This window comes from Lepisma saccharinum, chromosome 21, assembly GCF_977018435.1.
Source record: "Lepisma saccharinum chromosome 21, izLepSacc3.1, whole genome shotgun sequence".
Taxonomy (NCBI): domain Eukaryota; kingdom Metazoa; phylum Arthropoda; class Insecta; order Zygentoma; family Lepismatidae; genus Lepisma; species Lepisma saccharinum.
The window spans coordinates 21908777-21980865 of NC_139249.1; the positions used below are offsets into that span (position 1 = coordinate 21908777).

General features: G+C 37.3%; 1 protein-coding gene across 1 annotated transcript; it reads right to left on the bottom strand.

Annotated features, from left to right (window-relative positions):
- Positions 1-18154: 18154 nt before the first annotated feature.
- On the bottom strand, positions 18155-54790 carry Atf-2 (Activating transcription factor-2). The gene is made up of 10 exons (XM_083143170.1): positions 54712-54790; positions 54370-54435; positions 42691-42784; positions 41467-41612; positions 39457-39815; positions 32618-32936; positions 32200-32271; positions 27289-27377; positions 26802-26992; positions 18155-23625 (listed from the first exon to the last, which is right to left on the bottom strand). Exons 2-10 carry the CDS (start codon positions 54433-54435, stop codon positions 22892-22894), a joined length of 2070 nt encoding a protein of 689 aa, XP_082999296.1. The 5' UTR covers positions 54712-54790; the 3' UTR covers positions 18155-22891.
- Between the last annotated feature and the right edge of the window lie 17299 nt (positions 54791-72089).

Genomic DNA, 72089 nt, shown 5'->3' on the forward strand with positions numbered 1-72089 from the left:
ATTGTAAATACATCTACTCACAGCAAATATTAATTTTGTTCCATCCACGGATATTTCGTGGCTTGTTTCGCCGTATTGGACTTCTACGAAGTAGGACCCTTTTCACATCGAAGTACATTGATTGATTTTGGTTATTTTACTTCGCTTTTTTGTCACTTTTGACTAATCGCGAAGATGTGGGGGGGGGGGATTTTACTGGGATCTCATTTCGATGCGTTAAGCTTAGCGATTCCCTCCGTATTTCTATCTGTATCAGGCTGCCATTTGACAAATATCCGAATATTCCGTCTTATTTTTTTCTGAAAACAGTGCGGAAGGTAGCTCACATCGAAAAGTGCGAGCCTCAGTCGACGCGAAAGATTACTGAAAGCAGAAACGCTGAAGTACGAAAGCAAATGGAAGAAGAAGTGCTGTGGGAACATTTGATGTATTGAAAGAAATGGCGTTCACTGAATAAGTATAATAAAAATCAGGGACGTCGTTAGGGGAAGGTCAGGGGGTCCTGGCCCCACCAGGACACCAAACTGTAGGACACCAAAATTTCAACTCTTTCATAGTTTACTGGTTTGTAACCAGTCATATAATCTGCTTGCCTTGAGGTTACCCTTGCCTCAAATTCCTAGAAACCAGAGATTCGAACTTTTCATTACAAATAACCCTTCCCTTACAGATGGAATCAAAGTCTCTGCCAAGCGGTCAATAGTAGGGGATCGAGAGATGTATGGAGTTCTCCAATAACTGAATGATAGATAATGTTTTGAGATTTAAAATTTCTCCCTGCTTCAACTTCAGAGCTTTGTGTTCTTGCAAGTATCTGGTGTCGAGTTGCCGTGAGTGTGATCTATGTGTACTTCTAAAGTGATGGTGGATAAATTCCAATTTTTTGTGATAATTTCTACTCAAGAATAAATTATCTTGGACCTGTCTAAAGACAATTATACTCGTGTCTATTGTTGCTTTGTTTAGCTTTCGTTTCTGGTAATTGTTTCATGGGAACAAATTTCAAAACTTCAGTTCCCCCCCATCCAAACTGAATAACCTAGATACGTCCCTGATAAAAAATAATTTGGGCGTGAACGTGACACTGTGCGAATAGGTAGAGGCCATCACTAATGCCTATCTAATTTAATGATCAAATTCATCCTTCTCTCAATGATTATTGCAAATATTTATTTTCAAATATCCACCTGGATTGTCTATTCCCTGTTGAAATATTCTGAACAGTGTTTAAGTCCGCTATCGGTCTCCTAAGTTCCTCACAGACTCAAGAAAAACTCCTTGTCAGTTAACTACTTACAGTTTTCATCCTATTAGAGCTGCAGTAGCACACCACTGATTAATTATGTAAAAGAAGTACCACACTACCTCACAAGTTTCAAAAACTATTACAAAACGCGATGGAGCTCTGTAGCCAAACCGAGTCAAGTGGCAGAATTGGTTTTGAGAACAAACAAGGCAATGAACAACAGGAGTATCTTCTTTCCTCCTCAGTGAAAAGAGGAGGGGTGTGTGAATGCAATGGCAGTGCCAGTCTGTGGCCTCTAGTCACAGCTCATTGATATTCAAAGTAAGAAATTTACCAGGAACAGGGAATTTTGGAGCCAAAATAAAAAGGGAAGGGAAAAATGAAAACACATAACACGTGCACGAAAAGGGGAAAATAATACAATTGAACTCTAACTTCATTATATATTTACAAATTTTAGAGGCTGTGCACTTTAGTTTTAGCACTACTGTTAAAAAAATATTTGCAGGTTGCATTAAAACAATTTATCCAACTACAAGGAATTTGGACGTTGGGAAGGGAATTTTACTTTCAAGTTGTTTTGCTTTCCTACTTGAGGATAATAGTAGTCTGCATGTCGTAATACTAGAGTTGGACTGCTTTACCATGATTGCAAGTAATTGAAAAAAATGTTCGCTCCTGCGGAGATCCGATGGTTGGAACTCGGTATCATGGAACAGGTGTAGGATAATTTAATTTCACTTCCACAGCACCAGATGTGAAGCCCAAGCTCGTCACCATGTTGTTTACGTCGATTGCATCGTGCACGCATATTACATACTCTACTTGCATACTATTGTTCTTAATGCGTAGAAACAGATTGCTATTCCCATGTTAATGTATAGGAACTAACTCAAGGGCAGAGGAAATAACAGATTTTCTGTTCTGTCCTTTCAAAAGATTACAACGTGGAGACGGAGCAGTCATTCGCTCCATGGAGCCTATAGTGTTCCTCAAGTAGCAATGTCCCATTCCTTGCCAAATGGACACAACCGTTAAGCATTGAGGTAGTCTTCATCGCTAGACATTTCTACCAATTGAATAACAAAATATTGAAGGTAGAAAAACCTCCCCCCTCAAAACTCACACACAAAGGGTGAAACGAACAAAGTATCTGCACAAGATCTAGTTCGCCTCGCACAACCTCGAATAACGAAGAGCAAATGCCTCGAGAAGGAAGTGAAGCTTGAAGTTAATCCCAGAGTGATGTAGTGTTTTGCATGAATGACTGGCATTGGGACGGTCCATGGATCGTATTTCCTGCAATGTTAGAAACTTTGTCAAGAACTTGGATCATTTTGTCTGCTGATTCAACCAGCCGAATTTTGATGTTGATTGAAGGTTCTTGAAAAAGTTCTCGCCGCTTCTTGCATTCGATCCTTGGACCTCCGGAATATGAAACACGTGCGCTAACCACTGCGCTACGCTATATTTAACATTGATGTTGTTATCCCCTGTTACTTGAAGATCACAGTAGTCATGTGGTAATAATAGAGTTGAACGGCTTTAGGATGATTGCAAGCAGGCACGTATACAGAGGGGGGGCTTAGGGGGCTTGAGCCCCCCCGAAAGTTTTAGGTTTACACTAGATAAAATGAGGTTTTTGGTTTCTTGTGGTGTGAAATAAAATAATGTGACAATAATTTAAGGAGAGAAATAATTATCGAGGCAAGACGAAGAATGTTCCGTAACCCTGTTATTGACAATAGCACGTATCCAAGATGGGGCACAGGGGGCTCGACCCTCTTCCCAGGAAATTTTTCAGTTTACGTTAGATAAAATTAGGTTTTTGGCTTCTTGAATGATGTGAAAATAATTTAAGGAGAGAAATAATTATCGAGGCAAGGCTGAGAATGTTCTATACCCCTGTTATTGTTAATAGCACGTATCCAAGGTGGGGATGAGGTGGCTCGAGCCCCCCCCCCCCTCAGGAAATTTACACTAGGTAAAATTAGATTTTTGGCGTCTTGAATAATGTGAAGATAATAAATTTATAAATCTCAGAGAAATAATTATCGAGACAAGACGGAGAGTGTTCTATAACCCTACTATTGTCAATAGCTCGTATCCAAGGTGGGAATCAGGAGGCTCGAGCCCCCTTCAGGAAATGTTTCTGTTTACACTAGATAAAATTAGGATTTTGGCTTCTTGAATAATGTGATGATAATTTGGGAGAAATAATTATCGAGACAAGACGGAGAATGTTCTATGACTCTGTTATTGTTAATAGCACGTATCCAAGGCGGGGTTGAGGTGGCCCGAGCCCCCCCCAGATTTTTTTTTATTTTTCACTAGATAAAATTAGGTTTTTGGTTTTTTGAATAATGTGACGATGATTTAAGGAGACAGACAATTATCTAGGCAAGACAGAGAAAGTTCTATAAACCCTGTTGTTGATAATATTGCACGTAAACTTTTCTTGCGCTTTCGGTGTTGTCGCAGCGCATTTAAGCACTATGTAGAGACTTGTCAGCATTTGGAAGCAGCACAACAAAGGTAGCGCCACAAGTAGGACGATTTGTTGTAATTTATAATCTCTGGAAGGCGGGAAAGGGTACGTTCTTAAATGAGAGGAGTCAACTACTGGCAATATTAACGAATCGTTTTATCTGTGGAACGTTCTAGAATGTAATGAGGATATAAATACGCGGATTCAATTTTTCGGTTCATCTCTACAAAGAATCGGTTAATGAGATTTCAGAGGTAAGTGTGACAATTCATACAGTCAATTAGTGATCAGTCAGCGTCCTCTGGTTGCTTTATAAGATATAGTGATTCGAAAATCAAGACATTGACGACAGCAGAACTTCCGGGGCCTCAGTGTAGTGCTAGTTCGGGTCAAGGGTCGAAGAGATCAAGGCATCTCTCTCTTTATCTCTCTCTCTCTCTCTAAAGTGAAATATTTCAGCAGTACCGGATATTGGAGTGGTTTATTAAAACAGAAATAATCTGCATAGATCAAGTGAAAATCAAAGTTTTGAGTGATGATTTAGTTTTGCCAGAACTAAATTTCGTATACGCAGTCCGAGAATTTCATGATATAAAAAAATATTGTTGTTTAAGCCTACTTGGTTCAAAATACATTCAAACACTTAACTACCATAAAGAGACAGCCGAAAATGTTATGAATGTCGAGAAGAGAAAGCAAGATGATGTTGCATATGTGGACATTTTACGCGGAAATTGTAGGCTCTACCAGGACCCGAATCAGGGCTCTACCAACTGAGCCACCTAGCCATCCTCGACTTCAACCGATTTTTCGTTAAAATGTCTACATAGTACATGTCCTGTGTATATCAAATCGTAAGGTGTTGCCTGTATAGTGAACAAGCACAGAAAATATAGGAGAGAGAAGAAAACTGAGGAGCATTTCCACCGGTTTAGGATAATTTTTTTCTTCTGTGTTCAACAAGAGCTACTACTTCGAGGTGACAATGACAGTGGCCTAATAAGGGAGATTTCACACCGTGTCGCCAGAAGATTAGGTTTGTGCGGCCTTTTGTGTCGCTACGGTGTGAAACGTTGCTGTTGATTGGTCCATTCGACATGTATCGCGTGTCCCTTCGGTCTGTAACCTTCCTAAGTCTTGAAAATCCAAGTCACAAGGATGGAAAATTAGGGCCTTGTTAAGGTTAGGTGTGAAGGCAGGCAGACGTCAGCACCCTAAAGGATCAAATCCTACTTTAATCTCCAATACGGAATGATAAAAACTTCTGGTGAGTTGATTTTAAAAAATGTGTGTGAGATAAAGAGTGGCGTGCCCAGGATTTTCGGAAGGGAGATGGGTTACGCATACTATTTTTGGTGGTCAGTCCTGATTTTGCCATTTTTTCCTGTCTTTGACGTTCTTCTTCTTTTTTTATTTTTAAAAAAGGAATACTGGTAAAATGGGGTTATGACCTCACCAACCCTCCCTTGGGCACGTCACTGAAGATAAATGAATAAGCATTTGATCATACTGGGAAACGAAACATTAGATGTGTTGGGAACGGAAGGGTTTTCACTGTGCATTAATTGTTTCGTGATCCAGCTGTATTCGAGACTTCCTTTGTTTTGTGCCGATTTATGACAAGACAGCGGAAGCTGTGACAGGCATTTTTGAACACTTGTGAGTGCTAAGGCCTGAATCTAAACAATTTGGTAGGTATCGGCTTTTATAAGAGCTGCAAACATGGGAGTACAAGACACGTTAGTGGTGTTCAGGCTCGAATCAGAGATACATATTCGACAGCTGTCTGCGTCCATTTCACAGCCCACAATTTGAATCTCGCGTTGTCGAGTGGATTGTCCATCCCGTCCATGTGTAACAGCTTCGTAAAAACACTCAAAGACACCATAGATGTTTTTATGCCTAATGAGAAGAAATGGACAAACACACGTACTGAGATGGTTCCGGCACACAATGTTAATGTTAATGCATGGAAACAGAGGAGTCGAGTGGTAAAAAATGTTCTGATTTCACGTTCTGAATAATTTGGCAGGCTTGAACAGTGGCGACGATTTAAGGGATAGTTGCTCCCCATTTTATTGCCTCAACATTATGGCCTCTTAATGTTACGCCTTGTCTACCAAGAGAAAGTAAACTTTCCTTGCACCATGCTCTGCCCCCCCCCCCCACCCCGTTCTGGAACCCAATTGCCACCACTGGTCTTAAACATAGAATTGTAAGGTTCTTACTATACCCCTTTAAAAAAATGGTGTTGAGCCCCCCCCGAAAGGAATTCCTGGATACGTGCTTGATTGCAAGTAATAGAAAAAAAGATTTCGTTCCTGCGGGGTTCCCATCGTTGGAACTCTGTATCATGGTACAGGTGTAGAATAATTTAATTTCGCTTCTACTGCACCAGTTGTGAAGCCCAAGCTCGTCACCATGTTGTTTACGTAGATTGCATCGTGTACACGTATTACACACACTACTTGCATACTATTGTTCTTCATGCGTAGAAGCAGATCGCTATTCCCATGTTAATGTATAGGAACCAATTCAAGGGCAGAGGAAATACCAGATTTTCTGTTCCAAAGATTACAACGTGGGCACGGAGCAGTCATTCGCACCAAGGCGCCTATGGTGTTCCTCAAGTAGCAATGACCCATTCCTCGCCAAATGACCACAGCCATCAAACATTGAGGTAGTCTTCATCGATACACATTTCTACGAATTGACTAACTTAAAATATTGCAGGTAGAAAAACATTCTTCCCTCAAAACTCACACCCAAAGGGTGGAACAGATATCTGCACAAGATCCAGAACTTGATGTTAATACCAAAGTGATGTAGTTTTTTGCATGAAATACTGGCATTGGGACAGTCCAAGGGTCGCATTTCCTGCAACGTTAGAAACTTTTTAAAGTATTTGGATCATTTTGTTATTACACTTTCCAGACTGATGTAAAATTAAAGCTTCTGGGGAAGATATATCTGAAGTGAGTGATCTCGTTAAACGGGAACAGAACTGTTTCAATGGTTGCAATTGACAGTTTGCAACAACCAGTTGCATGCAGTGATGAGATATGGAAACTGCCTCACTACACCAAACTTTGTAGAAATCAGTGCGTGGCTGGTTGTTGCTTGAGACATGCGACTATCACCTCTGCAGCTATTGGTATTCTGCAAAATCTTGCTTACTTTTCTTAAGCAAATCATGACTGCATCACATTTCTCATACTATTGACCTACGAAATAATATGTTCCTATGCATACGGAAGTACAGGATTAAGAAAAAAATATGAATATGTTATTAAGACTGTTTCTTCGGTATTATTTGGTTTTTGTGCAATACTGGAACAATAACAACACCAAACCTGACCAATATATCAGTATAACATTTCCACAAACTTGTCATGAAAATCTAATGAACAAGATAACTTAAACGTGTCCTGTTCTAATTGTATTCCGGCATACTGAATAGATGAATGAAGACTATTATTAAATATTAGTTTCAATGTAGCTTCATGTTTGTGTTTACATCATAACGATCATTGTGATTACCCGTAAGAGGCAGAAAAGTGATGTAAAATAAAATTGAACTACATAACGGAAGTGACTGAAATACCTGTTTTCACATACCTTTCTTTCTCACACAATTGCATACCATATTTCTCTTGTAGTTTATAATTGGTACCAGCATAAAAACACAGTTTTAGAAAAAATAAAAATTTTATGAAGGGAGCATGTGTTCTCCTAAAATGCCACAACAAAAACTGTGTTTTTATGCTTGTAACAACCATAGACTACAAGAGATATAATACAGATAGATATGTATGGCTGTATTTAAATAGGGTGGGGGATGATGCTTCTCCCCACCAACCAAAACTTCTGGCAGGTTGGATTATTGCAAAATCAGAAACTCATTTTCAACTACTGTTTCAAAGCTTTATAAAAGTACAAGAGGAAAACATGGGAAATTCAACTAGAAATTTCAAACATTTGGGATTCCTGAAACTTGTGCAAAACAAGTTTTATTCTCCAAATCATAGCCCACCTGTGACCCATCTACTTTCACTTCTGGCCCTACACTTTCTGGTGTTGTTTCTGGTTCAGACTGAGAATTCTCCTATGATTGCATCTTGTATTGCTGCCTCCAGTTGCCTCCATTCACATAGCATTTGATGGAGTTGATTTACCCTATATTTGGTCCCATAAAATGCATGCTTGCATAGTGCATTGTGACTAATTTTTTTTCTGTTCATGACAATGAAGAGATAATAAAACTGAATATACAAAAACTAGAAACAGGATACAAGAAAATATGAAGTTATGAAAATCTACCTCAGCATGGCATCATTACCTTAAACTGAGCATTACACTGTAAGATATATTTTTGGTTCTTCTAATAAACTACACAACAAAACCAAACTGCTACATGCATCAATATGCAGACACAAAATAACAACACTTGTTCTGTAGTAAAAATATATTATTAGAAAATCAAAAACAAACAAAAAGAACTTAACTGGTTGACAATTATGGCATACTTAGTAATATATCTTGTTTACGGAACATTTCATTAATTTTCACCAGACAAAAATATCATGTAGTGTTAAAAGGATCTATTAATAACAAGATATCTCATAAAGTATACACAATACTGTTTAAATATTAGCATTTCTCACTTACAAAATAGGAGTCAAAACTTTGGTTTCTACAAGCTTCCATGAAGAGCAGCACACAGGTAAAAATTCTTACAGCTTGTACCTCATTATTATTATATCACATGTCTTAGGGGCAGTAGTATCAATATGATTTTTTTAGCAGCGATAAAAAAAAATAGGCACCTGTGTAGAAATGTACTGGTGTCATATATGGATAAGGAAAGCAAGCGATGGAAGAATTACTTGTACTTCACAGTAGCACACTAGTCTACGAGTTCACCCTTCATAAAAAGGGCTCCTTCTCAGAAACATTCATGCCATTCTTGCATAATTTATATTACAATGACACACTGCAAAACAAGACTATGGATGGTTCTATACTTTCTAAGAATACCAATTGTTAACAGGTGCACCAGTAATGATATGGCAACAGTACTAATTTCATGTCCCCAGGTGAGATTGCATAACAGAAAGAAAAAATGATGATAATAATGCATATTTGTGTACATTGTCAGGGGTGGGTTCCTTCATGAAGGAAACAGTTTGACAGAGAGCCACATTGTATTGACTAGCCTGAACGGTACGAAACTAGCCTGATTAGTACAAAAATGTAAAGAGTGAGCATTTTCATTCCGCATAATAAATACAGAGGTTGATTTGCTTCCACCTGAACGAGTTTGAAATGTGACACCACACACTAGGGGCTGTGAAGAGTTGTGAAGTTTGTACCATGCATGCATCAATGCTTGTTGTATCTGCTAGCAACATGGTTGTGTTGTGCAAAAGGTAGGAAGGCTACGTTGTACTTTCCTATGCAAAGTTTAGTTGTTCCAGCCAGCATAGTCAAACCATGCCAGAAGCATGTATTTTGTGCAGAAAGATACATAGTGTGACAATACGCAAGGTGCTCATTTCCAGACCCCGGTTTGAAACAGACCTCAGTGACGATGACACCGGTGATGCATGAAATTTGCAAATTGACTGTTTCTCAGAATCGTTTGTACCTTGTGGGCCAACAATTGGTTCCATGTGTCGCACGTGTACTATTTACAAGAAGTTACATCTGAAGGTGGTACACAAGACCAGTGTTCACGCTCTGAAACCCAGCCATGCCTTGAAAACGAACTGCAAGAAGCTGTATGAACGTCACCTGGCAGGAGATTGGTGGAAATTTGTGGTTGCCTTAGACGAAGTGTGGATATATCTAACTCACTGTGGAAAGTTTCATGCAGTAACATACAAATTTTGGTTGTCACTGCACCGAAAGTTTTCCAAAAAGTTTCATGATTGTGGATGATTTTGTTACAGGGAGGAATTAAAGATATGTTGCATAGAAAAGAAGTGGGAAAATAAACACTGTGTATTATCAGGAATGTGTGCCGACTGATATTTAAATTGTATGGAAAGGACACTAATGGGCGGAACGGTATCAAGACAAGGTGTCCAGTCTCACAGCCAAATTACCACTGGCATTCTACAGACAGGTGGAATATGAGACTAGGATTCATGCAATTTCCTTCAATGACATCCTAAAGAAGAGTCGTGATGCCAGTTCAATGGACTACTGTGCATTTGGACTTTTGAAATGCCACCTTTCTTCATGACAACAGAAGTGGGATAAAATGACCATGGTCATTGCAAAGGAGTCTTCTCCAATGTTGGGCAATAATCCAGAGTGCTTCACATTGAACATAACCGGTGGTGGAATTCAGGACTTTCATAGGTGAGTGAACACTTTAAATTGTCCAGGTGGAAGCGAATCAACATCTGTACGTGAAGTCAAAACATATTTGTTAATGATAGCGTTCAAAGATTAATATGGAACAGGGATGTACCTATGAAATGCAAGAAGGTAATATATAACACATACCATGTGCCAATAATTACATAGGGAGCAGAGACTTGGACAATGAGAGAGAGAGATGAAAGTAAGATGCAGGCAGTGGAGATGAAATTTTTAAGGAGTACAGAAGGGATAGAATAAGGAATGATGAGATCCGACAGACAGTGGGGGTGGTGAAGCTTCAGGACAGGATAGATCAGGCACAGATGAGATGGTTTGGACAGATGAAGAGGACGGAGGCAGAAAGACTACAAGTAAGAGCTTACGATGCACAAGGAGTGGCAATAAGGCCAGGGGAGAGACCAAGATGTCTGTGGAAAGAGCAGATAGCGGAAAGTGTTAGGAGAAGAGGAGAAGATTGGAATACCGTGGAAAGAGAGGAGTGGTGGAAGACCAGGAAAAAATGGAGAGGCTTGACTTCTATGCCGACCCAGCCAGAGGAAAGAAACGGCAAAGGATGATGATGAATTTTAATAAGTTTCATATATATTAATAATCAAAGACAAAAGGTAAAGTTTCCTACACAAAGTGCAAGGAGCTGAATGAGAGGAAGATCTATGGAGTCTAGGGTTGGATGGAAGCTACAATACATGGGCATTTACTAAATGATTTATTTTACCCCACAAAACACTTAGTTTTACTGCCCGTAAAAAATGCACAGTCTGAACACATTTAATGACGTTGTTTTTAATAGTCACTTGCAACATGTTCACACGTGCTACATGTTGAGGACTTTTGTTTAAAAGTATTTTCATTTACGACACCAGAGGTCCCAGGTTCAAATCCCAGCCTTTGTGACTGTCCCTTCATCATATTTCATCATATCAAAACTCATCCTCGTCTGTCAGATTAGTCAAAAGTGACAGAAATGTGAAGCAAAATAAACAAAAATCAATAAGTTTTTTCATGTTTCTTACCACATTTTAGGATTTAATTTAAGAAAATCTTTCTTCAGCTGGTGATTATATCATAAGAGAAAAAAAACTCCTAAACTTCCAGGTTCTTAGGTCTTGACGATATGCATTGATGAGTCGGTGAAGAGGACAAACTCTCCAACTTAATAAATGGCATAAATGGTCCTTGCAGCTATGAGGAGAAATGCATTCTGCACTCTAGAATACTTTGGATGATTTTCAATATTCAAGTGAGTTGCAACAGAACTGAAATGAAAACGCATGTGCCTTAAGCTTCTATTGTTGCAAACACAGCTGAGCAAAAATCAGTTTCATGGTTCGACACTTTTATGCCTCTTTGTCATTATATAGGCCTTCACGCAAAATTCCATGTTCACAAATATCTTCAGTGCATTGTTATTACCATTTTCTGTTAAGTGAACTATTGTTTTATGTATATACAATGTTATTTTTGCTGCAACCGAGTTGTGAAATAATGCATGTAATTTTACAAAAATCTCTTGAAACAAATTTTTAAAGATATGTTTAAATAACAACAAAGATGTGATGATTAACTAATAACTAATGTATGGCTCATTATATTTATATACAAGAAAATGTGCCAATATCAAAACCTTTCTTCTTTTTTTTGGAAGTGTCTTTAAGAACAATTTGTTCTTCGAAATAAATCAATATATATTTACCCACTTTTAGCTCAATGCTATGGTTTGCCCCTTTGACAAAGTTCCAATATCTCTTTGATTCTTTCTACCTTCTCATAAATGTTCCACAATCTGTACCCAGATTTTTTTTATTAACAAGCAATAATAGTATGAATAATAAAATATAACTTAAACTATGTAAAATTTACTTCTCAATACCATACTTCATATTAACTTCATTCTTAATATATTTCAATATTGATATCACAGTAGGAATAATCTGCTGTGACTGCATATTTTTTAAAAGTAAAGGTGTCGTACAATTTATCCCTCATATTACAAGTTGTTGTGTGACTGAAAAAGCAAAATATTTCAATGATCAAAATTTGCAGTTGAGTACGTATAACTTTCTGGCACATCCACTATGTGGTGAACCCCAAAAGAATAATTTTTGTACTAGGAAAATTTATTGAAATTTACAAACTTTAAGCGATATAATAAAGAACAGAATCATTCATAAAGATTCACTTGAATCTGATCCTATACACGAAAGAGACTTTATTTCAAATTAATGTACTTCAAGTAAAATGCATACTGTTAAGCATTCTTGTTTGTGAAAAAAAAGGTACCCAATGCAAAAATTTCAGAAAAAATTATTGTGTTTATGATATTTAGACAAATTCTCATGCAAATAAAGTAATTTCTAATACTGCTATTTCACTTCATTAGACAATTTATGTCATTAAAGAATATCATACGCCTGGCATATTTTTTTAAAACATATTATTTCCACTGATTCGGTCTTCTTCAAGTGAGACGACATGGTTGATGGATCTGATGTTGGGATGGTAACAGGCTGGACTGTTATTTTTCTGTTTTTGTTTATTTATTTTTACATGAAATGTCTTTAGTATATTATTTATCCTAACATCATATTCATCATTTCCATTATCTCACCTGAAGAAGATGGTTTGAAACAATGGAAATGTCTCAAAAAATGAATACATACAATTTACAGATCAAGGTGAAAAACTTAAAATGCAGGAAAATAAAAAATCTGGGAGAATTTCGTAACATTTTGCTAGATTTTTAATTTTGGTTATTTAGAGTCACTTATCTACCACTTTTGGATAATTGCAATGATGAGGATGATGAAATTGACGAAGGGACACTCACAAGAATGGCCATGCCCTGGTCAGGATTGAAACTCAGGACATAGGTGCTGTAGTATGATGTGCTAACCCCTCCGACACAGAGGTCGGCTGCATATTTTGCTGTACTGGGACCATGAAGACTGAATATATAATGAAAATGTAAAATCTGAGAACGTAAGATCAGGGTTCTGCTGTATTTATTCTTCATTTTTGTCATATTTTTTGCAGTGTTCTTTTTGTTTTATTTCAGTAGTAGGCAAACCAGAAGAGAAAGAAAAATAATGGGATACTTTGATGGAATGTGATAAGAACCAGTCATTGTTGTTCTGGTTTGGACATATGAAGTGGATGGGCCAAATTTTTGAATGCAGTGTATGAGTGGGGAAAATGCCACAAAGAGAAGCAAGAAAGTGTGGTGGGGACTGAAACATAGCAGAAAGATAAGAATTGGTCGAGAAAAGGAAGATGAAGAAGCTTGATGCTGAAACCATGACAACACCAGCTGCCATGATGAAGGAGTTAGCATGGTTGTTGTGTACAATTCAGTTCGGCACCAGGGTCTAAGTTATCATGATTTGGGCTCCAGCTAAGGGATGCGTGTATATCACGTTTGTTAGAACCTGTCCCATTTCCCGCGCTAGCGATCGCTCGACAGTTTCGGTGCCAATGAGAAACGAGAAAAAAGCCGTCTGCTGGGCAGCGAGGAGCGAATGGAAGCCAGAAGAGAGGAGCTTACGTAGACGCTGTTGCCACGTTGTGTATTTTAATTTGCTGCCTGGCTTCGGCTTTCCCCAGCATGGAGTTCACGTGCTCTGCAGCAGCAACGCCGTGTGGCTTATGCTAGAAAAGCTAGGGATCAGCTAGCGCGGGAAGCGGGACAGGTTATAACAAACGCTGTTTAGATTCGAGTCACCTGGAGGGAAGTGCTAACAACTTTACTCCTGAGATTTCGGCCTGTGTATGGGACCGCTGGCCAACAACCATCATGAGGAAATTTGAGATCTATGAATGAGTAGTGTAATCCGGTCATGAAAACCTACAACAACGACTGGGGGTTTGTCGTGCTGGCCACACTTCACTCCATAAGGCCAGCAGTTGGTAAGTAGGCCCTGGCTTTCATCAGCTGTTGCACCATGGGTTATTATTACACAGGCATGCATGGGTTAGGATGACTCACAGATGACTGTTGTCTCTGAATAATTTCAGCATGCAGATTCCAAAAATGAAATCCATTTTCACCCATGACATCTAGTTTTTTTTTTTCACAAGATAGCAATATATTAACTTCTTTAATTTCACAGTAAAATGTGTAGTTCCACAATTTCCTCAATAGATGGCTCTGTTTAGATGGTGGTAAAATATTGGTTTTCTGAATACAAATCTTATAAATTCACATAGAATAGTAAGCATTTATCCTCAACTATCTTCACAAGACACATTGACATGGAAATTGTAAACTTTGATTACGTAAGTTCCATTTTGAAATCCCTCATACAAATTTCCTTCACAAAATATCCAAAACTCAATGTTATAATGTAGTGGGTTGATTGAACTTAATAATGAGGAGAAAAATCCTGATCTAAGGAAAAATCCTGATGTGATGCAAAGAAATTTATATCATATCAGTCTTCAGCATTCAAAATACTTCCAGAATCACCTATTGGTTTGTAAATAACCGAAATTTCTCGTTTCAATTTATTTTCTTGCATTTTTAATAGGTGTAATGAAATGGCAAATATGAGAATTTCATTGTGAAATTGTAAAAAATCCTGATGTGATGGAGAAAAATGGATGTCATGTACGTGATCACCATTCAAAATACTTCCAGAATTACCTATTGGTTTGTAAACAACCGAAATTTACCTTGTCTAAATTTATTTTGTTGCGTTCTGTAATAGGTGTAATGGAATGACGAATATGAGAATTTTAATGCAGGATGTTTTTCTGGAAGGGGGGGGGGGAGTGAATTGTAAAAGTGGATAATTAGTTACACTCTACAGGGTTAAAATTGTACTCGGAAAAAATAGCAATTGTTGATAATTTTAATGGGGGTTTGCTCGATTGAGTTGGTATTTTAAGTCCACGTTATGCACAGTAAGGTTAATCGGGACTGGACCGACAGTTTAAATTAGGATCCGAACCACTATGTGTATCAAACCTGGGAACCCTTGATTACAAGCGGCGACACTACCACTGCACCATCGGGGAGGCCAGTAATGGGGGTTTGCTTGCTTCATTGATTTGATTAATTTAACTTCGCTTTTCTGCCCCTTTTGGTTAATTGCAAAGTTAAGTGATGAAATTGATGAATGGACACTCACAAACACCCATGCTCAGACCAGGATTCGAACCCAGGGCCCCTGGCATCATAGCATGATGTACTAACCACTCCGTCATTGGGAGCAGCTAATGGGGGTTTGCATTTGCCACTTTTTTTTTTTTTTGCTCTCTTGGGCTACCAGTTCAAATTCGCCAACAGTCCGGTACTGAACAGCAGCATATTATTTTATTTGTGAAACAAAATTTCTACCAATTTCCCATATAAACTATTTCTGTAGAGAGTACATTCAAGATTCTTTTGTGTTGAAGCTGACAGAGACAAATTCGAGAGTGTACCGCCCCATGCACTTGCACATAGGATGTAGCCGAAGTGAGGAATGAAAAGGGCCTGAAGGTCCAATGGGATCTACTGGGCTCTTTTCCTCTTTTGTTTACAACCGCAGGAGGGTTTCTCTGACGTCAAGATGAAACTGCTTTCCAAGTATCTCATCCTTCAGTACTACAAAGCACGTAGTGCTGATGTTTCTTAGAGTAATGAGCAGGGGTGCAGATTTATAGATGCTAAAAACTTTTAAAACGGCAGGCAAATAGGCACCCACATGATGAAAATACACGTAGGCACTTGATGGCACAAGTATTGACTTGATTGTTTTGGTATTTTATTGTATTTTTCTTATTTTTGCGTCACTTTATTTACATTCGGTTAATCGCAACGAATATGATAAATAGTGGCTATATGAAATTGATTATAGGAAAAATGCTTTATTCGAAGAAATAATAATAGTAAGAAGAAATGTGAATTTAAGCATATTGCAGGGAGGAACTGGAAATTGTGGATATATATTTACTGCTTTGCTTCATTGTTATCCTCCCCTTTTTTTCCTATGATGATATCTACTTCTCAAAAACTCTGGCTTTAATTGCGGTGTTGAGGACCAATGATAAGATGAAAGGACAATCACGAAGGAACATGGACAAGACAAAACAGAACCCATCATAGGATTACACAGGCTGTGCGTCCACATTCTGCAACAATGCAGTCCACGGTGTACTACGTGGAAGAAAGGTTGAGTGCCCTCCATAAACACCACTCCCTATTTTAAATAATATTGGTGGTTTACTGTGATAGCGCAAACGCATGTGTGTGTGTGTGTAACAATAAGTAATCATTATGCAATATTAATAACCATGTTGGTTTTGAGAGTAGAATTTTACTAGAAATGGATGTTGTCTGTAATTTCAGTTTTCATAATGTAACATAGACGCCAACATAAGCCTTGAGTGGTGTATACTTGTGCCGAGATAACTGAAACATCCGAACTACAGACTTCTCTTCCTCTTTCTTTCGCCCTGGCACTTCGATGCTAGGGTTTCAAATCCAGTGATGGATCTGTAATATGGGAATATACCTCCAATACATTCTCTGCTGGGCATCTCAAGTATATAGTTTATACCAGAATCGAAACCTAGCACCTTTTATTTTGAGGCAATCATGTTACCCACTACCCTTCTGGAAGGTCCCTGTATATTTTACCAACTGGTTGTGGACTTCCAAGAATGATGATGTTGGATAAAAAATTTTACATACATTTATAGTCTAATTTCTTACAAAATAATCTTGTTTGGGAGTGCAGAACTAAATATTTGATGGCAGTGGATATAGCAGATTTCGCACAGCTAATGGCAATTTTTATATATACGTGAGACGAACGTGGCTTTTTATGTACCCTACGATGGTACTTTCCTTCTACCCAGTTTTACAGTTTTTACAATGGTTTCCGCTTCCGATGTGTAAGTGTAATACGCTATGAAACCAGAGGCTCCAGGCTCTAACTCTGGTCAGGCATGGATGTATCATGCTTGTCCCATAACCAGTTTTTCAGTTCATCATTCATCTTCACCGCCGCGATTAACCCATGAGATAGAAACGAAAAATAACCACCTATAAATGGAATTAGAAAACGTTAGTCTCGAAATTGCACAAGTTGATTACACTGCCCCACGGGAAGAAGACTTCGGGCTTCCGTGAGTAATGATTGATTCATTTGCTTTATTTCACTTCGCTTTTTGTGCCACTTTTGGCTAATTTGCGAAGATGAGGATGAGTGATCATATGATGAATGACACTCACAAACATCCATGTCCAGGCTGGGATTCGAACCCAGGACCCCTGGCAACGAACCGCAATGTGCTAACCACTCTGCCATCTTCCGTGTGTAATTATACAAATGATAACAGAAAGTGCTTCATAAGTAATTTGTTTCTCTATATCTTATGTAACTATTATTCGCTACATAACTTAGGATTAATTATATTTGTATGTCTAAATAGTAGTTGTACAACTTTGCCACCTAAGCTGCAACTGAAACTGCCACATTTGCCTCTGAAAATGAAGAAAGCCAAAGAAAGTGATGCAGAATTTGGAAAGCTAATGTATCTAAGGTGTGTAGATTATTGTTAATAATTTACTATATTACTTCGTTTTCTTCCTTAAATGAGGGGTGACTTATTCTTCATTATAGCCATGTGTTAGCGGCAATCCCCCTCCCCCTGAAGTTTTATTTTGCAACTTCTATCACATGCACTACACTATGACTGTCTCCGTAATCTGAGACAGTAATGAAAATAGTTTCCAAAGAGCTCCGGAAGGAGTGACGTCGATCCCAAGGGACACCTGTGACCGCTTACGAAGTCAATCGGGCCGAATTTTGACATAGCAGGGAGGAAAACAGCATTTTCCAAAGACCTCCGAGTTCCCTTAACGGGACGAGCAATAAAATCATTAACGGCAGCTCTTGTGTTGCGTCTCTTCGTTTTTGACAGGAAGTAGGAAAAATGAGGATTAGTAAGACAAGTCTTGCTTTGGCATTCATGCTGTGGAAAATTTAAGAGCAGTGTTTCAAACTGTAAGCAAAATTTACTGAAGAAGAATTTTGCAATAAAATTTTCAGTAAAATACAGAATCATTTGCCGGGGTCACGTGGACGTTTGCGAGGGCCAGTGCCGCCCCTTCCCTAACAACATCCCTGTACACACTCAACACAAAGAAATTAAAACAGTCTTATATTTATTTATCCGGAAATAATAACAAATCATTATAATAAATTTCATCAGAAATAACATTTGCAATATCTTAGAATCTTTTCTCTTACAAGGATACACAAAACTAACAACAATTTGCAATTCTGTCAATAAATTGACGACACCTCATATTTGCAGATGTTACATGTACACAGAGATCATAAATAATATTTTATACTACTGCTAAAAATAACTTATCTTGTACTTGATGTACAAGAGCCATAACTTATGTTTTATGTGATAAGTGCATTTGAAATTATTTAGTACATAAGTATTTCATATTTCTAGAAAAGTAACACACAGTAAATACTTACTGAAGATAACTGTAAACTTATTCTTATCATAAATTGTTGCATATAATCAATATTCACTTCTCATTTTTTGATTTAAAAAACTATATAACTATATTTGTACATTGAAGTAAACGGGCACTAAACATGCACCATTGAGGAATACCCCTTTCCAAAAGTAGGCATGTTTATATTTAAAATGTAAATAATATAGCATAACAGACTAAGGACGATACAAACTTCCTTATTCAAAATGCCACGAGGTTCATGCTGCATTTGTGTTATGAATTTTAATTGTAAGGTCATTACGTAGCACAAGACGTTGAGTTCTTAAATGGTCTCCAATAGCTATAGCTACACTATAAGGCAATTAGTGGGTGTGTTACATTTGATTACTGGAATTTTTCACAGAGTGAAGACAAGCCCACGTTCATAAAATGAAACAAACTGAATTGATGTCACATACGACAGATTAGACTGAATTCTAGAAAAGGTAGAAATGCGTTACAGGAATAATGGCAGCTCACGAAAGAGCCATAATGTGTTCTGGTGATGAAGAAAAATGTCACAACTTGATTTTCATCATGATATTAGGTTATGTTAATATTAGCTTCTAAAATCAAAAAAGAAGTTTAAATTTTTGTTACATCACTTTTCTGCATTTTTAAGCTAAATTGCAACCATCGGGATGAATGATGATTAAAAAAAATGTGAGGAAGGTATGCAATGCACAGAAATGTCCATAACCAACCTGGGATATGTACCCAATCATTGGCAGACAAGTCATGAGATTATCACGGTTTCAAGCCACAATATTTAATTTAGGAATATTTAGGGCTGATATGAAATTTTGGCCAATACCGATAAAGTACTGATTTAAAATTTACCGATACCAATTACTAGAGGCACATATTTTTGGTAAATAAAAAAGCAAAATTTTGGTTTAAAAACAGAGTCAATTTCGGGTTCAAAAGTGGTAAAGAAAATGAAATTTCGCTGTTATAGCGGTGAAAAAGCAGCATATAAAATGACATTTTGGTTTTAAAAATGTGAATATAATCCGAAATTTGTTTTAAAAACTGCACTATTACACAAAATAAACATATCCCTTCTAATACCACATTCAATCATTACCAGAATATTAAGTTTATTCCTGTATAAAGGGGTCCATTTTTGCTTCTCAAATATTTGCAGCAAAATTAATCCATTTTCCTGCATAACTCGCAGGATATTTCTGACTTCGGAAAGTGTCACGTCGGTATATAAACGGTAAATTTCGTGTTTAAGAGTCAATTCCGCATTTTGCAGTTCATTTCGCATCATTTCGTGACAAAACAGGGTAGGAAAATGAACCTCACACCTTTCAGAAACATGACAAATTAGCATTACAATGTGATATTTCACATGCCTCTACCAATAACTGATCTCATATAAAATTCCAAATTGTCCCTGAAGAACCTGAATGAATCTCCTTAATAAATGTGTGTTTCCAGGTTAGAGTTGTGAATGGAAAATATCCATAAAAATAATAATAAAATGGCAGAATTTTGTACTAAATTATAAGAAATTTATAGATATATCAAATCAGTAAAATAATCTGTAATTTTACCGATAAACCGACATGGCTATATCCGCCAATAGCCAATCTTATCATCACTGATGTCACTTCCCTCTACACCAACATCATTAATTCCCATGAACTCTGCTCCATGGAATCCTATCATAACAGTAAACCTGAACCCCACAATACAAGCACAAATTTCCTGGCCAATGTCACCTGCAACATTACCTCAAGTTCCGTGGCACAAACCTGGGCACAAGAATGGCCCCATCCTCTGCAAACATCAATCAAGAATATATGGATACCTATTTCATTAAATCAATACTGTGGTTCCACTTCTTCGATGACATTTTCATGCTCTGGACACAAAGAGGAGCCCTCCTACCAACTTTTCTGGACCAACTCAATTATTTCAGTTGCATCTATTTCACTGGGTTCCACTCTAGCAATGAAATCATCTTCATAGATGTGGATGTGCATATCGAAGGAGGTAATTGAAAATGTACATCCAGGTCAACCCCCACCCCCCAACCTACACAGACATGGCCCACGTTCCAGAGAGAGCAAAATGTATTTTAGAGAAAATAATACAACGTTACAGTTATTTTGTACGTTAGTACAAGACTAATATCAAGTTATGGCACTTTTCTGTACCAGAATGCATTGTGGGTGTTATGTAAACTGTCACAACACAAATTTCAGCTCACATTTCCACTTTACCACAATTTGCTGTGCTCATAAAATGAAATTTAGATGCTTACACTGCAAAGATGAGCAATAGAACGTACGTACTATGGGCTTTTCTTTCTTCCGTCAGTGAATGCTTTCAGTCACAGAGTCCAACATCAATGTATCATAGTCAAACATTTTTAAAATAGCTCACCATGGACACTGCAACACTGTCTGCCATGTAATAACAACACCATTACTAACATGTGGTTCCTAAATACGGAGAAACGTACTCACTTTTATCCACGAAGCTCTTTTTTTCTTTTTCAATTAATTTCAGTGGCCACTGCCACGAAAATGTACAGCAAGTTCCAACAAGGATGGTGGCAGTGGCCACTGAAATTAATCGAAAAAGAAAAAAAACAGCTTCATGCATAAAAGTGAGTACTAGTTTTTCCGTATTTATATACTACCGCATCTCTCTCTTCCCAATTATGATGTGGTTCTTGTGTATAACCTAGTGTTACATGATCATGACTGACAAATTAGAACAATTTGATGGTTGGAAAGGATAGTGAAACACAAAATTCCATCTTATATTAAGATGTACACAATACCAGAACAAGATGAGGTAGCAGCCGATCCATATGTTTTTGGGGCCTTGTATAACTTCAGTGTTTAACGACAAAATGTGATGGAAATGAAGGTCATATGACTTTCAAGCTGTGTGTGTGTTTTGAACAGCAGTTTGAAATGTCAGATGGGCAAGAATGAGATGTACTAATGCAAAAATTAACAATATACTCAGACTGAAGAGATAACTAGATAAAAAATCATACAGATTCCTGTCAACAGATGTTTAAGCTATTATGCAAATATGCAGTTTTACCATGCCAGTTTTACAACTGGACCAAGAAGAGAAAGGAGAAAACAAATGACTGTCCACTTTAGTTTAAGAGTTTGACGGAGATTTCATCATCTTGGTACAGCTGTACCAGCCCTGCTCAGTGATGTTCTCCCAGTGGTATGTTTTTCATCAATATTTTGATTTCTTCTCTGAGGTTTTCACCGAGGAAGTGTGAGAATTGTAGAATACGAGTATCTGAAATAAATAAGCAGATAAGCTTATTTTGACATTCATTCTGTGTTTTGAATGATTTAAAACATGCCAACATGGAACACAGGAACATGTTGCAGAGAGAAAGGAGTAGCAGTTATGGCATGGACATGTTTTATTTTTGATGCTGGCTTACTTAATTTTTATGTAAATTTGTCAGTGTATTCACCGGATACTTGTCAAGTGCTTCATGTTACAGAAAATGAGTATTTTTTGAGGAAAAGTTGATAATTGAAGTGGAAAGAAAACTGGGATTATACAACACAACACTTGAGTAATACGGGGAACAGAACAAAGTGAAATTGTGGAAAGACATGCTGTACAAAGTATCTGGGAAGAGTTTGAAGCAAAGGAGAATGAAGAAAAAAATGATAAGCATGATGACTGCATAAAATTAATGTTTTTGATCCGGAAGGAATTCATTTGAATTTTCTTTCTGGACTGACACATTTGGAACCGAGTTGGTCAGTTTGGACTGCCCCTGGTTACTGCTGGAATTGGAGGAGGAGGATCTATTTTGAGGGACCCAAAGAACAAACTCCTGGTTACGGTATGTGAAGTTATATGACTGTCATTATCTTCTTCAAATGCTGCTTGTGTGCATGGCATTGTAAACTTAAGTGTATTGGCCATTTTCAATCACTGGGAAAAGTGGCTTTAAAAATACTCGTTTGCCCCTTCACCTAAAAGGCATCATGTAGTATAAAATTTGTACACTTTAAACACACTTATTCTCAATTCATTATTGGGAAATTTCTTCTGTTATTGGAAGGAAAAAAAATGCAATTTTGTGCACTTCAGATTACCTGGACCCTGATTATATAAGAAACAAAACTACTGCTGGTTGTTAGGATCAGCTCTTGAACAGAAGAAAAACAAGAAAGAAAAACAAATGAGGGTCACCAAGGGAGGTGCAGGTTACCTGACAACTTTACAAACTCAACCACAATAACATATTTCATATTTAGGACGAATTGGCTGGAACTTCCATGAGAATTTCTATATCACTGTCATCGTTCACCTCCCGCGAACTTTCACTGGCTGCTATCACGTCACACAGCGAAGGGTCTGAATTAACTTCGACGACAACTTGCTCCTCGTGTGATGCGGTCATCACCTCACCTGAAATGGAGTTACCGTCCGCACAGTTCGTGATGATGAGAGTCTGGGGGTACGACGGGGTAACGAAAGTCAAATTTTTTACACCCTGCAAGGCTTCTCCGGGAAGGGTTATCACTTGCGGACCGACAGAAAATGGCGAGATGGTGGAAGGGGTGTTTGCGGTCGTGCGAACGATGCTCATCGGGTTCGGTACCGCTCCGGACAATACTGATTTGTTTACTTTACTGGTGCTACCTCCGTTCGACTGTGCGGGAACCACTACACTCTTAAGGCATCTTAATTGAGCCTGACCTGAGGGACGTATGCCTGTTAGGGTCTTAGTCATGCCGTTCTGTTGCAGCATGATTTTATTCTTTGGCGTCTGCAACATGACTACTTGATTGTTTGCTTTTATTGTCTTTCCATTATCTACAGCTATGGGAGTGACCTGTGGGACACTGGACGAACCTAGAGAGAATGTGGGTAACGTCACGTTTATCACTTGCGGTTCTGTGTTGATATTTCTAGCTGTTGTACATACAGGTTCTACTCGTAATGGCACAGTGTTTCCTGATGAGGCCACTCTGATTGAGATACCTGCAAGTAAACAGATATCAACTGTGTATGCATGAGGGTTGATAAAAAATGTATTTAGGCTACATTGTTTTGCAATCTGATCGATATATTTACACAGAAAATCTTTTCTTAGCTCCGTGAAAGGTTGAGGCACAAGTACAAAGTTTATTGCTAGGTACCTTTCTTTTAACCTTGCAATATCACCAAAAAAGTTCCAATGCTTCAAAGACACAATGTAAGTATAGCACACTCTGTGGCAAAAAGAATCGCCCCCAAGTAATGAAGTGTAATTTTTTTTCTTTGAAGCAGTATTTCTTCATTTGTGGATTTATTTCAACAATGTAATATTTACAACAGTTAGTCCGTGATATTTTAAAGTACATACTATGTTGATGAAGAAGGGAGTTTTTACATTTTCCTACATTTTTGCACATTATTATTATTATTATATTATTATTGTCACCCAAATTACATTAATTCTTTGTTATTATATTTTCTATTGCAAATGTAGAACACATTACATTTTCAAGAAATAACTAAACAATAGCGGAAGGCCATAGCTTAACAATGTTATCAACTAACTGCTTTCTTTGTTGATTTCTTCATTATTACCTTCATTGTTAGAGTAAATAATCAGAAAATATTAAAATTACGTACAATATGTACAATTATCAAAATAATTACAAAAAAATAAAACATACTGCTTGCACGAAAATATTAGATTTTATCACTAGGGGGCGATTCTTTTTTGAGGCAGAGTGTACAATGTTCTAAGCATTGCGTAGAGCATATTTCAATCATGCAATTAAAATAATTCTGTGTGCAACAAAGTGCATGCAAACATCACGAGGACAATTCTGATATATTTGTATGCCCATGTACTCTATCGATAATGCAGAAATTACTAGAGTTATAGAGACAAAACAGACATGCAAAAATAAGAGCACATGTTCACCTGTGTATGTAAACACTTAACATCACATTAACCCTTCAAAAGGACTGTCAGCCAATATACGTGACACACACTGTCATTAACCTTTCAATGCCTAAGGAACTGCTAAAATTACAACCCAGTGGTGTGGTGTAATGTTCTTGAAACTGTAGGTAATCCTGGTAATAGCCTCTATTATTGACCAGTGGCTGCTCAGCAAATTCAACTACCGTGAACGGTTAAAAAATAATAGGGATAGGCTGATATGAAATTTTGGCAGATACCGATAACCAATATTCTATTGATCCGATATAAAATTCCAAATGGTTCACTGACCTCGTTAATAATTGTATGTTACCAGATAAACCGAACTTCTGTAATGGAAAAGAAGATGTATATTTAGAGATTTACTTAAAAAAAAGTATGGGATAGATTGATTGATTTTCTTTACTTTCGTACTTTGCTTCTTGTGCCACTTTTGGCTAATTTGCGAAGATGGGGACGAGTGATGATATGATGAAATTGATGAATGGACACTCACAAACATCCATCTCCAGGCCATGATTTGAACCGGGGACCCCTGGTGTTGTAGTGCAATGTGCTAACCACTCCGCCACAGGGGCCGGCTAGAGATTATATGTTTTTATATCCATAAACATTGTAACAAAATGGAACAATTTTGCATTAAAACTTTAAGATATTTATAGATATATCGGATCAGTAAAATAATTGGTATTTTACCGGTAAACTGATACTCTGATATGCCTATACCGGCTAATACCGATAGAGTACCGATTAATCTGTCCCATCCCTAAAAATAATACACAAAAACCAACATGAGAGGTACAATACTAGTATAGATTACACAATTTTACCTAAAAATAAAGAAATACACTGCAAAACCGTCGCATGTATCATTTTACGATTAGCTGACTTTGATTCACATACAGAGAATGACAAGTGTTGCACAGTCTCTGTTTGATGATTCACTACAGTCACTTTCATAAATAACTTCACTCTCTTACCACAAACTATAAAACAGTAAATATATTGAAACCACTTGAACCACTTTCACTAAACAATTTTACCATCACATCCTTCACACAAATACAGTCATTTTCAGTTGATAAAAACGTTACAGCAAAAGAGGACATCACCAAAATATTGCACATGATGCTAAAAGCTCGGAGAGTAATCATTTTCCATTTACTTACATGGAGGAAGGTTATAGTCGCATACTGCAGCATGACAGTGGCTAGCAGAAAGTAATAACTGCTATCGTATCTGCTTACACATTACTTACCACAGCATATGTTTGCATATTGAATAATTAGGCCCACAACAAGCTAGCCATACTGATTATCATTTCAATACATTATGTAGTTCTTGTAATACAAATGTTGGAAGCCTAGGAGGGTATTTATAAATTACCCTGTATTTCCTGCTACAATCATAAAATTTAGAGGACAGAAACATTACAGTTTCATCAGTCTATTAATTTGTCTGATGGGGATAATGGCTGAAACATGAAAATATTCACCAATTATGTTTTACATATCAGGTCCATAAAATCCAACACATTACACATATTGTTAAAATACTTATAAAGCCAACATTTCACCAGCTTCCTGCTGGCAGTAGAAAGGTCAAAACAAGAGAATAAAACAGGTGCAGAAGTATAAGAACACTGGCTATCGGGCCAAAGCATGCCTGTGAAATATTAGCTTTCTAACTACATGCATGCAATGCTATGTTAGATTTTACAGGCCAGTTCTGCACAGGTTAGGAGTACGAAGTAATAGCTTAACACTACATAACAATCTGGATCAGCATATAAATTTTCTCTACTGAGTCATTAACAATTACTAAATACTGAAAAAAATCTATAGAAATGAAGAAAATATTTGGTGTTCTGAAATAATTGTAAAATGCTGCTATATTACAATGTGGATTATACCTATTGGTTAGTTTGTTCAAACATAACAACCAATGAACTATCAATATGTCAGGTTCTAAATAATTCCTGAGAATCATGTCACTGTAAATGCAACACTTTCTAAAATCTTTTTCAGCCTTAAAAAAATAACTGTCCAAAAGGATTATTGTTAAACTGTGAGATGTTGCCTTTGCTTGTTCTGAAGCATCCTAAGATACCTGAGAATAAATTTCACTACCTAATTGTGGTTATGGGAAGAAATCATATACACTTCATTGTGAAAGCTTTGGAAAATGGTATGAGCTAATGTTATATAATTATTACACTTACCTTCTTGCATAGCCCGAGTGACAGAACAGTCCTTGTGAGCTAGAAGAAGGGTCTTCAGCTGCGTTAGCTCCAACCTCAGTGAACCAACCTCTTTCTGCAGCATCGTATTTGAAGCTTGAAGATCATTGGATCGCTTCTCCAGATTGTAAATCCATTTTTTCCTTTTCTCTCTGCATCGATAGGCCGCAGCCCTGAAGGATAAACATTAATTATAGCAATAGTTAAAATAATTATCGATGGCAATACAAAACTACAAACGTTTGGTGCGGTGAATTAAAATTACATACTGAACACTACTAATTAGTGAAAAATGATAAATAGTTTTACAAAAACCATAAAATAAAAATAATTCTTTGAGCAACAAAAAATTTGGGAATTAAGTCAATTGTGAGATATATATTATTTGTGAGGCTGAAACATATTATGTTCCCACATAGATTTTTATGTTGACTCAGTGAAAAGACAACTCAACCATGCGTACACCTACCTATTTCTTTCAAGAAATTTCTGCCTCTTCTCCTCACCCTCTACCTCATCAGAAGATGACAGACGTCGCCGTTGGGCAGATGTTACATTCTGCAAGAAAAACCTTCGTCAGTATTGAAAACACACATATTCTACTTACCAAAAATACCATTAACAAAGCAGATATTGTTGTTGAGCAACAATAATACGACTCTGAAGGACTATACTTTAACATTAATAGAAAAGGTATGCATATACGAGGGTTATTTTTTGAGTAAGGTTGGTTTTGGAATAAAAACAAAGTAAGAAAATGTTTTTCAAGAAACTATTTCTTTTCTGAATTTACATACACTTCTCTATTTTTCTACATAATTTCCTTGCTGGTTGAAACATTTATCGTAACAAACTACGAGTTTTTGGATACCCTCCTCATAGAACTATGCCGCCTGTGATGATAGCTAGTTACTCACGGTCGTTTTCACTTCTTCATCAGTGTCTAAACACTTGCCGCCCAGGAAAAGATCTTCAGATGGCGGAAGAGGTATTCGCTAGGTGCAAGGTCTGTTTGTGAATACCATTTGAAATTGGTCGTGAGCGTGGGAACGAGTGCATGTGCAAGCTCCCAGCATTCCTTGCACAGCATCATGGCAACTGTGTTTTGGAACATGCAGGGTGTTTTGTTGGTGCACTTTTTGCAGCAAGGAACAACAATTAACTCAGCTTCCGTGAGTAACTGGCTATCATCACAGTGGCAGTTCTATGAGGAGGGTATCCAAAAACTCGTAGTTTGTTACGATAAATGTTTAAACCGGGAAGGAAATTAGGTAGAAAAATAGAGAAGTGTATGTAAATTCAGAAAATAAATGGTTTCTTGAAAAACATTTACTTACTTTGTTTTTATTGCAAAATGGACCTTACTTAAAAAATAACCCTAGTAAATTTTACAAATACTGGTAATGGATTAAATATAAAATTACATGTATTTAGTGCAAAACTTGAATGACAGTTTATATTTGTCAAAGTGCACGAGAAGAATAAAATACTGAGTTAGCAATAAAAACACCCAGAGTACCTACAATTTTGTAAAAACAATCCCTGACTTTTCCTGGTTTTCCAAATGAAATCATTAGGGCAATTAGTGAACATGAACTATATTTTAGCTAAACATGCACACTTAGAATCACATTTAACAAGTTTTAGAACATTAACTTCAGATGTAAAGGTAATAATGTGAAGAGAAACTGAATTGACTGTTGGTAGGGGGGGAAGCAAATATTTATGAAGATGTGAGTTTGTATGTAATAATTGAAATGAATCGACTAGTGATTAACACTACAATTTTTTTTATAAATATTCATAACAATTCTAGTGCAAGTAATACATAATTATAGAAAATGTTCTTAATACGTGGGTTAGAATTTTAATATTGGCAACACACAAGCAGAATAACAGTAAAACATAAAACGGTTATTTCTCTTATGCATGTTAGTTTGATATTTAGTTGAAATGGGCAGTTATGAAATTTTGGCCGATACCAATAAAATTAACCGATACTGATAATTAGGGACATTGAATTTTCACGATGCGCGAAATCGCGAAATGTGAAAAAAAGATGCAATTTTTAACGTTCTGCACCTAACTACACCCCCAATGATGAAATATGCACGACTTTTATTCGCGAAGTAATGCGAAATGTGTGCTTTTCCACGAAATGAATGCTTTTTCGCGAAATAACCGTGAAATATCATCAAATTAAGTAGAAAACACGCAAAAACCGGCAATTGAGGTTGTGCGCGCAAACTGTCGATTTGTAACGAAACGTTTGCCTATAGTTTCCTACCACTTGCAGCTGAAGAATGTTTTATCTTCGGTCACATCACGAAGACACTGCAAATTGGGATTTCCCATGCACATAATCTCAGTCCAAAAACTTCGTTCCCTGTCAAGCTGCATTCTTTTCTTCCCCAAAATGTCTACTCAACTTCCAGTTTCATTGAACTTGCTAGCTGTAGCAGCGATAAGATTAGTCTGTTCCCACACATCAAGGAAAACAATGGTGTCATTTGTGTTCAGTCATGAATGAATTTTGGTTGGCCGCGGTGGTTCAGTCGGTAACGCGTCTGACTACCATGCTAAAGGTCCCGGGTTCGATCCCCGGCCGGTTCAAATCCGGGAACTTTTCTAACGATGGAAGCGGCCCCGGCGCCCACCCAGCGTCGAATAACATGGGTACCTGGTAGAAACCCTGGGGGGTAAAGGCGGTCAGGGGCGTGATGCTGATCACATCATCCCCACTCACGACCGGATCAAGAAAGTGTGGGGCGTTACCCCCACACCCCCTATACGCCTTCATGGCGTGGTGCTAAGCACAGGGGAGCACTTTACTTTCATGAATGAATTTTGTTTATCATCATGTGATTTTCAACATGTGTTTGTGTATGTGCAGTAATGATTATTTTATTTGTTGGACAGCAAGGATATCCTTTAAATACATACAATGAATAAATCAATTGAGATATGCAATTTAGGAATGAAGTAATTTTGTGATGATGTTTTCTTTTTGGTTGGACAGCTAAGTACTTGTGTATGTCTACAGTATATAAAAATGAAGTAGTTTATCAATTTATAGCTCTTTTGTATGTTGTTTCCTCTCATAATGAAAAGTGTGTGCCAATTTTTTTTTCCCACCGCTGGTATATACCGCTGATCTAACGTTTTATTTACCGCTCTCCTCAGTTTTTATTTACTATAAATTTGTCTCCCTACTGATAATTATCAATCATATTATATAATTATAATTATCAATTATAATTGATATTCTACCGATCCAATATAAAAATCCAAATGGTCATTGAAGAAGCTGAATGGTTCATTGACCTCCTTAATAAATATGTGTTTCAAGGTGACTGAAGTGAAAAAGAAATTGCAACAAACATTATATTATATTATATATTAAATTATAACAAAATGGCAGAATTTTGCACAAAATAATAAGATATTTATAGATGTATTGAATTGGTAAAATAATCGGTAATTTTACCAATAAACTGACGCACCGAAATGGCTATATCGGCCGATACCAATTAACCTTTAGCCGACTGATGGTCGATATTTCAATCAGCACAATTAATGTTCTATTCTCGAGAACTACCGTATTTACACATGTATAATGCGCACCCTGGTTCTTGATGGAGAAAAGTGACTAAAATTTTATCTCGTGTATAATGCACGGTATAATCCAGGTTCAAGAAATAGCTTTCTTAGTTGTAGGTCGTAAAGCTGTTGCTATGCCAATCAAGACATCATATCTATTCAATGAGTGACCTGTTGTTATGTGAACCAAGAGGAGAATATCCTCTTGTGTAAACAGTAAATCACCAACCAAAGCCACCTCCCACCTCTCCCTCCACTGTGTTTAGCAACCCAAAGCTTTCACTCTTTAACAATTATATTTATTATGTACATAATAGTAGAAAGGGAGATCAAAATTACATTATGGATTTAAAATGTTCTGGAAGATATTTTCTGTTATTATTCACTGGCTTAATAATGATTCTAAATTGAAGCAGGAGTGTAAGATAAAAATGGCAGGTGTCATTGCAGACTTCTGGGGAGTGTGTATTACTACACAAAACAGTAACAGGATGGATAAAAACTTTCAATGAGTGATATCAAAATTTGACAGATTAGTCTTGCCAGATAATACCAGCGCAAGCGAGGGACATCCAAGTGCTGTTTCTTTCTTACTGGACATGTATTCGTGCTGTGCAGTTTGTGAGTTAGCATATCTGTCAGGACTGTCACAATGCCCCTTGCGACTTTGAATTTTTATCTTACATCCTTGCTCAAATTTATGAACATCATTAGACCCGGTGGGCAGTGACAGCCATATTCTTCTTATTACTATGCTGCGTGTAGTGCAGAGATTGTGTCCATTCACCCACAAGCGTGCCAGGTATCACACTAGCACATGGTTTAAGTGGAATAAGCCTCTTTTGTTTCATTGCGATTCTACAGATATGTTGCCGCAACTTGTGATGGCGATTTTGTCATTGTTGTCATCTTGATCACCCTGATGTTAACTGTGTTCCATTGACACTAAGGGGAAAATCTACATGCACATGTTTAAAGGATTAAAGTCAGCTATAGAACAAGGGTAATATTATTTTGTCAATTTGCAACGATAAACACACTATTCACTGGTCCAATGATAGAAAAGTTTCACGAAACCACTGATCAAACGGGTTTTTGGCATATCATACCGATGCTTTACCACTGTGCTACCAAACCAACCTCTGGCCTACACACATCTACTACAACTTACAAGTTTTTATGCCCAATCTAATTATACTACAATACATCATTACTATTGGACACAATTGGACATGTGTGCACTATCTACTGTAATAGGCATTTTGTTCGTTTAAATTGTTGTATTAAGTCTGCTTTATGCAGAGATAGGGACTGGACTACAGTTTAAAGCAGGATCTGATCCACTGTGCCTCGTGCCTCCACCGGATATCCCAGGACCCCTTGATACAAGGCGACAACGTTACCACTACGTTATTGGGAAGGCCATAAGAATTTTCAAAATAATTAACCCTCAAATGCTGACACATGGCATTACTGTTCATCTGTGAGTGCCATGTTTAATGTAATACACCGACTGTCCTTATCATGTTTCAGAGGATTAACCCAAAACAATATCAATCCAATATTTGAGTGAATAGCACTATTGCTTTAATAAAAAGACAGTTGTAATATACAAGCAATATGTTAAAAATAAGACAAATCTCCAAAAGATGGATATCTGAACTTAAAATAACACATGCATACTTTTCGGTATCAAAATCACTAATTTTTAGTCACAAACAAAACAGAGGAAAACATTTCACACAATATTTTCATTCGTCGAAGAATTCAACATACGTACCTTCACAGGAGGTGCTGATGTATTCTTTGCAGCTGCTACTGAGGCATTCTTTGTTAAAGACTGTTTCAGCTTCTAAATAAAGCAAATAAAATAGTCATTTAGTTATGTATTAAGTACAATATAACTATAAACAATAACTGTGAAAAGTTAGTGGAAATTACAGTGCGCACGATCTCTTAGTTACAGAATCTATTTTTGGTTTCAACAAAATTATCACTAAAAATGGTCCAATGTTTAAAATTTGAATAAGTCACCATTTTTTCCACTAGCATTTCGATTAATAATTTCAATTTTTCCCAGTATAAAAAGTTAGTTTTGATTAACTAACTTAGTTTTAATAACTGTATATTATTTTGCATCCATAAAAAGTGGTTATGCAAACCTTTAAGAACCTAGATATATCAAGAAGAAAACTTACCAACTTAACAAATGTCATGTTCCCTGCAGAGGTTGACACCGTTTCAGTCTTATTTGCGTTTCTATCCTGCTCCTGTACTTGACTAGACATCACAACAGCTTGGACTGTTGGTTGAGCACTTGGAGGGTTCTGAACAGACATCATGCTTCCCGCGTCGGCCAGAGCGTCCAGGGTAAAAGAAGAGAGATGCATAACCTTCCCATCTGACATGCGTAGAAACAGCTGGGCACCAGCACCAGTCTTAGGGCTCATGAGCTGTTCTGCACCCAATGTGATAGTTTGTGGTACCAAATTGATGTCTTTGGCATTTTGAACTGAACTGAGAAACAAGTGAGAATATTGTTAATCGTTAAAACCACTGCAGAGGCAGAAGACTGAAAGACATGCACATCTGGGAAAATCTGCTTTATATTTAAACTATAAGGAAGGAACCCAACAAGTAGTGTTTAGTAATAAACAGAGTCTGAAAGTTTGGCAAAATGCCCTTTTTCACTGATGTGTTTATTGCTAAGATTTTTCTTGATACACATTTTTTATGTTGTTGCTACTCTTTTAGAAGCCTTTAATGCCTTTTTTCAATTTTCAATGAAATTTTAGAATGTTTTGAAAAAATTGTATACAACTTACAGTATTTTTCTTTTAAGAACATTATTTACTAGCACATTATGGTCCTACCAGACACAATTACGAAGCTGGAAAAAGCAGTGAAACTCCATATAGCATCCATAAAAGTCTTCAAAGAATCGGTACATCAGCTGACTGAAGTGACAGAAGGAATTACTAAAGTGTTTCATCGCATAAACATACATAAAATGTAACGTTGGTCACAGTACTATTTGCATTCTATGGCACGTCTATGGTGCTTGCATCAACTAATGAGGTTACACAAGTAAAATACTGGTAGATTACGAACTGTTTGAATAGCACCCCTTTTACCTTTTTGAAAACTTATTGTGTCAGAAAAATGAATAATTATAAACATTGTAATTGTATTAAAATGAATGCTTGTAATAAACAAATGGGTCATTCCATGTCAAATCGACCAATTTCAGAAATGTTTCCAGGTCATGGTTTTTTGATTTGGATGAAATTTGGTATGAAGGTTCAATGATGTCTGGAAGGCTTGTATTCCAAATATTGGGTTCTTCTGAGAAATAGTTCTGGAGTTATAGCCTGTGGAAGAAGGTGATGTGCAACAGAAAATGTGGTCCAAATATGAGCCTCAGAGCTAACTTCAGGACTCAATAACTTTGGAACTATCGATCACAGCCTAGTGATATTTACACACCAAACAAATCTCTCACCAAGGAACACGTGTATTGCATCAAAATACCCTCAACTTGTTTACGTTAACAAATAAGATGCCTTAAAAAGCCTTACATGTCAAAAAATGCATATTTTGTGTGCCTGCTGTTACAACTGTAATCCAACCAGGAAGGTGGCATTAATTTTTCTAGTAACCCTGATGTGGGCTCAGTATGCACACATTATGTCGTCTCCATATATATCACCCAATCCATATTATATGTGGTTCAATATGCAAGAAATTGAAAAATCACTGGAAAATGGTAGATTTTTGAAATGGTGTAGCACAAAAGGGACAAGAGATATCCAAGCCAAGTTGCATACCCTACATAATTAGACCTTCCTCTAATGTGTGTCAAAATTTGAACGTGTTATTGCAAGGCCCTAGTGCACAGTAAAGGTAGAACCTCAAACATCCAGCGTGTTTTCAATGGGAAGTTTAAAATTGCGCAAGGTTTTAAATGAAGATTTATATCTCCGTAACTACGAATGCTATAATTACAAATTATAGCTTGTTTCTTTCAGTATAGTCCAATTTGCACTAACCAAATAGAAGATGAAAGTTAATCATCTTATTTTTTCTTTACAAAATTTCAATTTTGTCGGGCCTCCACGTAGGCAACGCCATAACGTGAGGGTTCAAAACATTCCTACGTATTGCCTGATGTGTATTTCATTCTCGTAGCGTGCACTTACTGATCACACTTTCGTATAATATTTTCTAACATAAAAGCCATGCTCTTTAACGGGAAATGCAAAATTCCAAAAATTGTTATCTCGGAAACTATGAATCCTAGAGCTAAAACTTATATCTCGTTTTCTTCAGTACACATTAGACAATATGCCCATTGTCGAATAAACTTAATTTTCATTTATCAAGTAGAAGAAGAAGACGAAAGTTAAATAAAACTATATTTTTACGAAATTTAAATTTCATCAGGCCCCCAAGTAGGCAACGCCGGAACGTGATGGTCTAAAAGGGAACCTGCATATTGCCAGATATGTGTTTCATTCTCGTGGCAAGAATTGGGGACTTGCTTCTGATACTTTTGGAGAAAAAACATAACTGTTAATGTAAAAGCAGTAATTTTTTTTCGGGGAAAATTGCACCCACCTCCCCTCCCCCAAATATATTCAGAATCAAATTGAACTTTACTAAATACTAATAGGATGCTTAAGGCTCTTTGTGTAGCACTCAAGACATGTATATCTTAACATTGCGTGAATCGCAGTATGCTCCAAAAGTCGAAAAAACCAAATGTGACATATTTCACATCTCGGCGTTTATGGTTTAAAAACATGTATTGGAATAGATGACCAATTTTTTTGTAACTCATCAAATTCGGCTTGAACCTCGCAAAATATTACTAGAAAGGAAGTACATGATTATTTACAGTTCTTTAGACATACATTAACAGGGTGAATTGACTATCATAGGACACCCTTTCATTTCAGAAAAGGAATGGATAATTAAATATTAGAGTACCACAGGTAAAAAGGTGTGACGGGACCTACCTTCCAAGATAGAACTACAACATAGCAGGCACACAAAATATGCATTTTTTTGACAAGTGAGGCTTTTTTAGGCATATTTTGGGGTATTTTATTTGTTAAGGTAAACAAGTTGAGGGTATTTTGATGAAATACACGTGTTCCTTGGTGAGAGGTTTGTTTGGTGTGTAAATATCACTAGGCTGTGATTGATAGTTCCAAAGTTATTGAGTCCTGAAGTTAGCTCTGAGGCTCATTTCTCATATTTGGATTACATTTTCTGATGCACACCACATTCTTCCACAGACCATAACTCCAGAACTTTTTCTCGGAAGAACCTAATATTTGGAATACAAGCCTTCCAGACATGATTGAACATTCATACCAAATTTCATCCAAATCAAGTAACCATGACCTGGATGCCCTGGTCGATCTGGCGTGGAATGACCCAAATAGCACTAACGACACATATCTTGTCAAAGGTTGTGTAAAATTACCTCAATTAAAGATTACATGATTGTTACCCTCTTTAGATTTTGAAAGTAAAATCTGTCAATATTTTTATGTAACTATTAATGTTGCTGGTACTGATTGTGTCAATAGATTATACATTCTGGTCAGAATGCATGCAGCCTTCTTTGACATATTAGCACAGTGAGAGATCATGTGGAAGCATACAGGAAAATTCAAGTATTGCAAAATTCATTTTGAAGTTAAATGTTGAACTTTTCACAATGATCATTCTACGTGAGTAAAGAAGTTGTTCATTGTTGGATATAAGTAACATAAAATAAACATAGAAATTGGTTGTACACTCATGTTCATAATTAACCATTGCACAGATTACATCACCCATAGTGTGATGTAATAGCTATTTTCTATTTGTGTACTAACTGTAAAATTCTGTTTCAGGAGGTATTTTCATGTGCACACTAGGTATATCGCTTGCTTTTGAGAAAAAACGAGATTGACCATCAGATTTGATTGCATAACCTTCAAGGGGGAAAGGCCAAATTAACAAATAAAGTTTATTTCAATTGGAGAGTTAACAGTTTCCGCAAAGTTCATTAGCTGATAATGTGGTTATTTTGTTTAGATTGATGTTTTTAGGATAAAATTTGGGTGTTGCTCTATTTGCATAACTGCCAAGGGGTAAATCTAGTTACAATACTCTTGAAGTGTTTTGCCTAAGGTTCACAATGAATATCGAGGTCGCCTACAGTGGGAAGGGTCTGGCAGCTTACTACTCACTACATTTTGTAAATTCATACGGGGTGTTCACAAAATCACCGAGTTACTTGAACATTACAAATCAACTAAGTACATTGCAATGTTGAAGGATAAGATTTATCATATTTAGTAGAGAAATTATTTTTGGACTTTTTATTCTGTAACGCTCCAATCATTGCTCCTGGCGTTACCGAGTGGGACAAGCAAAATACGGTTGGAAAATGGATTTTTGAATGTTGGCTATTTTTGGAAATTAGACCTGGGTAAGTGGGGGTATTTTGTGACGTTGCTGGGGGCTACCCTGCCAGTGGCATATGGTCTCAATGCCACTGCTCTAAACTGAGGTAACGATCCAGGGAGATGTACTACACTGAAGACCTGGGTCTGAATCCTGCATTTTTTACTGAAATTTCTACGTAGTACATCTCCTGTGTGTGTCAAGCAGAAATGTAATTTTGACCCCTGTATGCACTCTTTCGTTTTGTGCACAGTCTCTTAAATCACTTAGAAAATTCTCAACATTGTTTATGCTTGTATATATTGTTTCGACATCTCTTGAAAAAGATGCAAGTTTGTAGCATTGGAATGTCAGACATATAGAAAAGTTATTCTGCAAAATCAACATTCTTTAGGTTCTTGAAATTTCAGTTATTGTTATCAAATGAAGGGCAAAATTGACAGTGTTTTTTTGTAAATAGTTGTGAGATTGCTATAGTGTTCATCTGGTATCATTTTTACTGATGCTTGAGCATTGTAACAATTGAAAGAGATATTAAGATTTATAAAGATTTAATGATACGAAAGTATTTAATTGCAATAAAACACATCAATCTGCCAGAATTTTGATTCTCTTGTTGTAAAACTCTTATATTTCAACCTCTGTATGTGTTTTTGCACTTAGTGTACAACTTATTTGATCACCCAGTATAAAAGTTATACCACAGAAGGAACAATGCAAACCAAAGGTCACGCAATGGAGATTATAGTAACATAGATAATTTCACACAATGTTAACTTTGAATTACTCAAACTTTAGAATTTATTTTGCAAGTAGAAATAAACTTTATATACAAACTATCAAGTTTAAATTGAGCACTAATATTCAATTACTAGAGGCATATATTTTTAGTAAATAAAAAACAAAATTTCAATTTTGGGTTTGAAAGTGGTAAATAAAATAAAATTTCGGTACTATACCGGTGAAAAATCTGTTCAAAAGTGGTGTAAACATGACATTTTGGTTTTAAAATTGTGAATATTCCTAAATTTGATTTAAAAACTGCACTTATTACACAAAATAAACATATACCTTCTAATAGCACATCTATGTAGTTCCCAGAGTATTAAGTTTATCCCTGTGTAAAGAAGTCCATTTTTGCTTCTCAAATATTTACAACAGAATTAATCAATTTCCCATGAATTGCATAACTCACAGCATAATTCAAACTTCAGAAAGTGTCGCATCAGTAAATAAACTCCAAACGCTATTTCATATTTTGCAGTTCACTTCGCATTATTTTGTGACAAAACAAGGTAGGAAATTGAACCTCATACCATTCATAAACATGAAAAATTAACATTTCAATATGTTATTTCACATTTCAATTTTCGTCAAAAACGAAATATGCATGCCTCTATCAATTACTCATGATGGATGTGGTAAATGGGGTTTTAAAACATGAATTTCACTCCATCCCAGTTGCTGTATCCTCAGTTACTTAACACATTGGGGTCTCACGACGGGCATAGCCCATCCTGCAGTATGCAATCGCTTTGCCGATTGAACGACGGGCTATGCTCGTACTTCGTCTCATATGCGTGTTCATTCAAGCCCCTTTGTTGAAATTCAGACCGCTAGGTGACTCATGTGCTATTTTTATCTCGCACCTGTGACTGTTTGTTGTCGCGTTGATGTACTGTGCATTGTTTAGAATGGCGTCGTTAGATCCAGACTGCATAGCAGAAATTCTGCATGACGATTCCGCCTCAGAGTTTGAAGTTAGCAACGATTTTGAAGATTTGGAAGGTAGGTTATATTCGTAATAATTAATTGTTGACAATATAAACAGTGCAAACTCTAGTGTTTTATGAATGAAGTGAGAAGAGGTAATTTTTTTGGGTCTATTCATCTTGCCTCTTGCTTCATTCTCCTACATGCACTGATGTATTTTTAGTTTTTCCATTTATTATTTTGTATAGTGTATGTCAAATGAAAATTTATTTTATTTATTTAGTTTATTTATTTATTTGTTTAATTTTTACAGATGATGGAGAACTAACTGATACATCGTCTGGTCCTGTCCTGCAGCCACTTTTTCATACAAAAGCTAATTACCTGTAATTTGTAATTATTTTTTGTTATGTGCACGTAAGAAGTATTCTTATGCAAATTCAAAAGATGTATTGATAGTTTATGTAGTTAATTATTGAAATTTCCAGATTACGAACTTAAAATATCTCTATATTAACATTTGAACTTTTTTCAAGAAAACATTGCTGAAAAAAATATTCAAAAATATCTGAAAATGAAAAGAAATTTTAACAAATTTTTGTTCATTGAAAAGGAAGTTTTGTAGATTTAAGAAATATGTGGTAAATAAAAACAAATTAAAAATATTTTTTCTAGGATTTTTTGAAAAACAACCAAAAACCGCAGACCAGAGGTAAAAATGCTGTATTATGAGGCCAGACCCGAATGTGTTAAGGCAGTGATACTCTTAAAAAAAATGAATCAATGATATTTCCAGACGTCTAGCCAGACCAATTTTGAGACAAAACGTCCGTGTACACAATATGATACAAATTTCACTTACTTGGCATTATTAATATTGAGAGTAACAGCTGGCTTATCACCAATTGTTGGCTTTGGCAGAATCCTGGACCCCCTCACTGCACAAGCACTCAAGGAAGTGTCAGCCTCATTTTTCACGACCACCTCATCGCCATCGCTGTCCGTTGTTGTCGAAGTGGCCTGAAGTATCTGCTTCTGTGAGCTGTCATGTCCGAACAACGATTCCAGTCCCTCCCGTCCAGATTCCGATGAAACCTCACTAGATGATCTTAGCGTTGTTGGATGGTTTGTGGTCGACGTGATACTCGTTTCTGCATCGATGGGCGGGAAAATATGAGGTGTGTGTAAAGTGTCATCCGTCTGCTCTCCTAGGGAATCCACCTAATAACAATAAATTATTTCTTGAAGGTTTGCATAATCAATGATTCACAATAATAAAAATGTAAGAAGTAAGTGGTTCGGTTTTTGACACCCAATGTTTTGATCCAATTCCTTCATGAACTCGCAAGAAGTTCAAAACCTTAAAACTCTCAATAGAATAGGGGACTTGTGTATGAAATTAACACAAGAAAAAGGAACTGGATGAAAAGTCACTGAACCAAGGTGAATACATGAACAATGGCCATATGAAATGAATCGCAATGAGGGTGAAATAGGAGAAACATGATCTGAATTAATATAAAGGCTCTTTTTTTTCCTAAATATGAGAGTAAATAAATATGGAGAAACTAGTACTCACTTTATCCACGAAATTGTTTTTTCTTCTTTGATTCTATTGATTTCAGTGGCCACTGCCACCATCCTCGTCGAAACTCGCTGTACTGTTGCTTGGCGTGCGTCTTTTGTTTGTAGTTCTCCGGCCACTGCTAGGTGCGCTGTTGTTAACTGTACGTCTGCACCCGTGTCGTCTGTTGCTATTTCCACGTGTTAACTGTTGTAGGGGAATCCAAGTGTGGTGTACCTGTCCGCTATCAATGTTCAGCTCGTGCGGGAAATGCATTTTGGCATGCGTTTCCTTGATTTTGGTGTCTACGAGTGTGTGGGCAGTGTGCAAAAAAGGCCCAACCCACTACTGGTCTTGCCAAACACACAAAATGCCATAGCCATAAAATTCAAAAGGTACAAGTGAAACACACTCGTCACTATACCTCATACCTTTCGAGGACTTCACTTGGCACTTTTTTAGCATACAGTCTATAACCATCATCTGCTTTTTGTTGAGGAATTTATTATATCCTTTGCATTGGCACGCCATTGATTTCACTTGCCTTTCTAATAAATAAATCCTAGATTTGGCTGAGGAAAGATTTATTTCATATCGCTTTAATTTGCGATTAACGTTTTAAAGATTCTATTTGTTTAATTGAATTTGCTGAGGCAGAATTTTTCACAGAAGTTGAAGGGCAAGGTAACATAACATTTTGCTTACCACTTGCTCCTGCTGACTTCTCATGATCTGCATTCTTTTCTCTCTTAGTTGAGTCAGTTTGTCTGTTCACAGGTGCTTTACATGCTTTTCTAGGAGTGGACAAATATTTGGGAGCATTTGGGAAAATATGAGGAATGGCTTCAGCTTTCAGTTTCCACTGTAATCTAGGTATTTTCAGTTGTTCACCGTTCACTTGGAACAAATCTTCTTTTATTATCCACTCATGGGCGAAATGCAGATCACAAACCTTGCTAGTGGAACACAGATCTCTATCCTTTCGAGGAATAGCTTTAGTCCATTTCATTAACTGCATCTTGTCTTCCGGTACCGAAAAAAAAATGCCTAACTTTCACCTTTCCACTGATTTACAACCCGACACAAAACACGATGGCATCTTTGTTTCTCATTCAGTTCTTTTGATACGACTGATGCTGGCAGCAAGCTACAGCAGAGTGCGACAGAAGCGCCATTATTTCACTGGTCCACCACCCGCAATGGGAAAGTTGCAGAATGCGCACACTTCCCTCTTCTATACACTCTGGTATGTGCAAAATAATTTTGTGATAACATCAAATATATCAATGGGGCAAGTAAAAGTATTACCTGATGGATAGGTGTAATGCCTGATTTTCCTGCCTCCACAGCCTTCCGAAACTGTTCTTCAAACGGATTCACATTTTGCAGATCTTGAAACAGCCCAACCTCCTCGCAATTGCGAATGAATCTTGTAGGAGTTGGGGTCTGGTCAGCTGAAAATATGGAAAGAAATTTAGTGCAGCTCTTCAGCAAATGGTTACAAGAAGTACATTACCATCATACTCTTGGAGACAATTACATCCTAAGTGCTTATTTTATTCTCACCATCATTGCATTTCCAGCACTCACATGTAATTCCAGGGACACCATTCTTAAATGTGGTGTAGCATCTGCAAGTTCTGGTGTATGTTGATCTAATCTAAGTGAAACTCACACAGCTCCTTCACCCATTCTATTAACCCTTAAATGCTTAGGCTGTTTTCAGCGGGAAGTTTAAAACTGCCCAAGGTTTTAAATAAAAATGTATATCTCGATAACTACGAACGCTAGTTACAAATTATAGCTTGGAATTGTCCCCTCCCCCCTCAAATGTATCCAGAATCAAATTAAACTTTACTAATTACCAATATGATGCCTCAAGGATCATGTATCTACAAACATTAGCTGAGTCACAGTATGCTCCAAAAGTCAAACACACAAACACATCCAAGCATTTAAAACCATAACTATTGCATTACAACAACACAATCTGGAGTGTGAAATATCAAGTCTCATGGTCACACCTGTGTTTGCTCACTCACATAAAAATGATGTTCTCTTACGCCATCCATAAAAAAACTTCCAACGACATGACCTCACAGGCATATAATGAATGATCCAGTGTTAATAATGTTTACATTTATGTGCAATGCTAAACAAGCTGCTTAAGTTCTTGTAGGGATGGGACCGATTAATCAGTACTCTATCGGTATCGGCTGATATAGGCATATCGGTAAAATTACTGATTATTTTACCGATCCTATATATCGATAAATATCTTATAATTTAGTGCAAAATTCTGACAGTACTTTGGGATCAAATATAAAATTATTAGTTTCCACACTCTGAAACACATTTTATATTCCACAAAACATTGAAATCTATCAATCAAAAAAGAATTCAACATAATTTTGGGGGATATAGTTGGTCAAGGGCTCCCAGATCTCCACTTAATGAGTTTCAGTTTAGCCTCATTACTTTATTGGTTAAATAATAATAATAATCACCACTATTAAAACTACAGTAACTTACCGACAAATATATTTGCCTTCTGACCATTTTCAAGGTTCAGTATCATGTCATGTTTCTTCTTATGAACAGTCAAGTGGTCCTCATTTGTGAATGTCTGAAAAGAGAATTACTGTTGTGAAATACCTGACAAACTAAAGAACATTACTGCATAGGCAAAATGTGGAGTGTTGAAAAATAATTTAGAATTAAAACAATGTATTTTAAAATCTTCTTACTTTACATCATATTTCTCTTTAGGCTAACCATGATGCACGACAATTAGTTGAAACTGATACAGTGACACTCGCAAAATACACATGCTGACCCTGGATCTTGAAACTGGAATCTTTAATCATGAGTCATATGTGATGTGAACTTTGAAAGATAGAGGTTACAATGGTTTATTCTGAAACAGGGGAGACTTACAACTCTCGTTAAGTAATAAACAACCATCTATTACTACCATCCCGATGACTAGAGATCCTAACATTCCCCTTATTTTAATAAAAAACATGCAGAAACACAATCATAATGCTCAAAGCATCAGAGCAAATACAGAATACCGGAAGTATCTTCAATTGCTTTCAAATTCGGCATACTCACTAATTTTGACCTCGTAATCACAAATCTGCAGTTACAATTTGGCGGTCACGTCTGGAAATTGCAAAACAAGTCGAAAAAAGTGGTTCCGTGAATGCAGTGAACACCATTGATTTATGAAGAAAACAACTATTATTTACAATGATTAGCGTTTCAAAACTATGTTTACGATCACTGAATGAGTCCGTGTCACTGGACCAAAATGAATGTTTTGTGTGTGGCCACTGATGAACCAAAATGTGCTTGGCTGTTGGGCCGAGATGGGTCTGTCTAATTTGTACGATGCACGCCAAAGAAAATGATAGTACTTACTGCGTGTCGCTGTCACAAACCTATACCTCTGGAGTGGAGGACCATATTGAATTCCATAAGGTGATTCGACTCGGATGATTGCAAATGACACTCACTGATAATAACGAGGATATATTGACTATAACAAAAGATTACATGTATATACAAACTTGCTGCAATGCAACGCGATGCACGGAATGAAACTACCACGCACACTCGGCCATATTGTCTTGCGAACTAACTGAGCGTCACTCTCTCTCTCTGTTCGAGAGTAAACATTAAACAAAACTGAATTCCCCTGACATCTATTGTTAAAAATATCAAACATATCAATTATGACTTGAGACATATTCCCCCCTCTTGGTCAAACAACGTTTGACCAACTAAATTCACTCATCTCCGTCCTTATTGCACTGAGAGAGTGGAACTAGTCTGTGAATCGATCTTTTGAAGATCCCTGAAGCTGTATGCACTTTGGCTACTCGCACTAAGCCGTCTCTTCCTGGCTGGACGCTGGTAACTCTTCCCAATTTCCATGATAGGGGAGGCAAGTGGTCGTCTTTGATAAGAACTATCAAACCTGGTTTGAAGTTTTCTTGTACGCTAGTCCACTTGGAACGTTGCTGAAGACTGTTTAAATACTCCTTGGACCATCGCTGCCAAATGTTTTGATGAAAGCTTTGGAGTCTCTGCCATCTGGACAGTCGATTTCCTGGGAGGTCAGTGAGGTCTGGCTCGGGAAAGGAAGTAAGGGCTGAACCAATGAGAAAATGTCCAGGAGTGAGAGCACTTAAATCTTCTGGATCGTCGGATAAAACAGTTAAAGGCCTTGAATTTAGGCATGCTTCTATTTGGGTAAGCAAAGTTGCAAATTCCTCAAAATTCAACGTTGACTTTCCTACTACTCTAACTAAATGATACTTCATGCAGCGTATTCCACTCTCCCATATTCCTCCGAAAAGTGGTGAGTTAGGTGGAATGAAATGCCACTGGAAGGATTCAGAACTCGCGTACTCATGAATATTTTGTGTGAATTCCTGTGAGGAAAATAAGTTATGTAGCTCTTTAAGTTCGTTTCTTGCCCCGACGAAATTCTTGCCATTGTCACTGTACAGATTGGCACATTTACCTCTACGAGATGTAAATCTTCGCAGGGCTGCGATAAATGCGTCTGTGGTGAGATCGGAGACGAGCTCTAAATGTATAGACTTGGTGGCTAGACAAATGAATAAAGCCACGTATGATTTGCGATTAACTTTGCTGCGTGGCGAATGCGATTTCAATAGGAAAGGTCCGCAATAGTCTACACCAGAGTTGAGAAATGGCCTTGACGGTGTGACTCTAGGTGAAGGAAGTTGACCCATGAGTTGCTTGGCCGTGGTTGCCTTCAACTTGTAACAAGCGAGGCAATTGTGAATTACTTGCTTGATTGTACGCCTTGCTCGTACAATCCAGTATTGTTGCCTGAGGGACGACAACAATAACTGTGATCCTGCATGAAGCTGTCTCAAATGTTCCGCTTCTATTATGAGCTGTGTCAGGTGACCTTTCGAAGGTAGAACAATTTGATGTTTTGTTTCATATGTCAAATTGCTATTCTTGAGTCTTCCTCCAACGCGAAGAAGGTTGTTGCTGTCCAAAAATGGGTGCAGGCTCTTCAATGTGCTGTTGGTTGAAACTTGTTGGTGCCGTCGAAGATCTTGAATTTCAGACTTGTAGCTTGATAGCTGAACAGTCTTGATGCATGTATGCAATGCTGATTGCATTTCCTTTGTTGAAAGACTTCCTTTTACTTTGTTGTTGGACTTTCCGCAGTTTTGTATGAATCGCTGACAGAAAGCTATCACTCGAGTTAATTTCGATAATTTGGAGAATCGTTCGATTGTTTGCTCAAGCGAACTCTGGCAAATTGATACTGGCGTTATGCTTATTCCCTCCGGTATTTCTACTTTCCTTGGCTGCTGCGTAAGTGGCCAATGAACTTCTGTATCTGTTAACCAATGTGGCCCATGCCACCATAAATGGCTATGTTGTATTGAAGTGGGTTCAATACCTCTTGAGATTATGTCTGCCGGGTTATCTGCTGAAGGAACATGTTTCCAATCGCTAATTTGCGTAATATCTTGAATCTCTGCTACCCGGTTGGCTACAAAGGTTTTCCATCTGTTGGATGGTGCTGCTAACCATGCCAATACAATTTGTGAGTCCGACCAGAGATGTATCTCGTCTACCTTCAGACGTAAAACTGGTAATACCTTGTGGACTAATCTTGCTAGGAGTAATGATGCACATAATTCAAGACGAGGTAATGTCACCTTCTTGACTGGCGCTACTCGTGATTTAGCACAAAGTAGATTTACTGCTGTTTCGCCTTTATGGTTAGTTGAATGCACATACAAACATGCACCGTAAGCATATTGAGATGCATCTGCAAATCCATGTATCTGGATATTTCTAACTGTTCCATTAATTAGAACAAAACGATTGACTTCGATGAGTTTAATTGCAGGGAGTTGTCTGCGCAACTGTTGCCATTTCTGATTCAAGTCTTGTGGAAGTTCTTCATCCCACTGAACATTGCATGTCCACAATTGTTGAAGAAATGATTTGTATGTAATAACAATTGGAGTGATGAGACCTAAAGGGCCAAATATTGACGCAACGACTGATGCTACCTGTCGTTTAGTGCTTGATATTTCGACGCTATTTGCTACTTCAGAAGCTTTGCTGTTGATCAGTAATTTATCTGCAATAGGATCCCAAGATAAGCCTAAAGTCTTCACTTCTGAATCGTGAAATTCGACTGGAAGCTTCATTTCACGCATGGCTGGTGGAACTGCTTCTAGCACTGTCGTGCTGTTCGAACACCATTTACGCAAAGTAAATCCTCCACGCTGCATAATGTTAATTAATTCTGCCTGAATCTGCAATGCTTCAGCTACGTCTTGTGCTCCGCTCACTACGTCATCAACTAACATGTCTTCCTTGATGATACTACTGATGCGAGGATGCCTGCTGATTTCGCTGTCTGCCAGTTGCTGTAAGCATCTAGTAGCTAGGAATGATGCCGAAGCTGTGCCATATGTAAGCGTTCGTAGCTCAAAAACTTCAATTGGATGCTTGTTGGAGCTTCTCCACGATATTCATTGTAATGGATTGTCATCTTTTTGCACCTTAATCATTCTATACATTTTCTCTACATCTCCTGTGAATGCTATAGGATGTGTGCGAAATCTTGTCATGATGGAGAATAAATCTTGTTGTATGGTGGGCCCGACCATCAATATGTCATTGAGGCTCTTGCCACTTGTGGTTTTAGCCGATCCGTCGAAAACAACACGAACCTTGGTTGTGGAACTCTGTGGTTTGATTACTGCGTGATGTGGCAAATAGTAGGCTACCCTGTGGTCATGAGACATTGGTAATTGTCCTACAGGTACCATGTGACCTAGCTGTTCATATTCATTCATGAATTCTGTGTAAGGAATCCTTAGTTCCGGTTGATGCTCAAGTCTTTTCTCTAATTGGAGAAATCTCTTGGTGGCATGTTGAAGTGAATCGCCCAATGCTTCTCGACTTTCCTTGAGTGGAAGTCTAACGATGAATTTGCCTGTTTCGTCCCTCACCGTGTTTTCACAATAGTGATGCTCACAGCTCATTTCTTCCTTTGTTCTATGCCTGGTATATATCTCCTCAAGGTCCCAAAATCGCTGAAGCTGTAGGTGGAGACTTTCTTCCGTTCGAAGGAAGCATGATATCGATGAATTGTTGCCACTGCATTGTTGTGGAATGCGTCCTGCGACTATCCATCCTAATTCAGTGTTTTGTAGAATCAGCAAATCAGCAGAACGTGTTATGCGATCAGGCTTGAGAATTTCGATGAAGATCTGGGTGCCTATCAAAAGATCTATCTTCGCTGGCACATCAAATGTCGGATCTGCCAATGTTACATGTCTTGGTATTTTGATTGATGCTCGGTCGACTCGATGTGAAGGTAAGTTGCTTGTGAGCCGCGGCAATATTGAGCATTCAATGTTGGAACGCCATGTGCTTATTCTAGATTGCAACTGAATATCCACCTTGAAATTTGCTTGCGACTCAGCATTGTTTATGCCTTGAATCGGTAAATGCTGAGGATGTTTCTTCAGTTTGAGACGCTGAACCAACTCTTCAGACGCAAAGTGGCTCTGGGATCCACTGTCTAGCAAGGCTCTACAGTATATCCATTGACCTGCATGATTCTTGACCTTTACCACTGCCGTGGAAAGTAACACGCGTGATGTATGATGCCCTTTGAGTGCACAATAAGAAGCTTGTGGAGTTTGATCTTGATTCTCATTTTGCGTTGCTTGAGAATTTTTATTCTTGCCTTCTTCCGTAGATTCTGTGCTGGAAAATGACGTTCTTGATATACCATCATTATGCAACAATGTGTTATGCTTGCGTGAACATTTTTTACACGAACCTGCCTTGCATAGACGCAGTACGTGATTTGGAGATAAGCAGTTCGTGCAGAGTTTATTCCTTCTAACACAATCATACTTCTGTTTGTTAGTCGTGGCGATGAATGATGCACACCTAAAGAGAGCATGCGGCTCTTTACAAAAGAAACAAGAGTTCGCACTAGTGGTACTAATGAAAGATTTCGAAAAACCCTTGTTTGATCTTACATTGTAATGTTGAGGTTTGATTGATTGTTTATTTACATCACTTGGTGCAGGCTGAATGCTTTCCAGCGCTTGACATCGTCTTTCCAAAAACGAAAATAAATCATCTATGCTGACAAAATCTGTTTCACTATTTTGCAGTTCCCACGCTTTCCTAGTTCCTGAATCTAGCTTAGACACAAAATGCTGAGTGAGTAACATGTCCGCCAAAGGTACATCTGTGTAAAGCGCATTTACTGCATTCAAGTTGCTTGTCGCACATCCCACAAAGGAACGCAATTCCTGAGCACTTTCCTTGCTGACTGCCTTGATGTGCAATATTTCATGAATGTACGATGATGCGATTAGCTTCTTCTTTGAATATCTACTCACTAACAACTTCCAAGCAACTGCGTAGTTTGCCTCCGTGATGGGTAAGTTCTGAATGAGCTTGTACGCTTCGCCCTTGAGCGACGAACGTAGATACTGAAACTTCTGAATGGAAGCGATGTCTTTGTTATTATGTATTAAAGACGTGAAAGTGTCTTCATAGGACAACCAGTGCCGATAATCACCCTCAAACGTTGGCAATTCTATTGTGGGAAGTTTGAGCCGGGTTGCTGTGACATGCGATGTGTTGACAGCATCATGCTCCGCTTGAACCTTATCATGCTGCGATAATAAAGCTTGCATCCGGGCACTCAACTTGTAGTACGCCGTTTCCAATTCGTCTCTGACGTCATCCTGCGATGAACCAGTTTCAGCTTCTAACTGATCTTGCACTTGCTCAGTGTCCACCCAAATGCGAGACAATGCATTGAAACGAGTATGCACTTCTTGAATGTTTCCTTCACTTTCACTGAATTGATTGACGAAAGTTTCCATTCGAGTGATTTTTCCTTTTAATGTCCCTCGTTGTCTGACGAGACGCTGCTGCACTTTGCTGCACTTCGCTCTCACTCATTTTTATGAAGAACACGAAAGGTTAAAGGAAATAAATGCAAGGAAATGAGCCAGACAAAGTAAAATATACTTACCGACCTCCTGCGCCGTTGTCGTGAAGAAAATGATGCATGAAAAGTATCGTACAGCTGTTTACAATCCTTTGCTGCGAACGACAATGGAGCTGCATTGTTGGCAATATGGCTGCTGTAAGAAACTGTTGTTTCCGCACTGCACTAGCACTTGACCTTGAACTTGAACAGAATGTCACGTAGCTGAAACATCCATGCCGGTAAGGACCAAAAATGAATGAGTCCGTGTCACTGGACCAAAATGAATGTTTTGTGTGTGGCCACTGATGAACCAAAATGTGCTTGGCTGTTGGGCCGAGATGGGTCTGTCTAATTTGTATGATGCACGCCAAAGAAAATGATAGTACTTACCGCGTGTCGCTGTCACAAACCCATACCTCTGGAGTGGAGGACCATATTGAATTCCATAAGGTGATTCGACTCGGATGATTGCAAATGACACTCACTGATAATAACGAGGATATATTGACTATAACAAAAGATTACATGTATATACAAACTTGCTGCAATGCAACGCGATGCACGGAATGAAACTACAACGCACATTCGGCCATATTGTCTCGCGAACTAACTGAGCGTCACTCTCTCTCTCTGTTCGAGAGTAAACATTAAACAAAACTGAATTCCCCTGACATCTATTGTTAAAAATATCAAACATATCAATTATGACTTGAGACAATCACCCTTAATTTTTACTATGCTTGCCTAACATAACCTTACCGTGAATGGTTCGTGGGGTAAACATATTTTTCAACTTTACGCAAGATGCCATTTTCTCATACGCAAATGAATGATCCATGCGATGGGTCTCAATTATTGCACAAAACTTGAGCAACGTTGTGTAATGACTATGGTAGCAAGACCGTTGTGCGGAAAGGAAGATGTCTTCATATCAGACACATGGTTTCCCATGTTATTGCATAGCGGTAATTGACAAGCTTTTTTTGCAATTTGTAGACGTGAGCGCCAATTTTTAACTGCAGATTCGTGATTACGAGGCCAAAATTAGTGAGTATGCCAAATTTAAAAGTAATTGGAGATACTTCCAGTATTCTGAATATATACCAAAGCATCAAACCTGACCCATTTAAATTCACTCACATATATGAAATAAACATGAAACTGAATTTGAAAGAGGATGGAATAATGTACAAAATATGCAGTATGTGCTTAGACATATAATTAGATTCTTGTTGAAAACGCATGACATAAGAATGAGACACTCAGAACTTGGACATATCTTATGTTGGCTTGCAAAATCATCCACAATTCTGAAAAATACCCAGACTTTACAAACAAGTAATTTGTAAACCTGATATTCAGATACCTAATAGCAATAATGCATGCTTAATTTAAAACATTTTATATTATATATCAGCAAACTTGACAGTTTTTACACAAAAATATGCTAAATTAATATCTAAGGTGTGTCACAAACTACACTGAACCAGGACTATGCACAAGTAATAGTAAATAAAACTACTACAATCCGGTACAATGAAGCAAAGCATAAAGCCTTAACTTTGCCATGTATACAAAGCCGATATAAATAAATAAACCAGGGCATGAAATTTCAAGTTTGAAGTCAGTCGCCGGACTAAAATCTTTGGTCGCCACTATTTTATATTGATAAATAATAAAAATATTAGCAATTATTAAAAAGAACATACCTTAGGAATAAATGTTTATGTAGCGCTGTTGTTCTGCACTAAAGTACCACTTATCAATCGCAACTGCTGGGTCAAACACTGACGGTGGGGGGGGGGGGGGGGGTTCGTTTACGGAAACTCTGAGCAAATCATCCAGTGTCTCAGTCTTTAGAGAGTTCCTGTAAATAGTCTTGAGTCACTTGTGACAGCTGAAACCTCTCTCACATGAAGCTGTGCCCACTGGTAAACAGCACAAAATGTCAAAATCTGGAGCAAATTGGGAAATCTTGCTGAACACTCTTCACTGTGAATCTTCTCCAGCATCTGATTCAAATTCAGAGAAGGAAACAAAAGTTTGTATTCTGTCCACTCTGCTAACAGAATATCCATTTTCTCATTATAAAGGCTCAGGTTCAAGTACATGTAGAGCTTCTTTATTTCTTCTATCCCAAACTGAAGAATATTTTCTTTGGGAGGCAATCCAAGGTGTCGAAAACATGCAGAGATACAATCACATCTGTTGATATAGATTGCAATCTTTCTGTGATGTACACCTTCGCATTGTTAATTAAGTTTCCTCTAACAGTCTGAAACTCTTGCTCTCTATTTTGAATGTTTGTGAGCTGCACATCCCTGATCTTTCCTGAAATGGATACATGGTCCAAGAAATCTTGTTCGCTTGGTCCAACATTAGATTCCAGGTCAGCCAAAACTGAAATACAGTATTCAATTCTTATTTTCAGAGATGAAATCGAAAGACTCTTATTTTGTAGTGCCACGCTTAAAGGGTTCAGTTTCCTGTAAAAATCCAAAAGGAAGTACAGAAGCTTAACAAATTTAAATTGCCTCAAACTTTTCAGCAAACCCTTAGGTTTAGTACTATCATTTTCTTTTCCATGGGTCACCTGTTCAAGATGGGTCACAACAGCTTTCCATGATTTCAAGAGATCTCTTACAGAACTTTCTTTGCTGGCTAACCACCTAATAGTGTGGATATCACTCAGTTTTAGAATTTATTCTCCTATAACTTCTGCTGTTTCTCTCAAGAGGTGAAGTCTTTAGCAGAGCCATGATAAAACTGAAAAATATTCCTAATCACGGAATCAAATGCTCTAAGATATTTAACTCCAACACAGCTAACTGCAGTCGGTGTGCAAGGCAGTGAATATTTATAATTTTATTACAAATATCTTCATTTGCACACCCAATCCTGATTTGTGCCCGACCATATTTGCTGCACCATCAGTACCCAAGCCTACAATGTAATACTTGTTTCTGTATTTATTTGAACCTATTGCCCAATCTAAATAATCAGTTATGGCTGTGAAGTGACCAGCAGAAGTAGCGTTTGGGAGGTCCATTACTCCTAAAATGTCCTCTTTGATGTGACCATCAATTGCATCCACTTATCGAACATACACATTTGCATGCTCGACTGACTATCTATCTGTGGATCGATCAATCAGAAGGCTGATGTACGTACTTTTCTTTATTTTCTCCACTAGATCTAACTTCAAAGTTTCAGCTATGAAATGAATAAATTCTCTGCATTGCTTTTTATTGCCATACTTAGGTAGAACACTCACACTTAATTTTCCTGTCAAACACAGCAGATCTGCAAAGTCTTTCAATGGCTTCTCATGTTAAGCTACATAGTTTGCTACATTAAATAAATTTGTAAGATGGGGTCGGCATTGAGTGGACACGGTGTTTTCAATCGGCTCGCTTTCCAAAACCATGTATGAATGTTGGATTGAGATGTTCGGGCGTGTTTGACACACATTTGAAACAACAAAATTTTAGTCGCCAGCCCCAAACTTTTGGTCGCCAATGGCGACCTGGCGACCGGAAATTTCGCGCCCTGAAATAAACATATGTATACCCTTTTTGGTATAATTTTACAATACCAGGAATTTACCCAATTTGTTTGAAATTTGGGCCTCGTAATCACGAATCTGCACTTAAAATTTGGTGCTTATTTGGGGTCAGGTGAATCAGGCAGATTTCTAACATGCCTTTAACATGGACTCTATAGAGAAAGCCGGGGCGGAACAGAGGCGGGGCCGCCTATGCGGTTGGGGGCGGTAGGTCAATTACCCCAGGGGCGGAGCTTGGAATCGGGTGGGAAATTTGGAAATCGAGGGTGTAGAAATAAGAACTTAATTTAGATTATTTTGCTATTTCCACATGTGAGCACCAAATTTGAACTGGAGATTCGTGATTAGGGGGCCAAAATTAGTGAGTATGCCGAATTTCAAACAAAATGGAGAAATTCCCGGTATTGTAAAATCGCTCCACATTTTTTTTTTTTACTTAATAACCATAAATGAAAAATGGCAGAATATTTCAACATATTCATTTTTTCCTTGGCTCTGTTCTGTGATGCATGTCTTCACTTAAGAAAATAAACAAAAATCTAAAATCAATGGTTGGAATGGGTTGACGGTAAAGATGTCCAATCAAGCAAAATTTTGACTATTGCGAAACATAGTTGAAGGTGCCATTATGCTTTTTACATGAAAATAACTTCGATTTTTCACATTACGAGTAATTCTTTTGGGATCTTTCTTCTTCCGTTGCGGACCATAGAATATTTCGCGCACAGCTGTGGATCATCACGCGTCGTGCTTGTGTTTTGTCGATTTGGAGTGGGCATGCAGTGTTGCAACCTTCTTATCCGAAAAATACCTACTTTCGTGTTCATTATGTCATCACAAACCATTGACGGATAGCTCCAAAAACCATTCCCGATAGCCCCAAAAACCATTGATGGATAGCCCAAAAAACCATTCACGATAGCCCCAAAAACCATTCACATTAGCCCCACGAACCATTTCCGGCAAGGTTAGGTTATGTTGGGTTAGGTTAGGTAAGCATAGTTAAAAAAATAAAAATAAAAAAATTCTGGTAAAAAAAAGGCACGTTTGGAAACACTTCTTCCTCTCGCGAGACCGCGTGACTTTCAACACTCGCGCCATCTGCTGGTTCATAATGGAAACAACGGCATAATGTTGTCGCTTCGCACAAAAGGCTACTTTTATACATCAAAAGTGCTTATTTTCTGTTGTGCAGCATTCCATAGTGACAAAATACCTCCACGAAGTTTGATAAATGCAACAGAAACTCATTTCCGTAAGTAGTTTCTCCTGTAAATTTGAAGGAAAGTGTGTCCGACCCTGTGGCCGAGTGGTTAGCACATCGCGCTGCAACGCCAAGGGTCCCGGGTTCGAATCCCGGTCGGGTATGGTTGTTTGTGAATGTCCATTTTCATCCATTTCATCACTCATCCCCATCTTCGCAAATTAGCCAAGAGGCACAAAACGCGAAGTAAAATAAACTAAATCAATCAATCAATCAATTGAAGGAAAGTGTCTCCGATATAACAGACATTTAACGTAACTACTTACTAACGACTACTTCTGCAAATAGGTGCAAAACGTGTTACGTTTAACTGCACAAAATTATTAAAAATCAACTTACAGCGCCACATCCTGGAGCTGTGCAGGCGAAAGGCTTCTTGCTATTATCTTCCATGCTGAATATCATCTGAAAGACATCGAGTAAGAACATATCAGTTGACAGACAAAATTTCACACTATTCCATACTAATAAAAATATTTGTTGGCAATTTTCTAAAAGAGTCTGGTTTGGTGAAAAAGTTTCATTGTCCTATCTGCTATTGTTCACTACGACAGCATCATGTCTATGAACAACATACAACTTGGTTCAATGTTACTCGGTTAAAAACAAGTGGAAATAAACAGTAGTTTTAACCAATATAATATTCAATAAAACAACTGCTTTTACGTGAATCATAATTACCTGTTGTTAGCAAAATTGATCACTGTGCTAGGACACAGGAACAACATAAATTCCAACAGCTCCATGAAATTCTGCTACGTAGACGCCATAATGAATACCTTGACATAAACACACATAGTTGCCAGATACGATCATCATTCCATTTACTTTTGATATATACCTACTGAAAACACAGTTTTCATGTTCTGCAAATTTCAGGGCAGTGTCTGCTGCCACGTTCTTTTTCTGCTGGAATCTCAAAAAAGATGCGCGTGGCAGTAAACTCGGTCTTTGTTTTATCGTGATTTCATCATGCTATGTATGTAATTACGTCTGTAACACATACTGTGAAGTTGTAGCGATTACTTTCACAAAAATGTTTTAAGATTAGGTCCCTCAGCATTCTTCTAATAATAAACCTAAATGCTCTCGTAGTTAGGTTAGGTTCTGTTAGCATTAAAATAATATCGCTAAATGCTTTCTAAAGAAAAAGATTCTAAATTGCCTGTACATTCATTCCCACTAATCATAAATTTGCATTTCTCTCGTCTTAATCAGAGATTAAGATTTGTAACATACTCTTAGCAGACGAATTACGTGGCAGCAGCAAATTTGACGCTTATTCTTACTGCTGACACGTGCGTGGCAGCAGACTCGGCCAAATTTCAGAGTTCATTGTTCAATAATACCTAAACATAGAACTTTGAACTATGTTTCAAAGAAAAATACAGCTATGAGTATTTAGAAATGAGGGCAGGGATGGTGATGGTTCTGTCCGTCCGCTTACTGCCTGTGCCTTTCAACAGACAAGAAAACCTTGTAATTTCCATCCCCCCCCCTTATTTGACGTTGCTTTTATGCCTCAGTAGCTTATTCGCGACGACGATAATAAATCTGCAATAACGCTAGAGAGTTAACGGTAGGATCCACCGGTCTACCAGTTTTATCTTTAGTACCCGCCAGGAAACAAATGAAAACAGACAAATATTTGCACCTTTAGCCTAAACACACATTTTATTGTGGTTACTCCTCCAAAACATATTCCCAACCTCTCTGCCTCCTCATTCCTTTTTCTGGTGTTGTTACAGGGATCAGTGGCGTGCCCAGAATTTTCGAAAGGGAGGGGTTTACGTGTACTTTTCTAGCTGTCAGCCCCATTTTGCCATCTTTCTATGCCACTGATATTCTTTTTTCTTAAGGAATACTGGGCCAAAGGGGGGGGGGGTTATAACCCCCACCAAACCAACTCTTTGGTACGCCACTGAAAGGGATGAATGATGATTGATGACAGGCATGGGCGTCGGGGGTCGAACGGGTCGGTGGACCCCCTGGAAATTGACATCATTCATTTAAAGATACAAGAAAGCCGAAAATTTGTTACTCTTATTGTTAAGAACAGAAATAAAGTTAGTTAGTATTCGAACAGAATAATTAAAGTATAAATGCATTGGATCGAAAACATTGAGTGAAAAATACAGGAACAAGGTTATATTCTACCATTTCATCCAAAGAACAAATGGTTCCACAGTTTCAAAATTCTAATACATGTAATACAGTTGTAGGTGAGAGGTCACACAACAAACTTTATGAAAACAAAAATCCTCCCTAACATTTAAAGCCTTTTCTTGAACGAGACGTGCAAAAGTTAATATCGAAATGCATTTCAGATACTAACTGCATAAAATTCAAAATAAATAATGGAAAATAGTTGTTCTCGTATTCACTCGTTTGGTGGATCGAGTCTTCCCATTTACATTATTTCGAATAACATTTATTTTTGTTAGTTTATAATATTTATTATTGTATAATAACATTTATAACCGTGTTAATAATACTTATTATTTTTCTACTATTCAACTTTTATCATTTACCCGACCCTCCCCCCTGCAAAATGTCTGGCGACGCCTATAATGACAGGCACACACCCTCTTAATAGGGAGAGCAAGGATTCCCGATGAAAATTCAGCAGGGGAAAACTAAATTAATTAAAAAAAAAAACAACTAAATTAATCTCACTCTGTTCTAAATCGGTATTGATTCGTACTAAATAAGGGCCCAGATTCTACGAAAATTACATTCCTGTTACATTTAGTGACGTGTAATTACATACACGTCATACTTCTGCTACAGTAATGGAACTCACATTTACTGCAAGTAAAGGTAAGCCGAATCCAAACAAAATTCGTGTTTTTACGAAAGTATTCTATCCAACAGTGTTAATCTTCCTTCAATTCGTGCAAGAATTAAACACCTCCACTATGTCAATGACGATTGAAACCAAGAAAAGTTAAATTCTCCGAGATATCAGTCGGCGTTTAAAAATATTTTGTAAATTTAACTTAGATAAATATGTAATAGTTTGTAACGATGTTATTTTTTCAAGCAGAGTTGAATAATGTTAAATAACAAATTTTCTACTGAGAACATAGTGCACACTGTATTATGTATTTTATTTACTATTCTTAACCTTTCTCTCTTCTTTTAGCCTACTTGTCGACTTATATTCTGGTAACATACTGCTGGAATTTTCTGTTTTTCAAAGTATTAGTAATAGTACATTTTTAAAGATGTTCTCCGGACACTAAGATATGACTGAAACATTCTTAAATATGTTTTTTTCTCTTTTAAAAAATCAGAAATACAAACTACGAATATTTAAATATAATCTATATTATTTTTAATGAGTAAAAATTCGTAGAATGTAAATATCACAAACTATGACATAAGAAGAAAATATCAAAGGATGCACATATAAAATGTCTGTGCTTGGTCTATAGCGTAGAAGGTTTAACCTGCACAGTTGGCACCAAACTGTAGATTTTATTCTGCTTCGGGGGCATCACGTAGGTCTTTTCATACAATGGCAGATGCCTTGGAGACAGCACGTGCTTTGTCCTCCGCCAATCAGGGGTCGCCGTTTTCTTCGAGTGGAGAATCTGAGTCCGTTGTTGCCACATTGTCTTAGACGTGAACGTTCTGCTGATGTAGAGATCTGTGCTTCCACTCCCAAATGACTTCTCGCAGCACGGCCTGTCGCCACGTTTTCTCGCTTGCGCCGAAATCAGTGGCAACAACGCCCTGCAGACGACAGAGAAGGTTTTGGCGGGAGCCGTGCCAGGTTAAACCTTCCTGCCTATAGCTACGGGTCTGTTGATCGCAATTTAGTTTTTACGTACCGATATGTCATCTTGAAGAAGACCCAGTGGCGTAGCTGCCGCCCCCTCAACCCCCGTAATGTGCTCCTGAAATTTTATATAACAGCAGAAATTTCACAGTTAGTGTCGCCACAGATTGTGTCGCTTACAAAAAAAAAAAAAAAAAAAAGAGATCGATTTGCGAAACAGAAATCTGGTTCCCAGTAACATCATGTAACAACGTCTGCGATAATAAGCAGTGGAGTATTGTCTCAGCCAGAGGGACCCGGGTAGCTTGTCATATGGATCCCCTCCGAAACGCAGAATTAACTTACTTGCTCCGCAGATAGAAATCGATAGGAAAGTATCCATAATCTCATACCGTTGTAGCTACGCAGTTTGTCGTAAACGTAGTGTAGTGTGTCAATTGTATACAGTTATGAATCCAGTAGAAAGATCCAGTTGCTCAACCAGTCGATGCCTTATTGCTACACCATAAACATCAAACTTGGTAATTCATGACCTTTTACCGTAAATATTTGTGTTGCACGTGGTATTTAAAATTTAACTTTACATTAAAAATTTTCAAGGGGGGCCCCCAAGCCTTTTCATATTGAAATACGAGTTGAAATGAATTTCCCGTGTTGTCTACACTTGTTACGTTTTACTGTTTACGTTTAAAAGTTAATTTCTTGTACATCTTGAGGGGGGCCGGTAAAGGGGACTAGCTAACAATTGTACGTCCGTCCCACTCCCGTATCATGATTTTTTTGTCAGTAAGGGGGGCCCCAATATTTTACTTGCAGGGGCCCCCCAGAGAACTGCGCCAAGCTTTCTGAAACCTCGGAAAATATGCGAACTACAGGCTTCCCCGTAACTTTAACTAGCGACGCTAGCGACACTGCTCCCACGCCAGGATTTCACATGCTTTGGTGGATCTTTTATGAACAGCTTGTCGCAGGAAAAACAGAAAACATCGTCAACACTTTACAGGAATTTGCATGTGTCACAATTGAAGTCGTATCAGAATACACTCAGCCACCTAAGCCATTCCCTAGGAAATCTGTTTTCACTTGCAGACCTGTTTAGATGAAGTCCACTTCAGACTTCTCGGGCGCACTGAACTGAACAGAAATAAGCGTAAAATCTTCCTGATTAGGTTTAATGCAAAAAGCATGCTAAGTGCATTCACCAAATTTACTGTTTTATAACTGCAACATACATCAATGCCGCTGATGGGGGGAGCCAAGGGGGGGTAAGATGTTTTTACTTTGAATTTTCTCTGTATTGATTTGAACTGGATTTGAACGTCGGAGATATTTTTTTCATTTCTTGACCGAAGGAATTTCTATATCGAAGTCTACATATTTCAAAGCACTTGTGTTTTTGAACCATGTGCCATCCTCACGTAGATTTTGTAGAGTGGCTGGCTCTGGCTGTAAGATATTTCACGTTTTCGATTGCCTACAACAGGTCTATCTGTGATGACTCTAAAGACATGCTAACTATAGAAATCGGACTTAAAATACGAGGCAATACCTGTGAACATATAAAATGTTTATCATCTGCGGAATCAGTCCTTTTGTTTTCGCGGCTGAGGTTATTAATTCAAATTGAAATGCCTGGAATCGAACCAAGAACCAGACTGCTTCATGACTGAGGACAACATTACGTTGTAGTATTTCGATCTCACCATCGAAGTTCTTGGGTTCGAGTCTTGACCTGGGTATGGGTGAGTATCCCATAATCATTTTTTTCTAATGGTAGTTTATCTTAATTGTTGCAGTTCTCCAAGCAGAAAAATAACTCAAAGGAACTAAAACAAACAAGCAAAGAACCGAGAATCTTCCGTGACGAAATCGTATATCACACTACTCATTGCACAAGGCCGCTGAATCTTTCTACTTCGCATAGAGGAATTTAATTGAACATCTTTTATGTTACACAGTAAATAAATCTTCTTCAAAATATACCTTTCCCCTTTCTGGCAACCGTAAGTGTGCCAAGTACTACTGAAGAAAAAAAATAGATAAATGAATATGTCGGGGAGCGAGCCCCGTTCCGATTTGTATCCAAATACTTCCGGTGGTTGGGTAGGTGTGAGTTTGAAAAGGACACTCATCTTATGTAAACTACATGTTTAATGACACACACATATGTTTACATACATTACACATTCCCTGTCACACAGATGACAAGAGATAAAACTGTAGACACAAAACGACGTCATATAACCATACTTGCTGCGCACTGGAAGACAAGTGTTGCCAACACCTACTTGGCAAATAACAGAAAAATGTCTTGGCCGCCATGTTCGATCCAAGTACATGGTGTGGGCCAACAGAATACATATTTTTTTTGTATGGTGTTTCGTGTACATGAAATGAGACCACCCTCCTAAAAAATATTCCTCTCCCTGCCTCCTCACTCTATTTTTTGAAACTACCCATGTAAAGGCTGAATCACACGAGGCTAGATTTCCTGCTTGGACTTGAACTAGTGGTGTGGTACTTCCTCACCTGCTACAAACAGAAAACTAAATGCATCATATCGATTGATGCACCAGAATGCATCGATTGATGCACTAAAGTGTGTTTTGTAGCTTCTTCAAAGAATCAGATTCACATTTGATGCATTTTTGTACGTCGTGAAAGAAACACAAAAGTGCATCATTTGATTCAAGTGAGGATTTTTTCAGTCGAGATGCACTTTAATGCATTAGTTGATGTTCCTTGATGCACCTTCCTGCATCTTTTTGGATGATGCACTTAAACGTTTGGTCTGAGCTAATGACTTTATGTAGTTCAGACGAAACGTTTAAGTGCATCATCAAAAAATATGCATTCTCGTGCATCAAAACGAATCAGCTGATGCATTAAAGTGCATCTCGACTGAAATAAATCCTCACTTGAATCAAATGATGCACTTTGGTGTTTTTCACGACATACAAAAATGCACCAAAATGCATCAAATGTGAATCTGATTCTTTGAAGTAGCTACAAAACACACTTTAGTCCATCAATCGATGCATTCTGGTGCATCAATCGATATGATGCATTTAGTTCTGAGTGTAGTTCTCGTCTCACGTGATACTCGTTACTGAACTTGTCGGCAGACTTTTGTTCCCACAAGGGATTGCGCAGAGCAGACAACCTAAAAAGATGGACGAGCAGCTTGAGGAAGAACATCGTGAGATTAGATACTGCTGCTTTTTTTTCCTTACAATTGACAAAACTAAATGTTTAAGAAGAAAAAGAAACGTATGGCTGGAAATTGACTCGATAGAGGAAATGATAATCAAGATGTACTCAACATCTTTTTTTTTTATGAACTCCGGTACGTATTCACACATGAGATTCGGAGGATTCATTCATAAAAAAACTACTCGTAAATATGTTAAAAATTTAATACACTGGTAGCAATTCATATATTCATTATCACGTCTGTCGTGTACAAATCTCATTGTTATAGATAGCCTATATTACAAAATACAAACAAACACGAATGTACCCCATTTGAATTACTTTTTCTTTATTGAGCAACAGACAAAAAAATGGCACTACTTACCCTCAAAAACCATAGACAAAAAACGATTAGCCTTGCTTGTCACCGTAGTACCGAGCAGAGAAGCAAGTTGCAATTAAAACACAGTCTAGAGTGCGCGTCAAATCTCCTGCATATGGCGATAGCCAATAGCAGCGCACTGCAGCGGTGCCATGTCGAAATTTCGCACGGAAAAGATACAGCGTGGTTGAGCGAGACGCCTTGTCACTGAACTAGGCAACGCCGCACGTCTGTGATTCGCTGGTGCTGTTCAGCCGTTCAAGGTCATATGCAGGAGATTTGACGCGCACTCTAGTCGTCAAAACCAGGATGGCAGCTATATTTTCTAGCCTGGTAGCCAGTCCAGCTCCAAGAAGGACATTCCAATATGAAATCGAGTTCCGTGTGATTCGGCTTTAAGATAGCGGAGAGAAAATAGGAAAAGTAGATTAAAACCGACGACAAAACCTCCTCTGAATGTTTTTATCATTTGTATGCTGAAAGCTTATACTTGGATGTTATGGCCGATAGTTTCTCACCACTTACCTGTTTCCATAAACAACTACGACGATATTTTCGTGGTTCTTCTTGAAGAGCATAAATATTTAACAGGCTTCGTAAATGTTTCCTAATATTATCAATTTAAAAAACGACGAATAATGTCGCTGCTTTACAATGCTAATTTATACACATTTATTTAGACTCGATTTTGTACATCTTTTTTCCCAATCGTGAGTAAAGTTTGTTCAAAACCATACTTTCAACGTATTTACACATCCTAAGCTTACATTGCATTCTCAACAACACAACACAACGCATAATCTGTAAATTCATTGTTTGAATGTACAGTGTCTCTCAAAAGTTTTAGGACAACGACATTTTAAACTAGGCAACCCAATTTACACAAGGCGTTGGTGGGTTGCGTGTAGAGTTAGGCTCAATTTCAGGGTTGCCACATGCACAATAGATATTTATAAAATACGCGAAAGGAATAAAAACAAGTAATATTGTATAAAATTATGAAAAATATCACTATTATATCGCAAGTGACAAAATTCTTTCTGAGAGAAAATAAAAGGTTTCTTAGTATTTCATCGCTGATGAGTCTACAGAAAGGCAAAAAGGTGAGAGAAAACGAAAGGTGGCAAAGGAGAGGAGAAAGAGAAAGCGAAAGGAGAAGAGGAAAAGTAGAGGAGAGAAGAAAGAGAGGATAAACGAGGAGAGGAGATGTAGTGAGGAGAATGGAAAAAGATTCTAGGAGAGATGAGGAAAATGGAGCAAAGAAGAGAGAAGAGGAGAAGAGGAGACGAGAGGAGGGGAGTGGAGAGTAAAGTAAAAGAGAGAAAAAGAGAAGAACGAAAAGAAGAGGAGAAGAGTGCAGTGGAGTCGGAAATCTAAGACAGGAGAGGAGAAACGAGGAGTGGAGATGAGTGGGATGGAGATAAGATGCGAGAAAAGTAGGGAAGGCGATATGAGATAAAAGCAGAGCGAGCAGAAGGAGGGGAGAGGAGAAGGAGAAGAGAAGAACAGAAGGGACTGAAGAGAAGAGGTAGTTGCAGAACATATCGTATCAGCGTCAAGAATTGATGCATTGGTCAAATTGTCGACATGAAACATTCAATAACATTTTGAAATGTATTGGAGAATGTATTAGATTGGTTCGGAATGCATTTTGGCTTAGTTCAGAGCAAGGTAAAATCTTCCATGTAAGATCTTTGATTTTACCTGCGATTATACCACTAAAAACGTGAATGTAATTTGAATATTTATAAGAATTATCCAATTTTTGTACACTTCTAGGTTCGTTGAAATGCAGATTTTGTAATTTAATATTTCCCCTTCCCCCATCGTTAATTCCAAACTGAATCATTCCGTTTCACACGTCGTGGACAATGAACACAATGGGATAGGTCTAAAACTTACGAAAATTTTATGCCACCGGAAGGGTTTGAACCTACGACCATCAGATTGACAGTCCTGAACGGTAAACACTACCCTACAAGCTTTCGCTCCTGAAAGTAAGTAGAAGGAGCTGACCAATGTGAAATGTAGATGCAACACTCCTCCTACATGTAATGTGCAAACAATACTTGTTGTAACAAAGAAAACGAAGGTCGTACGACTCGGCGAAAACATTTAATGGAGAATTGCACATGATGAAAACTTTTCATTCGATATTTGCGGAGGTATCCTTGCATTGAACTCGAGTGGGAAAAGGGATAAAATTAGTATGTCCTGAATTGCCACAAATATAAATAGTTATTTCATTAATATTTGTCAATGTCTTTGAAGCAGTACACAATTATCGTTAGAGTATCATAATTCAAGATCTTATACATGAAAATATCCCTTTGAATGTGTATCAATTCATTTATTTGTTTATTTTTTTATAAATTTCATATGCAGAACAATGTAGAGTAGATATAAAACGGGCATTTAAAAACAAACCGGTTATAACCGGTTATACAAGTGTCATGTGCCATCGGGCACTTAACAAGTGCAATCAGGTGACCCTGTGTCGGGATGTGTCATGTGCCCATCTTGCATCTTGGAACATGCATGTTAGAACATGTTATTTCCCCAGTAGGGAACAGTGCATCTTGGGGTAAACTGGTTATAACTGGTTATACAAGTGTAACTTGTCATCGGGCACTTAAGAAGTGCAACTTAAGGCTATGCCTACCCCTCTGCAAGAGGCCACTTCCGGTCCACTTCCGGTCCACTTCCGGTTTACTTCCGGTCCACTTCCGGTTTACTTCCGGTCCACTTCCGGTCCACTTCCGGTTTACTTCCGGTTTGACTACTTCCGGTCCACTTGTGGCCAAGTTGAGGCCTATTTCTGGCTTATATATATTGCATCATGCTGTGCAACAAATTATTATCCAATAAATTATTAGGTACGTGTTGTTTTCTGATTGGCTGCTTATGACATAATGTGATTATGTGTTATATTCTGATTGGTTTAAATAAGCAGTGTTTCTATTGGCTCTGTAAATCTATATAAGCCAGGGCACAGTGCAGATTCTTCACCATTGCTGGATCGGCAGTGGAACCCACAAGTGGGGGGCAGAACCTGAACAGGCTCCACCAAAGTATAGGAGACTTGAAGCATATAATTTAGCGGAATAACCCAAGTAAGGTCATAGAAACAATATACACTGATACAATAAAAGCCAATTTTTGGCAGGGGGGCCAAAGTGGTTCCTAAATACAAAATCTCAAGAACTAATTGACATAGAGCTATGGAGTTTTTTTTTGTCTGCCTGGTACTCAAGTGCTCTATCATTGTAGACTATAGTCGAGAGCCCCAACTCAATTTTCTTCTCTGATTCTTGTTGTTCTATAGCTGGTCTAGGAGGTTTTTAAGTGCTAAAGGTGTGTGAATATAAAGCTCTGTTCTTAAATATTGTATATTAATAATTTATTGCCTGAAATTATACAATTTGAAAAAGAAACCTATAAAAATAAACATATACCCCAGTATAAACTCTATTTCATGTTATTTGTTGTTTTTTCTATAATTTTTATTAACATAAAATTATAACAATTTTAGTTAAGTGTGAGTTATTCCAACAAATTTTTCTAATTGTATATAAATAAACAATAGGTAAAAAAAATGAGTAACAAAAGAATTAGATCAAACCAAAAACAAGAAATCTTGTATAGAAATGAATATACTACAACAGACATAGATGATGATCTCTGAGATATTCCAAATTTTCTGGCTAAACTGAAGCAAAAAATTATAGATGCAATTCAAAGCATGCTTTTGAAATGTTCCCTCAAAATATACTTCACTCTATCCTCACTGTATATAAATCCTCGTGGTGAACAAGAACAATATTCTCATTGTACCCGTGTGTCAATTTTACACCGTGATGATATCACTTGTTTGAATGATATTTATGATAAAATGTGTGAACAACTTAAACTAAAACAACAAGAATTTGAAGACAGAGGTTCAGGATGGCGATTGTGTAATACTGATCATAAACTTGAAATTAAATTAGCTCGATATACTCCCCTTGGTGGTGGGTCTAGTTATATTGAGCTGCCCAAAAAGATTAGAAACAAACATGCTGTGTTAAATATTCAAAATGAAGATGATATGTGTTTTCTTTGGTGTATTATAGCACATTTTTATCCAGCACCAAATAATAAACATCGTGTCTCTCACTATATGAAATATTTTGATGAGTTTGAACAAATAATGTTTGGTATCCAATATCCAGTAGGTATTTCAGCTATCCAGCAATTTGAAAAACAATATGAACAGCACCACAATCAACCATTAGCTGTGTTTGTTTATGGCTATGATGAAAAATTCCACATTAATGTACTTAGACACCATCCACCAGCTAATGATGCACATATTATTAGATTGCTGTATGTTTCTGAGGGAAATCAAAAGCATTATTGTTTGATACAGGATCTCGCAAAATTAGTGAGAAACCAAATAACATTACATCATAATAGAATTACCATATGTGATTGTTGCCTATCAATATTTCATGGCACAAGTATGAAAACAAGAGAAGAACAATTAAAGGAACATATTGAAAAATGTTACCTCTACCCCTGTGTGACTTATAAGTTTCCACTCAAAACTATAAAATTCAAAAATTTTAAATCACTAGTGCAGCATCCATTTGTGATCTATGCTGATTTTGAGACAATACAGAAACCAATGGCAGTATGCCTCCCAGATTCAAATTCATCATACACAACACATATTGCTAAACATGTCGCTTGTGGTTTTGCTCTGAAATTGGTAAACACATATCACACAAACAGTCCACCCCCTTATATTTATCGAGGTGAAAATGCAGCCCAAAAATTTATCCAAACTCTTCGAGAGTGGGTGTAAACACTTGCTCCAATTTTACATAACACAGAACCGATGAATGATCTTACACCAGAGCAACAAGACCAACATAATAATGCAACACAGTGTGCATACTGTAACAATAAGTTTGATTCACATTGCCCAAAAATTCAACATCACAATCACTATAGTGGGGATTTCATTGCCAGTATTTGCAATCCATGTAACTTGAAAATACAGAGATACAAATTTATTCCAGTATTTATTCACAATTTGCAAAATTTTGATGCACACTTGTTTATCTCAGAATTGGGATATGATGCAGAGGATATTAATATTATACCACGCAGTAAAGACAAATATATCACCATAGAGAAAACTATTAGATTAAAAAATGGAAAAATTGTTTCTCTCAGGTTTCTTGATTCATACCAATTTCTATCTAGTAGCTTGGCAACTCTGGTGAAACAATTAACCGATAGTGAATTTGTTCACACGAAGAAATATTTTGGTGATGATAACATGAAATTGCTGAGAAGAAAGGGTGTCTACCCTTATCAATACATGGATAATTTTGATAAATTTAATGAGACACAGTTACCACCACGAGAACAATTTTATAATCATCTTCAAGATGAGGAGTGTAGTGAGGAAGATTATCAATATGCCCAGAAAATTTGGAATACACTAGATTGTAGAACAATGGGAGATTATCATGACAAATATTTGATTCTGGATACCCTCCTATTATCTGATGTGTTCGAGGCTTTTAGAAGTAGGTGTTTCCACATATATCAACTAGATCCTGTATATTATTACACAACACCTGGTCTATCCTGGCAGGCTATGTTTAAGTATACAGGAGTTGAAATTGGTCTTGTTGACAATATTGAGCAGTTCATGTTTATTGAGTCTGGTAAACGTGGTGGTATAGTACAGTGTCCTTTGAGGTATGCAAAAGCCAACAATAAATATCTAGCTGATTACAATCCTGGCAAATCTTCTACATACATACTATACATTGACATGAACAATTTATATGGTTATGTCATGACCCAATCACTCCCAATTGGGAACTATCAATGGATGACTAATGCAGAACTTGAAAACCAGGATTTTCTAAATTGGGGTGAAGATCATCCAGTGGGTTGTCTATTAGAAGTTGATTTAGAATATCCATCTGATCTTCATGATGAACACCATGGATTTGCTATGGTTCCAGTTTCTCAGAAGATTCCGGGTACAGGGGAAACAAAATTGGTGTTATCTTTTGAAAACAAATATAATTATGTGCTTCATTATCGACTGTTACAATATTATGTCAAGCATGGTTTGAAACTCACCAAAATCCACAAGGGATTGAAATTTGAGCAACAAAAATGGTTAGCCCCTTATATTCAAGAAAATACAAATCGTCGCATACAGACAAATTCCAAGGTTGAGAAAAATTTGTATAAATTAATAAACAACTCTATTTATGGGAAATGTCTAGAGGATAAAAGAAATAGGGTGAGATGCTCTTTGGTGTCTGATCCTAAAAAAATCCAGAAGCTTATTAATGACCCCACATACAAGAGCTTTAACAGCATCACTGATGATCTAACTCTTATTGAGAGGAACCCTGTCAGTGTAATATGTGATGCACCAATAGCTGTGGGTGTTGCAGTTCTAGAATTAGCTAAATTGGAGATGTATAAGTTCCATTATGATGTTATGAGGCCCAAAAATAATATTCAGATAGCCTACATGGATACTGATGCTTTTGTATATGTAATAAAAATAGATGATTTATACAGTGATCTGTTTTCTATGAGAGAACATTTTGATTTTAGTAACTATCCAAAAGATCATCCACTGTACAGTGTTGAAAATCAGATGATCCCAGGAAAAAAGAAAGATGAGGTGGAAGGGTCCATAATATCAGAATTTGCTGGCCTCAGGCCAAAAATGTACTTCTTAAAGATAGATGGCAAAAATGAAATAAAAAAGGCCAAGGGTGTGAGTCTAAGCTGTACTGCTAAACTCACAATAGAAGATTTCAAACAGTGCCTATTGAAATATGAAACCTTATTAATGTCAGCTCATCATCTTACTAGTAGATTGGATGGTGTCCATACCACTATAAAAAACAAAATAGCACTCAATGGCAATGATAATAAATTGCAAATATTAGATTGCAATGTTCATACAAGAGAGTATGGACACTATAATACAAGCAAATCTTGCAACAAATGTTCATCATAGATAGATGTAACTTAAAAATTGTTATATCTCCATCCCTAATTGAGCTAGGAGGATGGTTGATAACTTGTTAAACATATAGAAATTAAAATTGTTCTATTATTCTTTCATTCTTCACATCATATATGTATGACTTCTCTACAATTAAAATTGCACTGCATGTAGTGTTCTCTGGTAGTGCATCATGAAATTCACATACTATTTTAATATTAGTTCTATCATTTATAACTACTAATTTTCTTTTTGAAGCATTTATTAGAAACATTGGCCTATGAGCTATGAATTCATCTGGATCATAATACATATTCATATTTCCTTCAGTAACTCTCTTAAAAGTAGAGTATCCTTCATACAATTTTAAATAATCTCGATTTGCTATGTTCAAATTGTAATTTTCACGGGGGAACACTTCATTTCTACCATTCTTTAAATATATGTTTTTAATTTTACAGTCATCAAACTGGCTGCTGTCTTTTTCTTGATTGTCATCTCTTGCTGTTTGGAACAGTACAGCTACAAACTCTGGCATGTCATATCTTAAAGATTGAAACTGTGTTGTAATATCATATTCAAATAAACTTGCCTTCTACAGCTTTAGATATGCACTGGCAAGTATAAAAAACTAAAGGAATTTTTGGATTCTTCAAGATGTTGGATTTATACTTGAGAGAATAATTTGCTTCATATTCAACAATTGGCATTCTTAGTTCCATGGACTGTATAACACATTTTACAGCCTCTGGCAAGCTAGCATCATTTGCTGTACCATCTGCATTTAAAGTTTTGTACCTCATGATGGCATTGTTATCATTGGGTGCTCTACGAAATATGATGCTAAGACCTCCTTTCCACATGATCTCTTTGTAATCACTAAAGAATCCAAATAGCAATCTCATAGGGAACAACACTGTGTGAGATTTTGTTAGAATTTTTGTACCTGCTTCGAATCCAGCAGCTTTGTAGTAAGCACTTTCTGCTTTAGATAGTTTCAAAGTTCCTATTGTAGTGGATGTAATACCAGGGTAATCAATTCTGTCTATGACTGTGCCATGCTTCTTGACTTCAACTTGTGAGAACAAGAAGGGTACAAAGTTATTTATAAGTTTCACATTAGCAGTAGGAGGAAATTCTTCACCAGTGCTCTTCTTAACAATATCAAATTTTATATACAAATCTGATCTGTGTGGATGAATAAACCCATCCCCTGCTGTGATTTCAAACTCGATCTCTTTGTTGGGTTCATTGAGGTTTGCAAAGGTCCTCCTGTTTGGAGGGAAGGACTGTAATTCATAACTTTCAATATTTTCCATTTTGGGTATTTATTTATATATTTATTTATTAAATATTTATTTCAATTACTGCAGTGGTATTGGCTCCAGCAAAATCAACTATCTCATTCTTCTCATTTGTAATTGTTATCTCTATGTAATTAACTTTGTCATGTGAAACTGGAAAATAGATTGGTGGGATGGGGGAATAGAAAATTGGCTCCATGAATTCAGAATTTGGTTTGAATGTAGCTATGATACCTGTTTCCTTGTGTCTACCAACTGAATTTTCTTCAGCTTTGATAATCATCCCTTTAGCAATGTTGCAGTGAATGTTCAATGTCTCTATAGCCAAGAATTTTGGTATGAATTTACCTATGTGTCTAATACCTGGTTCTAGTTTGGTGTTGTTGGGAAATCCTAAAATCTCACCCATGCTAGACAGGTCTACCGTTTCTCGCGCAGACACAATCTCCACTCTGTGTGTTACAGAATTCTGAGATAGGAGTACACTGTTGCCAAGTTCTGATTGTAAAGTAGATAAATTATACTGTCCAGGGGGAATAACAATTTTCTCATTGCCCACAACTATAGAATTATTATAATTTGTTACATTTGGAATAAGATACATGCTGTAGAAAGCTCTGAGAGCTATGGATTTTGGATATATGATATCATCATGGAGATGTAGTTTCAAGATCGATGTCTCACTAGAAAGATGAAAAATTCCCATGCTTAATGTACCACACAGCTTTTTGAAAATCTTCTAATTTGATGTTATGTATTTTATTCAAAATTCTGAGCATGGTAACACAAACATGACCACATATAATTTGATTGAAATTTTGTATACGCTCATCATTGTAATAAATGTTTACATGTTTTAAATAATTAATTAATTCTGTAGGGGGCACCCCACCAAAGGAGTCAAATATGTAAGCATTGTTATTCTGTTTATAATAGCATATCCAGTGTGTACCAATATTTTTGGACATATCCAAGTTAACCACACCACATTCTCGAGCCCCCCAAGAGGGGGGAGAACTATTTTTAGGGAGAGCGTCACTCATGAAAACACCTCTGAAATACTTAATTTTAAATATTTTAACTAAAGATTCAATATCTTGGTTGGTGAGTGCTTCTTCTTTTTTTTAAATTTTCTGAGAGCTTTGGATTTCATACCACTGAGTACCCTAGACTTTACACCACTACCCCCTCGTAGGGGGCTCTCCATAGCTAGATTATGTCTTTTCTGTTCTGCTAGTTCTGCTTTATTCTTTTTTGAATCTATTACAGTTTTGGCAATAGCAGCGCCCCCGCCAGCCAAGCTCCCGATAGCCCCTAGAGCAGCTAAGATGGCAGGGATGCTAAATATGAACCCACCACTATGTGATTTTTTTCTTCTATTTTGCAACCTTTTTAATTGTGATGAGCTAAGTAATAATTTCATTCCATTCCCTTTGGCTATACATTGTCTCTTCTTCTCTTGTTGTTTTTTAGTTAAAATTGGATTAATTTTTAAATTTTTAAGATTATGATATGGAATCTGGTAGACAACACCTTTAGGTTTCATGTTGTTTATTATTATTATTTAAGGGTATTTATATATATTTTTATTACAAACCCCACCCTAACTTTTGTTTTGTATTCATAGCAATTGTTGTACCCAATGCAGTTATTTTTTCACCCAACGAAGCATCTCTGCTGGTTAATCTTCCAAATGCTGCTTCTTCTAATTTTTGATCAGCCACATGTCGAGTATCAAGATCTGCATGTCTATTGTAAGCAATGTCATGTTCCTTGCAGGCTGCATCGAGAGGATTAACTCCCTTGTCTCCCCTCTTCAATCGCTTGTCAAGTTTGGTACCTGGACCACAGTACTGATAGCCAGGAACATGTACCTCAAATGGCAGTTTATTAATAATATCATTAACTAAGCCTTTACCCTCTGCCATGTTCCAGAATTTAGGTGGTAGAGTATTGATAATTTTAATCAAGTATCCTATGCCTTTAGGATCATTTGCAATAAAAGTAGCTAGCTTGTTACTAATCATATCTACAATACCCATCTTCTCATTGTAAAAATTGTTGTTTCCAGCATTCTCTTCCCCTGCTATCACCAACAGCCTGTCTATAAGTTTTCTTACATCATTAATCCACACAAATTCTTTAGCTAAAGTGTTATATTGCTTGATACCACTTCCAGTCTTGAGTTGGTTCCAGATGGGCTTGATAAGGTTCTTGTACTTGTCTCCACTACTTGATTTCAGTAGCGTACGCAGGATTTCATCAAGGGGGGTGTTATCTCGAAAACTTTCTACAAATTCACATTACCATTGTTTTATTATACTTTAATTAATTAATAATAATAATAAATTAATTAATAAT

Coding starts and splice junctions, on each gene's coding strand:
- Atf-2 (XM_083143170.1), bottom strand. CDS start 54,435: ATGATATTCAGCATGGAAGATAATAGCAAGAAGCCTTTCGCCTGCACA. Junction 41,613..42,690: donor GAAGGCAAATATATTTGTCG/GTAAGTTACTGT, acceptor CCATATTTTCAG/CTGACCAGACCCCAACTCCT. Junction 32,272..32,617: donor ACATGACATTTGTTAAGTTG/GTAAGTTTTCTT, acceptor TGCTTTATTTAG/AAGCTGAAACAGTCTTTAAC.